This window comes from Corylus avellana, chromosome 1 (genome assembly GCF_965113065.1).
Source record: "Corylus avellana chromosome 1, dhCorAvel1.hap1.2, whole genome shotgun sequence".
NCBI lineage: Eukaryota > Viridiplantae > Streptophyta > Magnoliopsida > Fagales > Betulaceae > Corylus > Corylus avellana.
Genome location: NC_142490.1, coordinates 41,776,769 through 41,848,857, shown reverse-complemented (window position 1 = coordinate 41,848,857; position 72,089 = coordinate 41,776,769). Strand labels below are relative to the sequence as shown.

General features: G+C 36.9%; 1 protein-coding gene and 5 pseudogenes across 1 annotated transcript; 5 read left to right on the top strand and 1 right to left on the bottom strand.

Annotated features, from left to right (window-relative positions):
- The first annotated feature begins 10,669 nt into the window (after positions 1 to 10,669).
- LOC148589862 (L-type lectin-domain containing receptor kinase VII.1 pseudogene) lies at positions 10,670 to 12,737 on the top strand (annotated as a pseudogene).
- A 5,974-nt stretch (positions 12,738 to 18,711) lies between these two features.
- Positions 18,712 to 20,798, top strand: LOC132172015 (L-type lectin-domain containing receptor kinase VII.1 pseudogene; annotated as a pseudogene).
- An 8,280-nt stretch (positions 20,799 to 29,078) lies between these two features.
- On the bottom strand, positions 29,079 to 32,676 carry LOC148589861 (protein FAR1-RELATED SEQUENCE 5 pseudogene; annotated as a pseudogene).
- Positions 32,677 to 43,357: 10,681 nt separating this feature from the next.
- LOC148589860 (L-type lectin-domain containing receptor kinase VII.1 pseudogene) lies at positions 43,358 to 45,375 on the top strand (annotated as a pseudogene).
- A 4,296-nt stretch (positions 45,376 to 49,671) lies between these two features.
- On the top strand, positions 49,672 to 51,839 carry LOC132171385 (L-type lectin-domain containing receptor kinase VII.1 pseudogene; annotated as a pseudogene).
- Positions 51,840 to 60,860: 9,021 nt separating this feature from the next.
- On the top strand, positions 60,861 to 70,409 carry LOC132172008 (L-type lectin-domain containing receptor kinase VII.1-like). The gene is made up of 2 exons (XM_088511500.1): positions 60,861 to 62,902; positions 70,342 to 70,409. The coding sequence occupies exons 1-2, from the start codon at positions 60,877 to 60,879 to the stop codon at positions 70,407 to 70,409; spliced, it is 2,094 nt and encodes a 697-aa protein (XP_088367626.1). The 5' UTR covers positions 60,861 to 60,876.
- The last annotated feature ends 1,680 nt before the right edge of the window (positions 70,410 to 72,089 follow it).

Here is a 72,089-nt window from a genome sequence, read left to right as displayed (position 1 = left end):
CAAAGAAAAAAAAACTGAGAAAAAAGAGATTCGGAGAAACAGAATAAAAAAAAAAAAAAAAAGTACATAAATAAAAAATAGAGAAACGGAGAGAAGAAAATTAGAGAGAAACGGTACAAAGAAGGGAGACGGCATAGAGAAAAAAAAATTCGTTTGCATTTGTAGAAAAACTGTACCAGAAGAATCAGAGAGAAAATAGAAAGAGATAGAAAAAAAGAGAACAAAATATAGAGACGGAGAAAAGAGAAACGGAAATATATATATATATATATATATATATATATAGAGAGAGAGAGAGAGAGAGAGAGAGAAATATAGAGGAATCGGAGAAAGAGAATGAAATTTAATCCCACAAGTGAGGTTGTTTGTAACAATTTACACAATTAATTTAATCTCACGGGAAAGGTTTAGCGAAGCCACTCATTTTTTAGTGGCTTAGGTAACCCTGTGTGTATGAGATTAGTAGTTCCATGGGAATAGACTATTCCCAGGAATAGAGTGTTACCAAACAAAAGACTAGGTATGCCTAGTATTAGCTAATTCAATCCAAGGGTCTATTCCGCAAACCAAACGAGGCCTAAAACAATAAAAACAAGTATTTAAACAAACTAACATACACAAAAAATACCCCCTTACTACAAAAATTCAAAACCCAAAAAGAAAAAATAAAACAAGTATTTAAATAATCTACCAACCAAAAGAAATACCTCTTACAATAAAAATAGTTCATAAATATAAATATATAAATATATAAATAGTTTCTAAAATTTTTTAATACATATATATATAAGAGGTACCCCGCCTGTTCTCGATAACTCGATAATAACCATGTACCAAAAACCGGGTACCAGAATCGGGACACCGGGTTTTTACTTTTTACTAACCGGAACCGGAACTGGGTCCCTGATTTTCTGTTTTTCGGTTTCCCAGTTTTTCAATTTTCTGGATTCGGTTCCGGTTCTGGTCTTCTAATAATTTTTGACATCCCTAATGTAAACTCCAAGAAACCTATCCCAGCTCTTTGATGCCTATCTTCACTTTCCCCTTTTGACCCCCTAAAAAAAAAAGATGTTTTAACTTGAGATGTTTTATTTGTGGTTACCACCTTCTACAACTTTCCTGCTCTAGATCGATGTTTTTCAGAAATTGGGTCACGTTTGGGAAAGTAACCAAAACGTGCCATTGCCACTTGATAGATAATCTTCTATGAAAATGTTGGTTGATTCACACCTACCGGCTACCAGGCTACCTGCCTTATGAGTCTCTGACCAACAAAAAAAAAAAAAAAATCCAACGAATTTCTGAAAGTTGACCAAGAAACTTCAATTACTACTTCTCATCCACCACCACCTTTTCTTAATCTTCTCAGATCCACCTGCATCTGCTTATCTCTCTTACATAATTTTCTTCAATTATGAAAAAGCAGAAACACTGACAGCCTCTCCTACTATGGTTTCTGTTGCCGGTTTTTCTCTTCTTCCAATCCCATTTTCTAAACTCGATCTCATTCTCTTTTCAATCCCATTTTTTTCTCCATTCACTACAGTAGAAAACTCTGCTATGAAAATGTTGATAGATAACAACCCGGCTACCTGCCTTGTGGCCAAAGAAATCAAATGCAATGAATATCTACAAGGTGACCAAGAAAGTTCAATAACTCCTCATCCAATCCAACACCGTCTGCTCATCTCTCTTTCCGTTTTTCTAGCTATCATCCTCCATGGATGAGCATAAACACCAACAGCCTCTCCTACTATGCTTTCTGCTGCCCGTTTTCCTCTTCTTCCAATCCATATCGACTGTTGATTTCGTCTTCAATGGCTTCAACTCCTCCGATATGTTGCTCTATGGCCTGGCCGACGGCGAATCTCGTATTCTAACGCTCACTAACAAAACAAATTTCGCAATCGATCGTGCTCTTTACCCAGAAAAGATCCTAGCTAAAAACCCAAACTCTTCTTATGTGTATCCTTTCTCAACTTCTTTCATCTTCTCGTTGGCTCCTTATAAGAATAATTTTCCTGGGCACGGCATAGTTTTCCTTTTTGTGCCCATTACAAGGATATGGATGCATACTTGCTCCGAAAAATGATACCCATGGGTAGGTGGTCTGAGATTCAACGAGATTTTGGGTCTTCATTGTTATGCGAAAGGTCACGAATTTCTCACAAAATCAATCAAGCGGAAGGAACAAAATGACAACAAACACAAGATTTACATAGTTCAGTAATTTACCTACATCTACAGTGCAAAAGTAGAGAGATATTTCACTAATTCGGAAGAAGAGACACAAAAGAGTGCTTAATCATTCACAAACCCAAATCCCCAAATACACCTAATTTCTCTCACTCACAAGCTCTGTTCTATTTTCTGCCGATCGAGGATACTTTGTACAACTCCCATGCATCCCTTTTATAGAACAAGGTAGCATGTGAAATGAATAAACTAAATGAGTTTATTCATTTCTTCTTACGGCTGCCCAAGATGGCTACACAACATGGGTGCTTCTTTTGTTGACAATCAATAATAAACAAAAGAGTTAATATAAGACTAAAACTCTTGGGTGCAGTGAATTCTTAGGTGAGAAGTCTTCATGCGACGGTTCTTTGGAGATTAAGGACAAATCACAACAAATGAGGTGGCAGACTGGCAGCTACATTTTACAAAAAACTGAATGGCATATGTTGGGCGCAGCTCTTAGGTGCGGCAGAAGGTAGCCCACAATTCAAGCCTTTTTCAACTTTGCTTCTCCATTAAGAAAACAAATAACAAATTCAATAACCAAAAATTTGGCCCATTTCTATTGATCAAATATGAGCCAATAAATTTCAACATTCATCACACCCAACATTTGAAGATATTCGGCAGTCTCACTCTTCATCTGTTAACACAGTTTCCGGTCACCCCTGAGAACTTAGGTTGAATTGATGTGGTGCAATGCGCTAGATAGCTATTGATGATTAGAAAGATATTGAACTCCGAAGGGAGAAGGAGAAGTGGGAGTTTTTTGGTGTAAGAGCTTTGTTCTATGAATGAATTCCTCTGTTTTCATTAGCCGTGCATGTCTCATATATATATATATATATATATATATACACTCGCACATTTGGTTGGGATCGGCCCTTCTCCTTGTATGTTCATCCTTGGGATTGGGTCGGTATGGCCTTGCCTCGCTGTGGGCCCATTTTCGTCAGTGGAAAGGTGTGGCCGATACCTCTTGTGCAAGAGAGGAGTGCTTGAGTCTGGTCCGTGCGTAGTGGTTACCATAAATAGCGGGGTCATACAATAAATGGGATGTGCACAATGGGCCCACAGAGACATGCCCACTAGGCGACACGGGCTAACTGAGCGACTTGCTGCTGGCGACTCATCAACTCGCTTCTGGGGGGCTGATTTTCTCTCCAACATCATCCATGTCTATCTCTTGGTCCAATACTATGGCGGAGGGGAGGTGAAGCTTAGCTGGATCATGAATGGAGAGCTGAGGGTTATTTGTTCTATCAGCTCAAAAGCAAAGGAGATTTGCTCAAAAATACTTGAGGATTGTCTTCCAAACGTTGGCTAATAATCTAAAACCTTTTGGATTTACTCTACTCAGGAAAAGAAAATTATTCATTTGGTAAGTTGTGGCATGCTTTATCGCCCCTACCAAGAGTCACATGGATCAAGACATGAATATTGTTGGAAGACAAAATCTAATCACAAGCAACAATCCCATGATTTCCTCCTCTATGTTTCATGGGATTGTATATTAATCTTAAGAATATTATGTTAGGGTTATTTATTATTATAGGGTTATTTACTTCCTTATTGATTCTAAGGTTTTCTTAGTCTATTGGGTTTACCTTTCCTTAGTCTACTAGGTTAGTTGCCTATCACACATAGCCACTCTATAAATAAAGACCTCTATAATGCTCTTTAATTAATCAATCTTAATACAATGTAGTCCATTACATATTTTCTTTCTTTATATTATATTTAATATATTTGTATAGTTTATCATAGTATCAGAGCCACCAGCTTATGGTAGTGTTTGATCCATAGGGTCCTGTGAATTTTTTTTTATTTCTTTTATTTTATTTCTCCCTTTCACAAAAAAAAAAAAAAAAAAAAAAAAATTAAAAAAAAATTAGGGATTTGTCGTCGCCTCATCACTTCTGCATCACGCCGTAGCACAGGACCAGCAAAACGGCAACCATTCCTCAATGTCTTCTTCTCTGACACCTCCGTACCCTCCAGTTTCGAACGACGGCACTCCACCATCCATAACACGTTGCTCATCAGAGCCATTCGCAACCCAGGCCCTGCTATCCAACATCTACCGGAATCACCAAGCCTCCTCACCGTCACTGCAGCCACGCCACTCTCTTCCGGCACCCCGGCATCGGAACTCCTCCACCTCTACGACGCCCAGACTCTACATCGTTACCGAACGATGCTCAGTTCATGCCCGAACCGCCAGGTCAGCAGGCGCCTCCACCACCGATCCTAATCCGCTTTCTAAGATTCAGAAAGCAGCACACCATCTAGAACCATCTCATCTCGCCGGCGCCAGCCATCGCACCATCCAAGCACTTCCTCTGACTTGCTCCCTAGAACCACCGTCCAAACCGCGCATTTGTGCCAATCTATGGCGCTCCAAGCTATAGATCCACTGACTCCATTAGCAAATCCTGTTTCAGGAATTTTCTTTTGTGGCTCATTGAGAAGAAGACGCATGTTTGGCTACAGTTTTTGATTTACCCTTATTCGAGTATGCAGCTATTCCTATTCTAGTTTAGGAATATGATATCTTGATTTAGTTGTTTGGATTTCAGTTTGGTTACGGGATTAAGGTATTCCTTATCCCAGTTTATGTAATCTGTGAACAGGATATTCTTAAAAAAAAAATAATAATAATAAAAAAAAATCAAAAGAGGCAAAAAATGCCCACAAAAGAGGCCAAAGATGCCCACTTCTTTTATCCTCCATCAGACGTTCTCGGAGTACCTTGTGCCGACGTCCTTTCCTCCATCGGACGTTCTTGGACTACCTTGTGCCAGCGTCCTTTCCTCCATTGAGAGAGTTTATTGCCTTTTTGACCTTGGGGTAGTATCTAAAACCCAAGGTTCACTTCAACCTATAGTTTGTCAGTTTCAATATGGCCCATTGTTGGCCCAATGTCTTGGTCTTATGGTAATACCTAAAATCCAGGCCTTTTTCATGTCTCTAGCCTAGGTAACAACCAAAACCCGAGCTCATTCAAGCCATGTTGGCTCTTCTCTTCTTGGTCACTACTCATCCTAGTTTTAGGTTTTAGGTAGTTTGCGGTGAAAATTTGACATCCAATAATGGTTCTGCGGCGTGATTTGACAGGCCCTTGGTATTTATGGCGTGATCCGATCATCCCTTGGTAATTTGCAGCAGGATCCGTCTGCCCAATGGTGTTTTACGGCGAGATTCGTCCACCCCCGGTGGTTTATGGCAAGATTCAATTGACAAACTACCAATTACTTTTTGTTTATCAAACTGAAGGAAGTTCCTACCATCAGTTTGCAAGGGAGTGTTAGAAGACAAAATTTAATCACAAGGCAACAATCCCATGATTTCCTCCTCCATGTTTTATGGGATTGTATATTAATATTAAGAATATTATATTAGGGTTATTTATTATTATAGGGCTATTTACTTCCTTATTGATTCTAAGGTTTCCTTAACCTACTAGGTTTACCTTTCCTTAGTCTACTAGGTTACTTAACTATCACTCATGGTCTTTCTATAAATAGAGGCCTTTGTAATACTCTTTAATTAATCAGTCTTAATACAATGTAGTCCATTACATATTTTCTCTCTCTCTCTCTCTCTCCCTTCTCTCTCTTTATATTATATTTAATATATTTATATATTTTATCAAATATGATGTCCATATGAACAAAATATTGAGAGAATAGTTTTGGTTAGCTTACCTAAACAATCAAAACCTTTCCATCCATTTATGTAGAGGAGTTTGTTTTATACTATGTCGTGTTAATTGTACAGTTTGAATTTACATATAAGAATAGACACTGTTATGAGTGTTGTATCCCATAATTGAGAAAGTATAAAGAAAAAAAAGTAGTAAATATACTTAAGTGGACTCAAGAAAATTGTTGCCAAATTATCACAGTAAATTCGCAATTTCTTTGATATTGAATCCACAACTTGACGCTCTGTGATAAAATTCTTTAACCATTTCGCCTATCAAGTCGCTTCAAAGCATGCTATGAACTCTATATGAGGAAGCTAATACACATTAACATGGTTTAGTAGTAGATATTCTAGCACCAATGCAATTTCGCTGCAAAAGTTTCCTTTTTCATTGTGATGATTTATGGATGGAGACCCAAATTTGTTTTTGTATTTCATTGACAAACAATGGAAAATTATAAATTATTGTCATTGATTTCTTCATAAATGGCTAAACTTTGAGCCTCCTTGCACAAAAGGATAAAACTACCCATTACAAATAAAATAAGAAGAACACATTTCGAACCTGACGGATTTGATGAACAAAGTAACACTAAATACTTAACTTTCGTCTCACTCTCATATAATTAGATTGATGTAATAGTGTCCCCATCTAATGAACATCGGGGCTGTAAATGAGTCTATTTTGAGCAAATAAGAATTTTTTTGGTACATGCTTGATATAGTTACCTTGGTGCTGGTTTGGTCCTCTATGTATATCTTGCATATGTTCTAATTAGCCTAGAGTGAAATTAGCATATAAAACCCTTTCTTCCCCATTATAACATGTAAACTGCAGTATGTTGCCTTCTGCTTTGACAGTTGAGCTTCTTTCTTTCTTTTTTTTCTTTTTTTTTTTGTGGGTAGTTGGGTTCTTAAGATACTGTACATTTGCTATTTAAGGGGAGGAAAGATAGAGTTACTGAACATCGTCATTGTTCCAAATTGATAAGAAGATGGTATCTGGGTACATTGTTTCTAGCACAAGTTACAAGAAGGCTGAGAAAACAAAGAAAATGAGTGGATTTGAATTTTTCAATCCTTGATGCTGTGGATGATATTTGAATATGGACAATTAACTATAACAAAAAGAATACATAAAGTGAGGAAAGTGGCTTCATTTTGGCTGTTTCTTCTGTGTGTTTGTATATACATGTAATATTTGTATTGGTCCATTCGTATGCATGCATGAATGAATCGATGGGTTTGCAATTTTTTTCTATTCTATTGAATTGAATTCAAAATTGCAAATATTGAGGAGAAAAAAAAGTTGAGATTATGTTTGGGTTGTTTGAAGAATACAAAATTTTAAATAAAGTTGAAACTTTTGAGTTAAGTTTAGTTGAGTGTTAGTAGCGTCAAATCAACTAAAAAAAGAGAAAAAAGTTGAGAAGAATTGGGAAGAATTGTCTTCCCAAACAAACCCTTAACTTTTATCTAGGCACCCTTCCCATATTTGATAATATATATTTTTGTACGTTATTACTTTTGAAAATCAGCTAAGAGAGAGCGCCTAAGAGCACTCACAATAGAGGAGTCAAATTGTACTTTTATCTAAAATCGCAAATCATATTTGTAAAAAACCTCCCACCACATTGGATTAGTAAAAAAAAATGCAAAATGGATATTTTATTGGATTAGCCCAAAAAAAAAAAAAAAAAATACTACAGACTATATGTCTTCTACATCTCTCTTCTCACAAAATTTTCTCCTACTATTTCTCTCTTCACATCTCTTTTTCCAAAATGTTGAAAAATAGAATCTTTAGGAAAACTATAATCCTTATAAAACATAAAAATAAGGGAAAAATATAAAAAAGCCTCCTAAACTACCAGCTGTTTTCGATTTAGCCCCCTAATGTTTCAAAAGTGATAAAGTAGTCCCCCAAACTACCAAACTATTGTATTTTAGCCACTCCGTTAGTCAAAATCGTCAGTTTGGACGGAAATTTAAAACGACATCGTTCGTTGGGGGGCTACTTTATCACTTTCTGAAACATTAAGGGGCTAAAATGAAAACGGCTGGTAGTTTGGGGGGCTTTTTTATATTTTTTCCAAATTTTGTTTTTTTTTCAAAAAATGGCATTGTAGTAACTTACCCATAACAAAACGACATCGTTTTGCAGTTTCCATCCAAACTGACGGTTTTGACTAACAAAGTGGCCAAAATGCAATAGTTGGTAGTTTGGAGGGCTACTTTATCACTTTTGGAACATTAGGGTGCTAAATCGAAAACGGCTGGTAGTTTGTGGGGCTTTTTTATATTTTTCCCTAAAAATAAATAAAATTTATATAATATAGATTAAAAAAAAAAAAAATGATGATCTGATGTATGGCTTCTTTTAAAACTCATTAGCTAAACTAGATAAACTGAGTTTTGATTAGTCATTTTATATAAAAATATACTTTCTTTCTTTTGGGGGGAAAATTACTTTTACCCCACCGAAGTTGGCAACGTTTTTCAATTCGACCTCTAAAGTTTCAATTTTTGCAATCCACCCGCACAAAGTTTCAATTTTTTTTCAATTCAGTCATTTCGTCAGTCAAAACTGTTTTGACTAACGGAACAGTAATCACGTGCGGTGCACGTGATTACTTATGGCCTTTTCGTACCCAAAATATCCACATCCCTTCTAAACGCACGCACACTTGTCAATGAAGAAAAAAGGCTTCATCATCAATGGGTTCCAATGGCCACTGTGAAACATTCCCATTCCTCCCTTCTTGCTTATCCTCTGTTTTATAAAACCAAAACAGAGGCCAATAATGGAATTTATATCTCAAGTAAAATCTGATATAATAGAATTTTACCATGAAATCTCAATGCCCATAAGACAATTTGTTCTTGATAGGCTTCCAAAGAAGAGAGGTCTGGGTGTTTGCAAAGGGTGTGGGGATGTGAGGTTCTTGCCTTGTTTTTTAGTTGCGCGGGTCATCCTCGAGCTTGAAGAAGATGTTGAGCACCACGTCGTTGGAGAGCTTTGAGAACACCGTGTTCGTCATTGTTTTGATCGATTATTATCGGGTTTCACTCTGGATTCCGATAGATTTAGCGAAATGGGTATGGCTTTCTCGTGAATTCGTGAGATGGGTATGGATTGCATTTCCCCATTGTGAATTTTGAGAGAAGTATGAGTTCAGTTTTGTAGTGTCCTTTTGCTTTTTCTTCCAACATTTTCTGAAGAAACAAACAGAGCATTGAAGCAAACAAATCTAATTTCTTGTGAATGAGAAACAAAATCAATGCCAAAAAGTGTCAGTTGAAAGTAACTTTCAACTAATTTTGAATAACCAAGAATCCAGAAAATCGAAAAAAAATAAAAAGATGAATCCCTTTTGCTTTCCCTTCTTACATTTTCTCAGGAAGCAAACAGAGCATCTACAGATGCTGTTGAAGGCAAAGGGAGAAGAAACAGGAATGGGGTTATTTTGGGTACGAAAATGCCATAAGTAATCATGTGCACCGCAAGTGATCACTATTCCGTCAGTCAAAACGGCTTTGACTGACAGAATGGCTGAATTGAAAAAAAATTGAAACTTTGTGCGGGTGAATTGTAAAAATTGAAACTTTGGAGTTCAAATTGAAAATCGCTGAACATGACACTTAAAATCATAGCATATAATCATGCTTCACAACCGAGGTCAACAACGGCCTACTTTAGCGACACTATACATGATAGTAGTCATTTCTCTTTTGGTTGTTCGACTCATCTATCACTAAGGACAAAACCATAATTTTTATCGAGGGGAGACAAAGCACGAATAAAGAGTCAAGTCTAATTTTGATAGAAAGAAAGCTTAATTTTTAAACCCAAATATGTGTGTGGTATATATATATGCCTTTTACAAAAATAGTAGAGAGAAAATTACTAAGATTCCAAAGCCCCAATACACTTAAATCTCACTATCACACAAGAGAGACTATTTTGCAAAATAGAATACAAAAGATAGATGTACAAACTTTTCTTTTGCTGAAACGGATGGCGGCTGATCTCTATTTTCTTCTCTTATTTTGTAGCATATTTTCTTCTAATTACTTGTTTTTGGCTTCCCAAAAACCACCAAGAAGAAAAACACCCTTGTTGCCCTTGCACACACATTGATCCCTCTCAAACTCTCTTCCACGTTGTGTCTACTGCACTTATGTTTTTCTCCCCTCTTTCGGTGCTTCACATTTTTAGCACACACTCTTATGAAGCTATTCGGCTTGTCCCTCCTCAATAAACAAGACACACTTTTATAGTGTGACTAAGGCGGTCATAAGCCTCTCAATTAAAGTCCAAGAATGACAAGGAATCCAATATTGAGTGGGAGTAGGAGAAGTCGACTGAAGCAAGAAACCTCTCCTAATTGGAGAAGGAATAATGTTGTTGGGCCCACATCAATGATGGCAAGTCACACCTAACATTTTGGAGACAAATTAAACCATGCAATTCTGTAGCCCTTCTTTGACTCTTCTAAACTCGATCTCATTGTCTTGTCAATGCCATATTTTTCTCCATTCACTGCAGTTGATAACTCTGCTATGAAAATGTTGATAGATAACGACCCGGCAACCTGTCCTGTGACAAAGGACATCAAATGCAATGAATATCTACAAGCTGACCAAGAAAGTTCAATAACTCCTCACCCAACCCAACACCATGTGCTCATCTCTCTTTCCATTTTTCTAGCAATCATCCCCCATGGAGGAGCATAAACACCAACAGTCTCTCCTACTACGCTTTCTGCTGCCCGTTTTCCTCTTCTTCCAATCCATATCGGCTGTTGATTTCGTCTTCAATGGCTTCAACTCCTCCGATATGTTACTCTATGGCCTGGCCGACGTTGACTCTCGTATTCTAACGCTCACTAACAGAACTTATTACTTAATCCGCCGGGCAATTCACCCAGAAAAGATCCCCGCTAAAAACCCAAACTCTTCTTATGTGTATCCTTTCTCAACTTCTTTCATCTTCTCTATGGTTTCTTACAAGAATAATCCTCCTGCTAGGCATGGCATGGCTTTCATGTTTGTGCCCGCAAAGGGCATCGAAGGTGCGCACCCAGTTAATCATCTAGGCCTTCTCAACTTCACCAACAATGGGAATCCCAATAACCATGTCTTCGGTGTCGAGTTTGATGTGTTTAAGAACGTAGAATTCGATGACATAAGCGCCAACCATGTTGGAATCGACATGAACTCCCTCAAATCAAATGCATCACACGATGCCGGGTACTGGCCCGACAACCAAAGAAGGGACAACAGCAGCAAGGCCGATGATGAGAAGTCATTCAAGGAATTGAAGCTCAACAGTGGTGAAAATTACCAAGTTTGGATTGATTATTCAGATTCTTTGATTAATGTTACTGTGGCTCTGGCAGGCATGAAAAGACCTCGGAAGCCTTTGTTGAATGCGTCTCTTGATCTTTCTGAGGTTTTTGAGGATGTACTGTATGTTGGCTTTACTAGTGCTACCGGACAGTTTTGGCTTGGACCTTTAGTAATTCCAACTTTTCGTTAAGCCAAAATTTGGTCACCACAGGTTTGCCGTCGTTTATTCTTCCAAAGGGTTCAATATTTCAATCCGAAGGGTTTATTGCAGGAATCACAGTGGGAGGTTTTTTTGGTGTCGGTCTTTGTGCTCTGTTTGCTCTGTTTTTGATCAAGAGGAAGCGAAGGGGAGTTAGGGAGAGAGAGGAAATGGAAGAATGGGAATTGGAGTATTGGCCACACAGAATGACTTATATAGAAATTGAGGCGGCCACAAGAGATTTCTAAGAAGAAGATGTGATCGGAACCGGTGGGAATAGGAAGGTCTATAAGGGTGTTTTAGCAGGAGGGGCAGAGATTGCAGTGAAATGCATTTCCCATGAAAATGTTGGGGTGAGAGAGTTTTTGGCTGAAATTTCAAGCCTTGAAGATTGAAGCATAGAAGTTTGGTGGGGTTGAGAGGGTGGTGCAAGAGAGACAAGGGCAACTTCTTTTTGGTTTATGAGTATATGGGAAATGGGAGTTTGGACAAATGAGTGTTTGAATGTGATGACAGGAAGATGTTGAGCTGTGAAGACAGGATAACGATTTTGAAAGATGTAGCTTTTGCAGTCTTGTACTTACATGAGTGGTGGGAAGCCAAAGTCCTTCATAGGGACATTAAGGCCAGCAATGTGTTACTTGACAAGGATATGAATGGAAGGCTAGGGGATTTCGGATTAGCCCGAATGCACAACCATGGACAAGTGCCTAACACGACAAGGGTGATCGGGACCGTTGGATATTTGGCGCCGGAAGTGATTAGAAGCGGACAGGCATCGGCTCAAACCGATGTGTTTGGATTTGGTGTCTTGATTTTAGAAGTCATGTGTGGGAGTAGGCCTATAGAGGTAGGGAAGCCAGCTTTGGTAGATTGGGCATGGCTATTGATGGTACAAGGGCAATTATTGAATGTTCTTGATGAGAGATTGAAGGCTAGAGGCGAGTTTGATGAGGAAGAAGTGGGCAGGGTGCTTCACTTGGGCTTGTTATGTGCTTACCCTGACCCAAGTTCCTGGCCAACAATGAGACAAGTAGTGAAAGTGTTGGAGGGGAACAATGAGGCTGAAAGTGAGGATATGGATGTATACTTGCTCCGAAAAATGAAACCCATGGGTAGGTGGCCTGAGATTCCACGAGATTTTGGGTCTTCATCACACCCAACATTTAATGATATTCGGCAGTCCCACTCTTCATTCATGTCTTTCTATTGGTCCAATACTACGGCGGAGGGGAGATGAAGCTGGATCATGAATAGAGAATTGAGGGTCATTTTTTCTATCAGCTCAAAAGTAAAGGAGATTTGCTCAAAAATACTTGAGGATTGTCTTCCAAACGTTGGCAAATAGTCTAAAACCTTTTGGATTTACTGTACTCAGGAAAAGAAAAATATTCATTTGGTAAATATTGAGAGAATAGTTTTGGTTAGCTTACCTAAATAGTCAAAACTTTTCTATTCATTTATATAGAGGAGTTTGTTTTCTACTTTGTAATGTTAATTGTACAGTTTGAATTTACTTATAAGAATATATATACTATTATGAGTGTTGTATCCCATAATTGATAAAGCACAAAAAAGTAGTAAATATATTTAAGGTGAACCCAAGAAAATTGTTGCCAAATTATCACGGTAAATTCGCAATTTCTTTGATATTGAATCCACAACTTGACGCTCTTTGATAAAATTCTTTAACTACTTTGCCTATGAAGTCACTTCAAAGCATGCTATGAACTCTATATGAGGAAGCTAATACACATTAGCACAGTTTAGTAATAGATATTCTAGCACCATTGCAATTTCGCTGCAAAAGTTTCCTTTTTCATTGTGATGATTTATGGATGGAGACCCAAATTTGTTTTTGTATTTCATTAACAAACAATGGAAAATTATAAATTATTGTCATTGATTTCTTCATAAATGGCTTAACTTTGAGCCTCCTTGCTGAAAAGGATAAAACTACCAATTACAAGTAAAATAATAAGAACATGCTCCGGACCTAACCGATTTGATGAACTGAGTAACGTTAAATATTTAACTTTTGTCTCACTCCCATACAATTGGATTGATATAACAGTGTCCCTATCTAATGAACAACATGTTTTTCAGGGCTACAAATGAGTCCGTTTTGAGCAAATAAGAAATTTTTTGGTACATGCTTGATATAGTTACCTTGGTGCTAGTTTGGTCCTCTATGTATATCTTGCATATGTTCTAAGCGAGAGCGCTTAAGAGCACTCACAATGAAATAGCCAAATTGAACTTTTATCTAAAATCGCTAATCATATTTGTAAAAAACCTCCCACCACATTGGATTAGTGAAAAAAAAAAATGTAAAATGGATATTTTATTGGATTAGCCAAAAAAAAAAAAAATGCTACATGTAGCCGCACTATTCAGGAGAGCCATTTTATTTTCTCCTACTATTTATCTTCTACATCTCTCTCCACATCTCTTTTTCCGAAATGTTAAAAAATAGGATCTTTAGGAAAACTATAATCTTTATAAAAAATAAAAATAAACAAAATTTAAATAATATAGATTAAAAAAAAAATAAATAATCCAATGTATGACTTCTTTTAAAACTCATTTGCTAAACTAGATAAAATGGGTTTTGATTAGCCATAAGTCATGTGTGATGCTTAAAATCAAAGTATATAACCATGCTTCACAACCGAGGTCAACAGCGGGCTACTTTAGCGAAACTATACATGATAGTAGTCATTTATCTTTTGGTTGTTCAACTCATCTATCACTAAGGACAAATTCATAATTGATAGAAAGAAAGCTTAATTTTTAAACCCAAATGTGTGTGTGGTATAAATATATACCTTTTACCCACCACCCCCTGTCAATATAGCCCCAGGAATTGATTCTCTCACCATCTGACAGTCTCGAACTACCAATTACTAACCAACCCCACAACCCCCATCGTTAGGGAATTTTGTTAAATCGGATGAAATAGTCTTTTTTTGGACATTAAATCTCATTAAATGAAGAAAGAAAAACCTCAAATAAAAAATATCAATATTAAAAACTACAAAACAAATAAAAAAAATTAAACTAAAAAAAATGAATAAATATAAAATTAGTCTATGTGGTTGGCCTAAATTACAAATTTCTTCATGCAGTATAAAAAAATTAGGAGAAAATATAAAAAAGCCTTCCAAACTACTAGCCGTTTTCGATTTAACCCCCCTAATGTTCCAAAAGTGGTAAAATAGCCCACAAACTACCAAACTATTGCATTTTGGCCACTTCATTAGTCAAAATCGTCAGTTTGGACGAAAACTGCAAAACGACATCATTTTGTTATGGGTAAGTTACTACAATGCCCTTTTATGAAAAAAAAAAATTGGAAAAAATATAAAAAAAACTTTCAAACTACCAGCCGTTTTCATTTTAACCCAGGGGCGGATCCAGGGGGGGTCGAGGGGGGGCATCCGCCCACCCTCAACTCCCAAAAATCCCCCCTAGTATGGTAAAATTTTTTTTTATGTCCTGATTATGCCCCTCTTACTCATGATTATGCCCCCTTCCTCAAGCTCTGGCCATTTTATGCTCCGTTGAAATTTGAAAATTTTTAAGAATTTGAATGTTGCAGTCTTGCAGAAAAATGAAATGTTGAAAGCTTGAAGATGATGAACAGTTCAGTTTTCAAATGCACTGTTTTTCATTTGACAATTTTGTACAGGTGCAGCCTGCTTTGGACTTTGGAGTAGAAAAAATAATATTATAAATTAATAAAATTATAGTATGTTGTCATTGACACAACACACAAGACAAAAAAAAATTATGCCTCCTGGGGATACGTGTAAGACAAGTCCAAGGCCATGGGCCAAGGGGGCAGGCCAGGCGTTAGGCCTGCCAGGCTGCAAATTCGGATCCGGATCTCCTTTAATTAGGGAAAAATTAAAAAGATTTCAATTGAAAAAAAATTGGAAATTCTCCAATTGTTAATCGTGACCCTTCATTTTAAATCTAATGGTCTATAAAATCATTTAAACCTCGGTAAAACAAAAGCCACCATTTAATGCCTAGGTTACCTACATTGAGAAAGATATATTCAAGACTATCAATAATGAAGAAATCATGAAGCGATTCCAATGTATGAAGACTCGTCGAGGACAATTGCCTTAGTGCTAGTCGTGACAAAACAAATTGTAAGTTATATTTACATGTTTTAGAACATAATTAAAATTTTTGTTGAATTATTCACTTATTCGGCTTGTTATATTTTTGTTAAACTTTATTTTTTGTATTCATTTAAAAAAATAAAAAAATAAAAAAATAAAAACCATGCCCCTCGTGGACGAATTTCCTGGGTCCGCCACTGTTTTAACCCCCTAATGTTCAAGAAGTGATAAAGTAGCCCCCAACAAAAAAAACATCGTTTTGCAGTTTTCGTCCAAACTGACGGTTTTGACTAATAGAGTGGCCAAAATACAATAATTTGGTAGTTTGGGGTGCTACTTTATCACTTTTGAAATATTAGGGGGCTAAATAGAAAACGGCTGAAAATTTGGAAGGCTTTTTTATATTTTTCCCAAAAAAATGATAGTAATTCAAAAGTTATCGGGTAGGCCAAAATAACAATTTAGTTCATGCAGTTAAATTCCGTCAAACACTTGACAAACTCCATTAGTTTGCCATGTCAACTCCAAAAAAAATGATGACATGTGTTACTCTCAATAAAAATATGTATATATTAAAAATATAAATATATAAAACTTATAAACTAGTCTTTTTTTTTAAAAAAAAAAAAAGGGGGGGGGGTGTGATGGCCAATAAAAAAAATCAGAACTCAAAATTTATAAACCAAATAAGAAATTAAAACAAAATATATATATATATATATATATATATATATATATATAAAACTTATGAATTAATTTTATTTTTTTTAAAAAAAAGGAAGGGTGGCTGCCAGTTCGGAGGGGGTGGCCACCAAGTCATCCCCAAAGGTGGCTAGGGGCCAAATCTAGTTGAGAGTGACACGCGGCCAACTCCATGGCCTAGAGATTTTTCTAATAAAATAATTATTTAATTTTAAACTCTTCGATTTTGAGTAATATGAGTATTTCTTAATGGAATACGTGGACTCTGGCATCTGTTCCCTTTGTCTTTCCAAACACGCAAGGCGTCTTTCTAGATGTGCAAGGCTTCAAGGGGGTGTTTGGCAAATGGGATGGCCTAAACACTGTAGTTGATGTAGATTGATGTGAAGAAAAGTAAGAATGTTTGGTATAAAAAAAAAATGAAAAAGTGGTATGAAAAAGTGAAAAAGTTTTATTTTGTAGTAATTTTTTTATTTGAATAATAATAAAAAGTAAATGATTTGATATGAAAAGTGAAAAAGTTAGAATGTTTTGATGTTGACTTTTTTGGGAAATGGTGATGAACAGTGTTTGAGCCAACCCCATCCCCATTACCAAACAAAGCCAAGTCTTTCACGTGCCTTCATAATCTAAACACGTCCCAATCGTGATGGCCTTTTAAGATTACTTGCGGCCACCCTTTTCTTTGCCTTTTCTTTCAGATTATGCTGTGACTCTTCTTCTGAAGACCATTCCTCTTCGGACATAAATTATTCTGTCATATCTTGGAGAATGCATGCAACTTGGATTGGCTAAAAACATTCAGGAGATTCTGGATTATATTTTGGAGACAAATTAAATCATGCAATTCTGTAGCCCTTCTTTGACTCTTCTACACTCGATCTCATTCGCTTCTCAATCCTATTTTTGTTAGGAAATTAATCATATTTTTCAAGACTCGTAAAATGTGGAAAAATAAAAAGAATGTGAAATAACAAAAATAAATAATCACACACGACATAAAGATTTAAGTGATTCGGTTTAATAAGCCTACATCCACTAGTAGAGACGACCCAGAAAAAATTCATTATCAAAAGATAGAGTATAAAAATAGTAGCGAAAAAATTACTCAGATCTCAAAACTCTAATACACTCAAATCTCACTATTACACAAGAAAGATTATTCTCAAAATATAATACAAAAGACAGATATACAAACTCTTCTTTTATTGGAAGAAATGGCGGCTTATTTCTATTTTTTTCTCTCACTCTCAGCACATTTTCTTCTAATCACTTATTTTTTGCTCCCAAAAAACCACCAAGAGGAAAAAACACTCTTGCTATCCTTGCACACACTTTCTCCGATTCTCTCTTTTTCTCCACCCTTACCCTTAGGTGCTCACATATATTCACGATTTGACACACCCTCCGTTTTATGTTTCGTTGGTGCTTGAGTTTTGCACTTGTGCGGCTTGCTACCACCGCACTCCTTTTAAGCACACAAAACAAGAGAACCAAAGCATGCTTTTATAAGCATAGAGGTCAGTTGCTGTAGGTAAGGTCCGTAAGGAATCCAAATCCAATTTGAACAACAAAGTCCAATACAAGTCAATAAAGGACTACAAACCCAAGTAGTAGTCGTAGAAGAGCCTCCAACACCCATAAGGAAAAGTAAAAGGTACACGCCTGCCGTGGCTGATTCAACCATTTTATATTGGAGGTCCCGTTATAATTTTTTTAACATCTTAAAAAAAATTTTCACCTTAAAAATTTGATAATTCACATAATATATGCATCCAACAAAATATCTATAAAAGTTTCAAATATGTGCTCAAATTGATATATTAAAAATATAACATATCGACACTATATTAAAAAGACAGAAATACAAAGAAAAAAAATGTTTAGAACTGCACTTTACGAAGAGACTAGAGAGTCTGAGAGAGAGCGTCTTAGAGAATTTTTTTTTTTTTTTTTCAGTGCACAAAAAGGGTTGCAATGGGTTACATTACCGTGGATTAAATGAGAATGCGGTAGAATGGTTACTGTATCTTGGGTAATGGGTAAATAAAATAGTAAAAATAAGTTATTTTTTTATTTTATTATTTTTTATTTTGAAGATGCTTTGAGTTAAAAACAAATTAAATTAAATTAAATGTGGCTCTGCCACTGCACGCTGGGCCCACCATATTGATGGGTGGCAAGTAAGTCACACCTAACAATTTTTTCTCCATTCACAGCAGTTGATAAATCTGCTATGAAAATGTTGATAGATAACGACCCGGCAACCTGTCTTCTGACAAAAGAAATCAAGTGCAAGGAATATCTACAAGGTGACCAAGAAAGTTCAACAACTCCTCATTCAATCCAACACCATCTGCTCGTCTCTCTTTCCATTTTTCTAGTTATCATCCCCCATGGAGGAGCGTAAACACCAACAGCCTCTCCTACTATGCTTTCTGCTGCCCTTTTTCCTCTTCTTCCAATCCATATCGGCTGTTGATTTCGTCTTCAATGGTTTCAACTCCTTCGATATGTTACTCTATGGCCTGGCCGACGTTGAATCTCGTATTCTAATGCTCACTAACAGAACTTATTACTCAATCGGCCGGGCAATTTACCCAGAAAAGATCCCCGCTAAAAACCCAAACTCTTCTTATGTGTATCCTTTCTCAACTTCTTTCATCTTCTCTATGGTTTCTTACAAGAATAATCCTCCCGCTAGGCATGGCATAGCTTTCATGTTTGTGCCCGTTAAGGGCATCGAAGGCGCGCACCCAGCTAATTATCTAGGCCTTCTCAACTTCACCAACAATGGGAATCCCAATAACCATGTCTTCGGTGTCGAGTTAGATGTGTTTAAGAACGTAGAATTCGATGACATAAGCGCCAACCATGTTGGAATCGACATAAACTCCCTCAAATCAAACGCATCACACGATGCCGGGTACTGGCCCGACAACCAAAGAAGCGACAACAGCAGCAACGCTGATGATGAGAAGTCATTCAAGGAATTGAAGCTCAACAGTGGTGAAAATTACCAAGTTTGGATTGATTATTCAGATTCTTTGATTAATGTTACTGTGGCTCTGGCAGGCATGAAAAGACCTCTGAAGCCTTTGTTGAATGCTTCTATTGACCTTTCTGAGGTGTTTGAGGATGAAATGTATGTTGGCTTTACTAGTGCTACCGGACAGTTAGTTGAAAGCCACAGGATTTTGGCTTGGAGCTTTAGTAATTCCAACTTTTCGTTAAGCCAAGAGTTGGTTACCACAGGTTTGCCATCTTTTGTTCTTCCAAAGGAGTCAATATTTCGATCAAAAGGGTTTATTGCAGGAATCACAGTGGGAGTTTTCTTCGTTGTCTGTCTTTCTGCTCTGTTTGCTCTGTTTTGGATCAAGAGGCAGCGAAGGAGAGCTAGGGAGAGAGAGGAAATGGAGGAATGGGAATTGGAGTATTGGCCACACAGAATGACTTACATCGAAATTGAGGCGGCCACAAGAGATTTCTCGGAAGAAAATGTGATTGGAACCGGAGGGAATGGGAAGGTCTATAAGGGTGTTTTAGCAGGAGGGGCAGAGATTGCAGTGAAATGCATTTCGCATGAAAATGATGGGATGAGAGAATTTTTGGCTGAAATTTCAAGCCTTGGAAGATTGAAGCATAGAAGTTTGGTGGGGTTGAGAGGGTGGTGCAAGAGAGAGAAGGGCAACTTCTTGTTAGTTTATGACTATATGGAAAATGGGAGTTTGGACAAGTGGGTGTTTGAATGTGATGACAGGATGATGTTGAGCTGTGAAGACAGGATAAGGATTTTGAAAGATGTAGCTTTTGCAGTCTTGTACTTACACGAGGGGTGGGAAGCCAAAGTCCTTCATAGGGACATTAAGGCTAGCAATGTGTTACTTGACAAGGATATGAATGGAAGGCTAGGGGATTTCGGATTAGCCCGAATGCACGACCATGGACAAATGCCTAACACGACAAGGGTGATTGGGACCGTTGGATATTTGGCGCCAGAAGTGATTAGAAGCGGACGGGCATCGGCTCAAACCGATGTGTTTGGATTTGGTGTCTTGATTTTAGAAGTCATGTGTGGGAGGAGGCCTATAGAGGTAGGGAAGCCAGCTTTGGTAGATTGGGCATGGCAATTGATGGTACAAGGGCAATTATTGAATGCTCTTGATGAGAGATTGAAGGCTAGAGGCGAGTTTGATGAGGAAGAAGTGGGCAGGGTGCTTCAGTTGGGCTTGTTGTGTGCTTACCCTGACCCAAGTTCCCGGCCAACAATGAGACAAGCAGTGAAAGTGTTGGAGGGGAACAATGAGGTTGAAAGTGAGGATATGGATGTATACTTGCTCCGAAAAATGAAACCCAGGGGTAGGTGGTCTGAGATTCCACGAGATTTTGTGTTTTCATCACACCCAACATTTGAAGATGTTAGTAATTGGACCTCAATATACCCACGGTGGAGTTGGTCCATATAAAACTAAGAGTTGTATCTCTTGAAATTAGTAACTTTCATAACCAAGAGTTGTGTCTTTTGGTTGTTTATAAATAACCAATGGGATGGAAGTTAAAACTACAGATTTATTTATTCATTTCAGAATCAGAAATTTTGAATCTCTTTCAATTCTCTCTTATATATATTCTCCATCAAAGAGCATTTAGGTTGTGGGCATATGTGTTTTGTTCTTGTAATAAAACACCACCGTCAAGTTCTTTCAAATCTGTACGTTAGAGACATCACTATAGATTGTAGAACACTTACCAAAGATCCTTATTTGTGAGCTCTAGAAGAAAGAAACACACATAGAACTTTATATTTTTTATGTTTATGTTTTACTCAACATTGGTATCAAAGCCAAGTTGAGTGTTTCTCATTGTATGTATGCATGTGTAAATGTTTTTCTATACATGAGAAATTGCAATGAAACCAAGTTTCTGATTCATATACCATTTTCGTTAATATATGGCCTTTAATGGTAAATTTCGAAATTGAATGAATTAGACCACCAAATTTATACATGTTGTACAAAACATTCGTATGAACATGCCCACAAAATTTGGTGATGATTGGATATGTATGTTGAGAGATATAACATTCTTAGTTGAAGAACATGATGAAACTTTGTTTTCATTGTAAGATAATTGTTTATCATCAAATGCGTTAATTTTTCATATGCTTAGATTATACTTGTCATAAGGTTTAATTTGACATATGGAATGCGAAAAACGGACCTATAATGAGGGAGATCTGAAGGATTTAAGTTTCAAGGCGAATATGAAAATAGGGCAACATTTGAGTTTTCAGAGGTTGAAGAAGGTCTGGTCAAATCTGTAAATAACCGTTTATAGATTTGGATCGTTGTAAAAGGACAATTTCATAATAAGCCTCAATACAACCAAATCCGTACAGTTATTTTTATTTGCATATTGCAAAAGAAGAAAAAATGAGCCTTTTGGTAGGAGGGTACTTTTTTTTTTTTTTTAATCAAATAGGGAAAGTGTTACAAGTGATCAAAATACCGAAATGGGGTGGGCTCTCCTACAATAGACCTGAACACATAAATTACAAGTGCAGGTAACAATAACAAAGTTGGAAATGGGCCAAATAATTAGCCTGGTCCTCTCAAAAGGGCTGCATAAAGTGGTTTTAAAGGCAAAAGGAGTACAAGAAGAGTTATAAACCTCATGAGGCTTACAAACCCTATTTACAAGTGTAAGAACTCCATGAGGTCCAAACCCATCTGCACTCCCAGCAAAGAACATCGACCACCCAAGGGAAGTCGATATAGGACAGGCACATGTAAGATCCAGATCTAGAACTACTGGAGAGAAAGTACTGTCTTCGGAAGAACTAGTCTCCACTAGAAAATTAAACAATACAAACAAAGGGAGACTAAAACCCACAAAACCCAAACAAAAAAACAGGAAATACATGGAAACAAAGAAAAATACAGAAAAGAAAAAACAAGTGAAAAAGCAACACAAAACCCAACAACCAGCAAGGGTGACAGTGATGGAGGAGGAGCGGACGTGCCGACGTGTGAGTACCACGCTCAGGCGCAAGGAGCTCATGCTCTGGCAGGTGTTGTGCAAAAGGCAGGTCTCATGGAGGCGAAGGTGAGCTTGAAGGCCGGTGGTGACGGTGGAGTGGTCTATTGCTCGGGGCATGATATCCACTCTCAGGTGCGTGGAGATCACGCTCCGACGCGTGCCGTGCTGGTGACAAATTAGGCAGTAGCGTTGGAAAGCTGGGAGGCCGGTGATGACGGTGGAATGACATGTGTAGGCTCGAGTCACCCTGAGGAGAGTAGATCGGGTTTTTAAAAAAACCCATCTAAAAATCAAAGAAGATCAGGGCTGCAACGTGGAGGACAGGGAGCGGCAAGCGGCCAAGTGGGGAAGGAGGTGAGCAACCCAGGGCAGTAGGGAAATGGACGAAAGAAAGAAAAAAAAAAAAAAAAAAACAAAAAAAGCAAAAACGCTATGTATTTGGGCGACAAAAAAAGGAAAAAACCAAGATAAAACAACACTGCAAAGTCAGATCTGAGAAGGAAAAAAGGGGGAGAGGAGGGCGGCCCTCCTCCCCCAAAAAGTCACACAAACGGTGGTGAAAGACCTCACAAGGAGGTAGTGTACTCTCAACCTAGAGAAAAAGGAGGAGCATCTCTCACTAAAATGCAAGAAGCATGATTTGGTAAGAGGGTACATGTTTTCAATGCAAAAAGACTAATAAAATTGACTTGCATTTTTCATTTTTTTGGGTTTCTAAATTCTAATGTCTTGTCATAGGAGAGCGTTTACACACATCAATGAGATCTTCCTCAATTTCAAAGGCAGGAGGGGTGCTAAAAGGTCACCTCCAATCTCCATTCGAACAAAAAGCTTGGTCCACGTGATTTTTCATCGAACAACTTGTTTTAGCCGCCTTGCTCTTTTTTTTTTTTTTTTTTTGTTTTATTTATTTATTTTTTGTAAGTATGCCGCCTTGCTTTCACCTTTCATAAAAAAAGACTTAGGCACCGTTTGGTTCGCGGATTAGACTTTTGGATTAGACTAGCTAACACTAGATATAGCTAGTCTTTTGTTTGGTAACACTCTATTCCTAAGAATAGTCTATTCTCATGGAATTACTAATTTCATACACACATGGTTAGCTAAGCCATTAAAAAATGAGTAGCTTATCTAATCCATTATTATGAGATTAAATTAACATGTAAAATTACCAAAAAAACCCTACTCTTCTCACACTCATGAGGCTCTCACGATCTCCATCTCTCTCCCCCTCTCTTCTCTTCGATCTCAGTTTTCTTGGTTATTTTGTTCTCTTTCTACTTCTTGGATTTTGTTTTTCTTTCTCTCTCAGTTTTTATTTTTTATTTTTTTATTTTTTTTTTAAATTTCTGCACCGTTTATTTTTCTTGATTCTATTCCTCCGTCTCTCTTTTTCTGTACCGTTTCTCTTTCTTTTAAAAAAAAAAATTTCTATACGGTCTATTTTTCTTGATTGAGTTTAATTATGTATAGTTGTTTATGTTTCGAAAAAAAAAAAAATCCTTAATAATATAAATTGTATTTGTATTATAAAGGTATTTTAAGAAATAAGATCACAACACGATTTCATTCACCAATATATTGCATTGTACTAAACGAATGAATATGATTAGCTAGTCTATTCTAGAGTTACAACCAAACAAAATAATAGGAATAGCTAATATATTCCACATTTTTCTATTCCTAGTGGTAGCTAATCCTTTTCCATTGAACTAGACAATCTGCGAACCAAACGAGACCTTAAGCTTGCACGGAGTGAAATACAGTGACAGAAAGAGACTTTTGCGTGTGAAAACACTGAGGGAGATTGGAGAGGTACAGTCGCACCGTCATGCTTTTTCTAACTTTTTCAAGTTGCGGCACAGAACTAAGAAAAAAACAAGGAGTTTTTTCTATTGTTTTCTTTTTCTTCGGTATCCTAAAATTTATTTTACAACATCTATCATGCTTGTTATAATAAGTAAGTGTGAAAATGCAAATGTGACTCAGTTATTAGCAATATTTGCATACATGGAGGGGGTCGAGAGGGGTTAAATGCCCCCCTGAACTCTCAAAAATTTTCCTTACACCAGTAGGATTTTTTTGGGATGCCCTAGGTTGCACACTCTCAATCATTCAGTAAGGGGCAAATCTTTCTCAAGAGAACCGGAATTCACAACTCATTATTCTGATTTTCTTTCAATTTAGGCATTTTAATAATTAGGTCAAGAGTCCAAGCGAATGTTGAAGAAGAAGAAGGTTGAAGACAAAGTGTGTGTGTGTGTGTGTGTTTTTTTTTTTTTTTTTTTCCAAAACGCATAGTTTAGGGTTCTGTTTTATTTACCAAAACAAATCGTTTTACAGTTTTACTTATGCAAGGAGCGTAAAATTTTTTTTTGGAAAAATCCTCTTAACCCCCTCAAACTATCACTCCAATGTCAATCTCCCCCCCAAATTATCAATTGCGACAATTTCCCCCCTCCCCCCCCTCCACCCACCTCCAAACTACCAAAACAATGACAATGTGTCCCCTAATTATAGCAAAATGACGAAATTATCCTAATAAAAATTTCAATAAGACAAACATATCCCTTAAAATTTGAAAAAAAAAACAATTAAATATATTTAAAATTTTAAATACAAATATTAAAAATATTTGGGGGTGGCCAGAATGGGAGTGGCAAGCCACCCCCATGGCCTAATGGCGGTGGTCCGACCACCATCCAGGGGTGGTCCGACACCCCTTTTTGCTTTTTATTTATTTTTAAATTTTTATTTTTTTTTTATAAATTTTTGTATTTTTGTTTTTAGGGTTTAGTATGGGTAATTTCGTCATTTTGTTAAAATTTGAGGTACATTGTCATTGTTTTGATAGTAGTTTGAGTAGTAAATTGTCATAATTGATAATTTAAGGAGAGATTATAATTATGGTGGTAATTTGAGGGGGTTAACATGACTTTACTTAATCAAGCTTTAATTAAGCATATCTGACACCTTTAAAAGGCTCTTTACTTTAAAGCTGGATTTTTTTTTTTTTTTTATTGTTTTTTTATGCAACGACTTTAAACCTATTGCCTAGGTATATATATTTAAAATTCTAGACCTTTGGTAATTTGCGAAATCCTTACCAACAACACTAGTAAATTAGAGATTTAGAGCATTTCACAAAAAATAAAAAAATAATAAAAATAAAAATCAGAGAATTAGAGTCTTGGAAATCATACCGAGGTTATTAGTTCTAATATTTCATCCCCTCTTGTTTGGACATATCAAAAAAAAATTTCTCAAAATTAGAAGCCGTTTAATAATTTAAAAATTCAACTATTTGCGATTTTTATATACAATATTTCTTTCTATTTAAGCCTTCAACAATGAAATTAATTTTCCCTACTTTTTCTTAAAAATATTCAGCTATGTAGTCAAACTTTTACATTGTTAAAAAGCGTTTACGTAACCAAATGAGAAATCCGTGGATGAATAATTGTCTAATCACATATATTAAGAATGATATATTCAAGATTATCAGGAATAAAAAAAAGATTACAACGATTTCGAAATATGAAGATTCGTTAGAGCCAATTGAATAAATTAACGCCAAGTAAGAAAAGTTAAATTGTAAGTTACATTTATATGTTTTAAACAATAACTAAATTTTGTTGAATCATTTTTATTTCATATATATATATATTATTTTTTTTTATATTTTTAAATTAATTTTGTTAGACTTTAATTTTTTTTAGAAAAAAAAAAAATCTTGATTCCCCTACACAAAAATCCTGGCTCCGCCACTGTCTGCATCTGTATCTGCATAATACGGCTATCACTTTTAGGTATTTGCATTGTGCGATTAGTATCTGCATCCACGCAATTATTACAGTTATTAAATGCGGTTATTATTCGTTATATGCATATGAGGTAATGAATGTTTTGCGCCTTGAAGTTGTAATTTGTGCTTCTAGTTGAACACTATTATTCAGATCACACTTATTAATCGTTTTGCCATAAATTACAAATCCACCCAAAAAAAAAAAAAAAAAAAAAAAATTCAACACACTATGAATCTAAATCAACCCTTCTACGGGTACAAATCATGAATCAATCAAATGTAAAATCTAAAGAAAATTGTATTGTAAGTAAAATATGACAAACTAATAAACTTCATTACTAACAAACTTCTAAACAAGAGAAAGAGATGCTTCAATAATTGAATTTAAAGCTTTAATATATATTATATATAAAGGGAATATATACACAATTATTAATTTTATCTGCATACTTTAAAATTACTATCCACATATGTATATGGGGATTGCATGTTCGAGCGATTATTATCTACCCGCACTTTCACCCTTAATCATAAGTAGTACTTGAAAACCTAATATCCATAAAAAATAAAAAAATAAAATCAACATTCTAAGTGGTTATATATTGTATAGAAATATATAATAATAAAAAGAGAGCAGAAGTAGAGAAAGACACTTGACCATATATATATATATATATATATATATATATTATTGTTAATTTCTATATTCTCGTGCTTAGATAAATCAGAGGTGATGTCACTATTAGAATTCTACAAATTTCATTGACATAATGGCTAGTGTAAAAGATCACAAAAGTCTAACGGTGACGTTATTCAATTGAAACTTGAAATCTCCAATGGGTAGTTGATATAGTTTTTATAATCAAATGCATTTTCACGTCACCTTCTAGAACAATCACTTTTAGGAAGCTGATTAAAGGATAAACTAATGTAACAGGGACAAATAGGGCTCCATCGCGGATAATGGCTGAAATGTTTAAAAATAAGTGAAAAATAATGATTTTTTGCATGTAATTAATAACTTCTTCTATTTATTTATTTATTTAAGACGTTAACTTTTACACCAGCTCCTTTGTGCCCACCAATTAGAGTTGGACAGCTAAGATTATCACATCAAATCAAATGAGGTGAAAAACACCCAAATAAAACACCAACTCCTCCTTTTTCTCCTCTCCCTCTCTCTCTCTCTCTCTCTCACACTCTCTCCAGCGGCGCCGTGCATCCCAGAAAAATTATTCCTCAAACCCATCAAGCTAAGAACTGGATTTTTCTCCACACACTGGATTTTGGTGGGTTTCTCTCCTCAAATCGGCAAAGAACTTCTCCCGGTGCTCTCTCTTTCTCTCTCTCTCTCTCTCTTCGGCGGCAGTAGAGATTAACCGGAGCCCAACCTGACGCCGAAGCCCAACCCGACGCCGAAACCCAACCTCTCTCTAAAAAGACGCTGGATCCCAACCTGAGGCCGGAGACCAGACCTCTCCGGTGCCCCATCTCTCTCTCTCTCTCTCTCTCTCTCTCTCCGGTGACAGCTAAGATGCCGACTCCAATTCTCCTTCTCACCAGCGAAGAAAAAAAATCTTGTTTTAGTGTCAAATAATTGCTTAAATGTCTGATTTTTTTTTTTTTTTTTTTTAAACATTATAAATTGCTTCTTTAAACTAAGATGATTAGTGACCAAATAATTACAAGCTACTTTGAGGTTGTGTTGGCAGCACATTGTAATTCTTCCAATTGAAGCAATGGACAGAAGAGACATTGAAGTTCTGATTGTTTTCAAAATATTTAGTTGATCTAAATGGCAGGGCATAAGCGTCCAAACAAGAATATGTCAAATTAATCTTGTGGTGTCCCTCGGCAATATTGATGTTAAAAAACGTTGATGTTCAAAAAACCAATCAGATGTAGCCACATTGAACTACATACAACCATATATTGTGTCTTAAACCTCACAAAAAATATAAAACTACACAAATCACAAAAAGTATCTTGTGTATGACAACCTCACAAAAAATACTACACCATGCAAATCACAATAACTTCAAGGAGTTCCATATGCGTTGATGTTATTTGTATCAATATCAATTGTAGTAGATGAATATCCAAGATCTTGAGACATGGCAAATGTAGTGGTAGAGGGATACGCAAATGTAGTGGTAGATGGGTACTCCATAGTTGGCAAAGAGCACTGTAAATAATTCATAAATAAATAAAATTAGAAAATGGACAAAAATGAACTTGATGGAGGATATGTTATAAAAATTAAAAAAAAAAAAAAGAAAAAAAAAAAAGAAGAAGAAGGTACCTTTACTAAACTTTGTTCATCTATCAAACCCAAGTTAGTTGGCCTCAAATTGGTATTCAAAATATCCCCTATAGAAAATAAGATTTTCCTTAAATCAAAATGCATTCTCTTGTAAATTATTGTAAATAAAAAAAGATTATAAGAATACCATGCTTGCTTATGTGAAGGACAATTGGTTCTCACATGCCCAGTCTTCTTGCAAATGGAACATGTCATTTTCTTGATTGCTTGATTTTATTTTGGATTTTTTTGTCTTAAAGATTTGGGTTTTCCTCTATAACTAACATGCAGAAAATCTTGCAAAGTGAATGAAAGGTTTGATAGTACTTGGCTGTTGAAGACATGACCCTCAACACTTCCTACATCAGCATCATCCATATCTTTATAACAATCATCATCCATTATCAGATGCTCGTGATGCTGCTTTTGTAAACTAATGCTAAAATGATCATATTTTATTTTCGATTGGCACCCCACTTCTACAACTTCATAAATTTGCAACATTAACCTATTTCTCATCAAGGTGGAAGAATTTTGTGTTTCTACTTGCATATCATCATTAGAAATGCCATGTATAATGTAACTCATGGCATTGATCGTTTATCTCTCTAAAACATAATGTTGGGGAATAGTGTCCACCAGAGATTTCTTCACAAAAATTTGAAGAATGTGTCTACATAGAACTCCAACAAATTCAAACTTGTAACATGTACAAGTTGCTTTCTTCTCAAGAAATTCAAATGCAACTTCATAAAATGGATTTTCTCTCCCATGAAGGGCCACCTTATATATCTTCACTCCTCCTTCTTCCCGATGTTCAGATGAGTAGTAATTTTGACTATTAAATAGCTCTTCTTGAAACATCAAAAAAGACTCCCTTGTGTAAACCTTTGCCGCCTCTACTTCTATCTTGTAACATGTTTTCAAAATTGGTTTAGAAGTTTTTGTCTTGATATCTCTTTCTTTCTCTTTAAAATAACGTGCATCTAAGGCTTTTTCATATTAATAAACAAAGTCACTCACCATTGTGCTTGAACGAACATAATTTTTTTTTAAAATTATTCGTACTCTCACTCCGTTGAGTTGTAGACATGCTGGCGCAAAATGTGGTTCGCAAGTAAGCCGACATCCATTTTTCACGCCGCATATAAAGTTTTTTCAACCAATCATTCTCTCCCAACTCATACTTGCCTACAATTTCACTCCATTCCACCTCAAATTCTTCAATTGTGAGTGTATTATGAATGCAATGCTGAAAGTCTCTTTGAAAAGAAGGATATTTATTATATATATGCGTCAAATGTTCTGGAACCTTTTGTAAAATATGCCATAAACACAATCTATGAGTGGTATTTGGTAGTACCTTTGCAATTATTTTGCCCATAGCCTTGTAATGATAATTGTAGAGGAAGCACGTCCAAGCATTGTCTCAAGCCATGTTTTCAATAACCACGTATAAGATTCAACCGTTTCATTTACAAGCAAAGCACATCCAAACATCATAGATTGATGATGATGGTTAACTCTAGTAAAAGGAACAAAAGGCATCTTATAACAATTTGTCAAATAGGTAGCATCAAAAGTAACATCTCCAAAATATTGGTATGCAGCTCGTGATCTAGCATCTTCCCAAAAACAATTGCCCATGCATCCATTTTCATCAACTTGGATTGCGTAAACAAAACCTGGATTTTTGTTTTGTTTCTCAAGAAAAAAATTGTACATTCTTTATGCATATCCTTCTCCAAAAAGAACCTTTCTTCTATTGCCCAAATAATTTTGCACATCTTTAAGAATACAACCAACATTATGGTTACCACCGGATTCTTCACTCAACACTTACATTATTTTTCTTGGAGGTACACCGGATTTATTAAGTGTATCGATAAGACTTTTTTGGGCACGTGTTACCACTCTATGTCCACGAAGCATGTAACATCCCCAACCCGTTAAGGCTGAGTTTGCCAATTTTCTTCTTTTACAACAAAAGTTTTTGCAAAGATCTATAAGATCTATTAGAGTACTTGATTTTAAGTGATACAATCAATGTATAAAACATTTTTCAAGAGATTTTATTACAAACGAAATTAAGAAACATTAAACTTTAGTTGTGGAATATCATATTATTATAATAACTGTTATGAAAAGACCTTGAAAGTTAATAATTATTCCCGCCCCCCATTCTGGCCTCCTATTCCAGCGTCCTTTCTACCTGAAAACAAGAAATAAAACTGAATGAGCCAAAAGGGGCCCAACAAGTAAAATCCACAACCATAAATAGTTTTACTCATTGTTCTCAGTTTTGAAAATCGTTTTCACAAATAAATATACATCCAGCCATAATAATACATGTAGGTACGGTTGCATCTCCTGTAGCATATACGTACTATTACATCTAGTAATAAATCATCGTCATAAATCATCTTTATAAATCATCATTATAATGCATCGTTATAAATCATCATTGTAAATCATCATAGTATATCATCGTTGAAATTATATTATTATTTTCTCATATTAAGGTTCATGTACATTGTTACCCTTGTGTACGAGGGTTGCAGGTCCTTGTGACTATGGCATTGAACTGTGGCCTCAGCCATACCCGACCGTCAATTAACTCTTTCTTGGTGCACTCAACGGTCATGTTGATGGAATACCACCTTCTTGCATAGCCTCCTTCAGTGGTTTCGCCTCCATCCTAGTATCGGTGCCAAACTCCTCTCATCCTTACTTATCTTGGGGCCAAAAATACTATCCTCCATAAATGTGCCCTCATTTCATAAACATTTAACTCATTTCTTGTACTTTTCTTTGTACTTCTTTTGATGCATCTTAGGGCAACATGTATGAGGGTTTATCATCATTCTTCTTTCTTATAATCATCATCATTTCTCAACTTTCTTTTCTCAAAATGAAAACTTTTCCAAACATAAACTTGTTGTACTTAGAAAGTGTTTAAAGAAATAAAAACTTTCTAAATAATTCTTTTAGAAATCCTTCATGCATGCAATATATCTCCATGATAGGTAAATAAAATAATTATTAACTGTTTGATACAAGAATGAATAAATAACATGACATGAAGTAATTTTTGAAGGGGTAGTGAATTTACTTACTTCTAGACTGAAGCTAAAAAGTGGTTTGAAGGATATAGTTGCTCCAATCTGACTAACACCACTAGTATATCTTTTGAAACTAATTTCTCAAGTCCGTTCTCTCTCGTGTTCTTTATTTTTTGCAACGCTTTGTCTCGCCATTTCTTTCTCTATTTTGTGTAAACACTTTCAGAAAGAAGAAAGACCGAGTAGAAAACGGAAGAAGGAAGAATATGTGGAAGAGAAGGGAGAGGAGTGATGAAATTTGTGAAGGGGAAGAGCTCTATTTATAGGAAAAAAAAAAAAAACCAAATACTATTCTACCTTCCATTTACAATTCTACCCTCATTTTACTATTACATCTACCAATACTATTATACCTACATTTATCCATCTACAATTCTACCCTCATTTTACTATTTCATCTACCAACACTATTATACCTACATTTATCCATCTACAATTCTACCCTCATTTTACTATTCCATCTACCAACACTATTATACCTACCTTTATCCATCTACAATTCTACCCTCTCTTTACTATACCTATATTATTATACCTACTATTAACTATTCTACCTTCCCTTACTGTTCTACCTACCAATACAATTCTTCCTACCATTTACTATCCTATTATTTCACCAATTACCATTCTCTAATTACCACTCTTTGTAATACGATAAATTTCCCAAGAATTAAAATCATGGGCTAAAATGAATATCAAAATAACATCATCATCAAAATAATTTATTTAAATAACTTTGAAAATTCTAGGGCGCTACAAAGCAACCTTGCACTTCTAGGACTAAGGAGATCATGATTATGTTCAGTTTTGAACTTAGATACAATCCATTTCAATCCCACTTTTTTTAAACCCATAATTGCTTTACATCCTATCATTGTTTCAGCAGGCTCCGGGTTTGTATAGGTTTTCTCTTGATAACTTTTATGACGGAAGCCTTCTCTTGAACAAACATATTCTATCCCATTTACTGACATATCCTTAGCTAGTCGAGAATGACTTATTCGAATACTAAAACCATTCCGCCTTGCATACACATTATAACATGCACGAGCATCTTCTAATTCATCAAATTCCATATCAAGACATGGTTCCTTTGGACCATTAAATGAGGCAATACTTGCAATAGGTTGCTTCAAATAATTATGACCTTTTATCATTTCATTGTCAACATGCCCATCTTCAATAAAATCATCACAAAATGATATTTTATCAATTTCTTCGATATTAGTATTCATCCTAGAGATTCTGCCAAAGGTAACAACATTCTTCAATTATAATTACTAAAATCTCAACTTCATAAATTTTTTCTTATAAAAAAACGAAACTTAACAGCTTGCTTTTGATATCATAGCCAATAATCATATCCTACTAATACAACTGAAATGAGAATTCAAGGAAATTAAAATTAAAAAAAAAAAAAAAAAATCACACTGTATTCGGTGAGAGAGAAAACAGAGAAATATGAAAAATTACACTGTATTTGTGCAAATGAAAAATCACATTGTGAGAGACAAATAATTTCGGTGAGAGAAATTGTGTCGTGAGTGAGGGAGGAGAAAGCACTAGGCAGTAGAGAAATTTTTTTCTCTGCTGCCGGTGTGTGTCTATGAGAGTGAGAGTGAGAGTGAGAGAGAGGGGAGCACCAGAGAGGTCTGGGTTGGCAAGCTCTTGGCTGGGATGCACGGCGCCGCTGGAGAGAGAGAGAGAGGGAGAGGAGAAAAAGGAAGATTTTGTCTTTTGTGGATGATGTGAGTTGGTGTTTTAATCGAGTGTTTTTCACCTCATTTGATTTGGTGTGATAATCCTAGTTGTTCAATTCTAATTGGTGGGCACAAAGGAGCTCGTTTACACTAGCTCATTATAGAAGTTATCCTTTATAAAAACACTTACAATAGCTTAGTCATTTCTTACTTTTATCTAAAATAGATAAGCAAAACACTAAAAAACCTTATACATTGAAATATTATGCATTTCAAATGCAAAATACATTTTTTTAACAATTGTGATTAATTCACCGCTACATGTAGCGAACATTATTTACACATCCATCTCATTAATATACTATTAATATCTGTTGATAATAACTCATTCTAAATTATCTGTACGGTCAATCGTGTGTGTGTATATATATATAGACACAATTGTATTTAAGTCATGTGTTGGTGTGATATTTAAAATCGTAATATATCACCATGCTCGTTAGTGACGGCCTACTCTAGCAAAACTATACATGATAGTAGTTCTTTCTGTTTTGGCTGTTCGACTCATCTATAACTAAGGATAAAACCATAATTTTTATCGAGGGGAGACAAAACATGAATCAAGAGTCAAGTCTAATTTTGATAGAAAGAATGGTAAATATATTATAAATCTCTGAGTCAACGCGCCAAAACTGTAAAATCTCGAACTTTATTTATTTATTTATTTTTTTCGAATTTTACTCCCTTGGTCAATCAAAAATGCAAAAAAAAATCCATACTGTTAGATTTTCCCCTAAATGTTTAACTTTCGTCAGTCCCAAACTCAACGCACAATTTTGCCACGTCAGCATATTAATTTTTTTATTAATTTAATTTAAAAATTAAATAATTTTATTTTTGAAGGGGTGGTTGGTGTAACATTAAACTACTCAAGAAGAGAGAATAAAATGGAAATAAGGAAAGAGTGAGAAAGAAACTACTCCTTTATTGAATCAAATGGCCAATTCGAGATGACCAGCCTCCTACAAAGCATTTCGAGGATGTTTAAACTTCCAAAGTTCCTCCTTGAACAAATGACTCCAAAACTTCTTATTACATCTTCCTGCAGGCTATTTATAATTCCTTTCATGCTAACTACTACAACTAACAACAACTAACAACTTGCTAACTTCTACAACTAACTTCTTAACTACTTTAACCAACTACTCAATGGTATAGGAGGTTACAATAGAATGATCCATTAACCTAATATACCCATTACAGTCGGAAAGCCACCCCTAACTTCCAACCACCTCCGAAGGGGTTAGAGGTGGCAGGAAAGCCACCCTTAGGGGATAGGGGTGGCTTTCCGGCCACCCCGAACCCCCTGGGGGTGGCCAGAAAGCCTTAGTCCAATGGCCCTCAACAACATCAACAACGACGGAGGCCGAACTCAAAACGACAACTGTGTGCTTGTTTAGCTTTTCTGTCCATAGAGTAACAGAGGAGAGCTCCAAGTGAAGAGAAAAAATGTTAGAATTCACGGCGTTCATGATGCAGTACTCGTGGTGGCCACAACCCCACAGCGAGGAGCTCCTCCTTGCCGTGGAGGAGTCCATTCCAACCCCCCCCCCCCCCTCTTTTTTCCCCCTTAATCAAACATTTACCTTCTGGGTTTTGAAAGATTTACCAGAAATTGCATACCCAAGCAACAGTTCGTGATTTTTGTCATCATTCTAATATTAGAGTTCAGTGAAATTGGACAACTCGCTAGCATGATTTGCATTTGAAAGACAAGTTTTATTTAAACCAACGTTGTGTACGAAGTTACAATGTGAAAAATTGGAAATCGCTAGCATGATTTCCAGCCACCCCTAACACCGCCAACGTTAGGGGTGGCCGGAAAGCCACCCCCAACCCCTGGGGTGGCTTGTGAGCCATCTGTAAAGGTGGCTAGGGGCCAAATCTGGTTGGGAGTGACACGCGACCAATTCCATGGCCTAAAAATTTTCCTGATAAAATAATTATTCTGTTTCAAATTTCTCTATTTTCAGTAATACATGTTCTCTTTCTTAATGGAATACTCAATTCCAATTAGGCCATGTTTGGTTTGCGGAATGAGTATTCAGTTAGGAAAATGAATATGTATTATTGGAAATATAAAAATGTTGGAATTGAAAATTCTTTAATTTAGTAGCAACATATATTTTATAATTGGAATTGAATCAAAATTACTAAAAAATCCCATTTAATTTCTAATTTTTCCAAAATTCAAGTTTAAAAAAAAAAAAAAGAAAAAAAAGTTGAAGGTGTGGTGGTTTGCCTCCCACAGCAAGCATTGAGGGTGGTTGCGGCACCCTAGAGGACCTCGCCGTGGCCCTCTATGATAGATACTAGTATAACGTAGGATCTGTGTAAATTGTTCAGAAAAGATTTCTCCCGTTAGGGTGGAAATCCAGTGGAGAATAAGAGTGTTTAGAATGCAGAAAACCAGGAGAAAACTAAACAAAGATTTCACGTGAAAAATAGAATTGTGTTTCTGCATTCTTATGGAACTCTATAAATAGAGTCCCAATACAACTCTTGGTCAAGAGTTATTACTCTTGACCTGCTACCTCCACAGGAAGTAATTTTACTTTCCTGTAAAATCTACATGATCCGGTGTGGTGATGACCACACTAATAATAGTGTGATCATCCTTTATACCATCATCTCCCACTTGATCATACTATTATAATTAGTAATGAAACCTTAGTTGTACATGTTTATTTTTAGTATCACAAAAAAACATGTCAACTCCTTATCTGCCGTATATTCTAGGCAATTAACATTAATTATCCATAGTTAAGAATACAGTTCATACTCAATACTATAATTAATGATTTATTACATAATAACCATATGTAATTTGAATTGAAAATTTTTTTATTCAATTTCTTATCTCAAAGGTTACCCTATTTGAGATAAATAGTTATACTATCAGTATATAAAAAATAAAAATACATATCATTATTCATTCAGGCGTCCCTGAATTCTTCTGATCATGCTATTTTTACCATGTAGCCTTTTCATAAATTTTCCTTAATCCCATTTTTGCTACATGCTCTCTAAATTTATCTAGAGTTAACCCTTTGGTCATGGGATCAGCTACCATCTCTGTTGAGGGAATAAATTCTACTTTTACTTCACCTCTCTCCACTATATCTTGAATATAGTGATAACTTATGTCAATGTGTTTGCCTTTGGAACTTTCAGTTGCACTTTTTATTAAAGAGATGGCAGACTTATTATCGCAAAATACATTGATAGACCCATCTTGCATTCCAAGATGTAAACTTTTAATGAAACGTTTAATCCAAACAGCATTGCTTACCGCTGTGCTGCATGATATATACTCAGCTTCCATTGTGGATTTTGCAACACAATTTTGTTTCTTACTTAACCAAGAAACAACTGTTCCCCCGAATAAGAATATATAACCGCTCGTAGATTTTCTGTCATCTACATCTCCTGCAAAATCTGCGTCAGTGTATCCTGCAATGTTAAGATCTTCTAATCCAAAATATAAATCCATGTTTTTAGTTCCTTGCAGATACCTAAATATTCTTTTAACTGCTTGCCAATGCTCTTTTCCAGGATTAGATTGATATCTACTAACCAATCCTACAGCATGACAAATATCAGGTCTTGTGCTTGTCATAGCATACATAAGACTGCCCACAGCTTGAGCATAGGGGACAGTTTCCATTTCAAGAATTTTTGTTTGGTCTCGAGGACACATTGTTTTGCTCAAATGTTGACCTTTTGAAACAGGTGTACTTAGAGGTTTACTTTTATCCATATTAAACCTTTGAAGTACCTTTTCTATATATTTCTCTTGATCTAAGTATAATAATTTCGAGGTTCTATTCCTTGAAATTTTTATTCTCAAGACATAAGTTGCTTCACCCATGTCTTTCATTTCAAACTTAGATGCTAAGAAATTCTTTGTATTCTGAATCATTTTTTAGCAATTTCCAGTTAATAATATGTCATCTACATATAGTGATAATATAGTCAACTTATCATTGTCATAGTGAATGTAAACACAATGATCTAGTGGACTTACCTCGAAACCGATTTCCATGATAGTCTCATGAAATTTTAAGTACCATTGTCTTGAAGATTGCTTTAGCCTGTATAGTGACCTCTTCAATTTATAAACCTTTTCTTCATGTCCACTCACATTGAATCCTTCAAGTTGAACCATATAGATGTCTTCTTTTAATTCTCCGTTTATAAATGCTGTTTTTACATCTAATTGGTGCAATTCTAAATCCATCTTAGCTACTATGGACATGATTATTCTTACTGAGGTAAATTTTGCTACTGGTGAATAAGTATCAACAAAATCCACACCTAGTTGTTGAGTGAATCCTTTGGCTACCAGCCTAGCCTTGTACTTATCAAGACTTCCATCTGCTCTGAATTTCTTCTTCAGTAGCCACTTACATCCAATAGCTTTTCTTTGTTGAGGAAGATCCGTGAGTTCCCAGACGTCATTTTTGGAGTCTAGTTCATCATTCATTGCATCTATCCATTTGTCTGCATTATCACCTTGTATAGCTTCTTTGTAATTGGAAGGATCATCTTGAAGATTTATGTCATCTATACTTAATACATAATGATCTTTAAGTATGACAGATGGTTGTCTTTGTCTTTTAACTCTCCCACTGTTTTCATGATTAGGGATATTGAGATTCAAACTCCTTTTACTCCCACTGACCTGGAGAATTTTAATGTCTTCATGTGCAGATTCTTCATCTTCTGATTGTCTGATATCTTTCATAGGAGTGATATGATTTGAATTTTCTTGTGTAGATTGTTCGTCTTCTAACAGTCTGATATCTTTTATAGGATTTATTTGATCTGAATTTTCAAGAAAAACAGCTTCTCTGCTTTCTATTAATCCTTTTTCAGAATGGTAGAATCGATATCCACTACCATTCTCAACATATCCTATGAACTTGCATTCCCATGTTTTATCTTTTAATTTATCCCTTAAAGGTTTTGGGATAAGTACATAGGCTTTGCATCCCCATACTTTTATATTTTCTAAGTTGGGTTTCAGACCTGTCCAGACTTCATAAGGGGTTAAAAGTTTAGATTTTGTCTTAACCCTGTTGAGTATATAAGCTGCTATGGATAAGGCTTCTCCCCAAAATGAATAGACAAGTCAGCGAATGTCATCATTGACCTTGTCATTTCCATTAAAGTTCTATTTCTTCTTTCTGCAATACCATTTTGTTGAGGCTTATATGGCATTGTGTACAAATGTTTTATACCATTTTCTTTGCAGAAAGTATCCATAGCTTCATATTCTCCCCCCTATCATTATTCAAGGTTTTGATAGATCTTCCTAATATTTTTCTACCTCTAATTTGAAAATTTTGAATTTATCAATAGCTTCAAATTTATTTTTGATGAGGTAGATATATCCATACCTTGAATAATCATCGATGAAGGTAATAAAGTATTCCATTCCTCTATGTGTCTTAGTTCTGAATGGTCCGCAAATATCTGAGTGAATTACTTCTAATAATTCTGATGATTTCCAGTGTTTTGAAAAAGACTTGGTAGTCATTTTTCCTTTAATACATGATTCACATATATTAAAATCTCCAGAATTAGTATTAGGTAGTAATCCATTTTTGCTCATTCTTATCAATTTATTTATGTTAATATGGCCTAATCTTAAATGCCATAGATAAGAACTACTTTCAGACACATGTGTATAATATGAAATGGAAACTTTATTATCAACTTTAATGGAATACATATTGTCAACTCTTGTACCCTTTACATATGTGTTTCCTTTCCTAACATAGACCTTCCCAGATTTAAATTTTATCCCGTATCCCTTGTTATCTAATATAGGAACTGATATTAGATTTCTCCTGATACTAGGAACATACAAAACATCATGTAAGACAATAACTGAACCTTTGACAGAAATCTTACATTTTCCTTCTCCTAGCACGTCACTATAGGTGTTGTTGCCCATGTAAACTTTGTGCTCTCCAACAGCTTTTTCTTTGAAGTCCACAAAAAATTCCCTTTTGTTTGTGATGTGTCTAGTTGCTGCTGAATCTATCCACCAAGAGCTAGAAGTTGGTTCTGCCATCAATGCTTCAGTGATTGTCATTGCAATCTCCTTCTTTGCTTTGACGCCGTGGAGTTTTGGACAATTCTTTTTAAAGTGACCAATTTTTCCACATTTGAAACATGCTCCTTTTGCTTTGACTTTACTGTGTTGCTTACTTTTCCATTTTCTTTTGAATTTTTGTGGCTTGCTTCTGAATGTAAGAGGAGTTCGAACAGTCTGATTTGAGTTTTGAGCCATCATCAAATTGCTAAATGTTCCTTCTCGCCTTCGTCTTTTCATTCTCTCTTCTTCGACTACTAGTATTACTGGTAAAGAAATCATGGAGACTTCTTTTCCACTAAGTGTTAAAGAAGTCATCACATGTTCCCATGATAAAAGAAGGCCATTAAGTATGGTGGTTACCTGCATTTTGTCTGATACAGGATGACCAGCATTTGCAAGTTCCTTTGCAAGTAATTCCATTTGATTAACAAATTTGCCTACGTAGTCATTGTCATTTATACGTGTACAGTTGTATTTGTCTAATAACAACTATACATGTGTATCAGATCTTGGGCCATACTTTGCCTCCAGTGCATCCATCATTTCTTTAGCAGACTCATGACTTTCGAATAGAGGAATGATATTGCCTTTCATGTTGTGGAGAAGGGTGGCTCTCGCCAGTAAGTCAGCTTCCATCCATTTCTCATGTTTCTGTTTGGCTTCAATGTCATTTAGGTCAGCTGGATCGGGCTTCACAGATGTAAGGGTATATTGTGTTTTGTCCTGTATGAGTACATAAGTTATGTGTCGTTTCCACATTCTAAAATTCATTCCATTAAGACTTTCAAGTCTAGAAGCATCAATGCTATTTTTAATAGCCATTGTTAGAAAGTAGGTTTAACAACACAATAATAATAATAATATTTATTATTTTTCAGTACAATTTTTACAATTGTCTGAATAACTATACTAATTATTACAAGCTAAATAATTTGTCTGTGAGTCTAATTATTATTACAAACTAATATTGTCTGTAAAAATAAAAATAAGAACAATAAATAGTAATAACTTCAACTCAATAATCTTCAGGATAAGTCAGACATGCCTTGTATTTGTTCAGATGTCCCCTATAATATCCAAGAGATGGATTTGGTGGACTGACCCGTTCACCCGTCCTCTGAGGAGTGTAGCGTGTATGCCAGTAGGCCACGGGTCCCTGGGGCTCTACTCAATGGTCCTAACAATCCGTAAAGGATGTGGACCCCTTAGGCGCCTGTCAGATGAGATCTCCTTCCTAGCCAAATCAGGAACTGTGAATGCAACCTCCTTGTGTTGACTTGGAGCCAACCAGCAGGGTCGTATAAATTTTCGGTGTAAACTTCGATGATTTTGATTAGAAGTCTCACCTCTTTCCCAATTATTCCTAGGATAATGCTGAAAATTATTAAAATTATTGTAAATAGAACCTGTAGTATTGTAGCCCTTCGAATCAGCTTTCCAATGGTTTTTGAATGGACGAAATCGGGGCTGAAACGAGCCAGAACGGGCGAAATTAGTGAAATTGCTTTGAACTGGCCGGGTTTGATGAAACCGGGTTGCCTGAACCGGGTTGTCTGAAACCGGATTGCCTGAAACGCGGGTTAAATCCCGGGTCGAATTTAGGATATGGGGGGACAGTCGGGTTGGGTTTCAGTTGGCCGGATTGTGATGCAATGGGTCGAGATGCAACGGATCGGGTTTCATCGGGTCGGGCATCAGTGTTCGCGGGTTTCTGGTTTTTCTTGATCTGGGCTTGGGCTCGCAACACGGACTTTCGGGCCGTGTATTTCCACTTTAGGCCGAAGCGAAATGGTCGGCGAAGCGGGTCGAGTGCAGTCTTTAAGGCGTGCTCCAGAAGACGTGGAGCGGGTCGGTCGACCCGATCTTGTTCTGAAATGGTGTCGTTCCTATTTTGTGGAACGGCGTCGTGTTGATAACAGGCGCTGAAAGGCGCCTGTTTGTGGAGACGCGAAACGGCGTCGTTCTAGTTAGTCAGAACGGCGTCGTTTGAAAAGTAACTGAAGGAAGTTACCTGGGGCTGCTAGACGACGTCGTTTGGCGCAGGGGCTTTCTCAGTTTGTGAAATGGCGTCGTCTGAGATTGGGGCTTTTTCAGGATTTTTCAAGCCGTCATCTTCTTCCTCCAGATATACTGCTTTTTGCAAATTTTCTTCAGAATTTTCTTCCTCTGCTTGGTGATTTGAGTTTTTGGCTTCTGGAATTTCTTCTGGGTCTTCTTCTTCTGGATCCTCTTCTTCGGTTTCTTCTTCTTCTTCCCACAGAGCAGGATATGTGAAGAAATCGTCAGATGAAGACACACATGAATTTTCTTCCTTTTTCTCACTGTGTCCCGAAGGAAAATTCGCAGATGGAAAGGCATTATCAGAAACTTCAGGAGTATTATTTTGGGGAAAAATTTTCTCAGAATCATGTAAAGGTAGACTGAGAAATTGTTTCCAATATTTTTGTTCTAAAAAATAAGTTCTCCTTAAAGCACCAATATTACCTATATATTGTAATCCACGGACTGTGATTGTAAGTGGTTTTTCCTCTGGCTTTTGCAATGATTGATGCAAATTGTAGAAAGCCACAGAAGAGGCTAAACCGATGACTTGTCTGTGAATTGTCTGATAAATGTTAGACAAAAGTTGTTGAGGATCTTCAATTGTTTCTTCTGGTTCTTCAATCTTCTCTTGTTCTTCCATACTACTGTGCTCTGATACCACTGATAGATACTATAACGTAGGATCTATGTAAATTCTTCAGAAAAGATTTCTCCCGTTAGGGTGGAAATCCAGTGGAGAATAAGAGTGTTTAGAATGCAGAAAACCAGGAGAAAACTAAACAAAGATTTCACGTGAAAAATAGAATTGTGTTTCTGCATTCTCACGGAACTCTATAAATAGAGTCCCAATACAACTCTTAGTTAAGAGTTATTACTCTTGACCTGCTACCTCCACATGAAGTAATTTTACTTTCCTATAAAATCTACATGATCTGGTGTGGTGATGACCACACTAATAATAGTGTGATCATCCTTTATACCATCACTCTAGGGGTGGCCAAGACCACCCCTGGTGAGAGTCCGGGGTGGCCGATGGCACCAGAGGTGGCTGCATCACTACCGAAGGGTTTCACCAATCCACCACGAGAAGAATGACTATTTCATCAGAATAACTATTCCAGGAAATAGACATTCTGTTTGAAACAAATGAATAACTATTTATAGGTATAACTATTTTATTTCACGGGTCTATTCCAAGAACCAAACGGACCATAGTCTTAAAACCACGTTGAACTCCTGGACTGTCGCATCTTTTCCCTTTGTCCTTCCAAACACACAAACCATGTGCAAGGCTTCAAGTCTTCGGACGCCACTTGATTTTCGCACCATGTGGCGCCAATATGATGTCAAAGATAGATGGGCTTGATCTCAAATATAAATTTGACCGTTGGATCATATAAATAATGACATCGCTCCATAAATAATAAAATGTTTTGAACAATTAATGACGGTGCCACGTCGTTCCATTCGCCTTCATAATCTAAAGACACCCTTTTCCTTGCCTTCTCTTTCAAATTATGCCCTCATTCTGGATTGTATTTTGGAGAACATGGCATGCCAATAACCAATTACCAAGACAGATTAAACCATGCAATTCTGTAGCCCTTCTTTTACTCTTCTAAACTCGATCTCATTCTCTTCTCAATGCCATTTTTTCTCCATTCACTGCAGTTGATAAATCTGCTATGAAAATGTTGATAGATAACGACCCGGCAACCTACCTTGTGTCAAAAGAAATCAAATGCAATGAATATCTACAAGGTCATCACCAAGAAAGTTCAATAACTGTTCATCCAATCCAACACCATCTGCTCATCTCACTTTCCGTTTTTCTAGCTATCATCCCCCATGGATGAGCATAAACACCAACAGCCTTTCTGCTGCCCGTTTTCCTCTTCTTCCAATCCATATCGGCTGTTGATTTCGTCTTCAGTGGCTTCAACTCCTCCGATATGTTACTCTATGGCCTGGCCGACGTTGAATCTCGTATTCTAACGCTCACTAACAGAACATATTACTCAATCGGCCGGGCAATTTACCCAGACAAGATCCCCGCTAAAAACCCAAACTCTTCTTATGTGGATCCTTTCTCAACTTCTTTCATCTTCTCTTTGGTTCCTTACAAGAATAATCCTTCTTCTAGGCATGGCATAGTTTCCATGTTTGTGCCCGTTAAGGACATCGAAGGCGCGGACCCAGCTAATTATCTAGGCCTTCTCAACTTCACTAACAATGGGAATCCCAATAACCATGTCTTTGGTGTCGAGTTTGATGTGTTTAAGAACGAAGAATTCGATGACATAAGCGCCAACCATGTTGGAATCGACATGAACTCCCTCAAATCAAACGCGTCACACGATGCTGGGCACTGGCCCGACAACAGCAGCGATGCTGATGATGACAAGTCATTCAAGGAATTGAAGCTCAACAGCGGTGAAAATTACCAAGTTTGGATTGACTATTCAGATTCTTTGATTCATGTTACTGTGGCTCTGGCAGGCATGAGAAGACCTCGGAAGCCTTTGTTAAATGCTTCTCTTGATCTTTCTGAGGTTTTTGAGGATGAAATGTATGTTGGCTTTACTAGTGCTACCGGACAGTTAATTCAAAGAAACAATATTTTAGCTTGGAGCTTTAGTAATTCCAACTTTTAGTTAAGCCAAGAGTTGGTTACCACCGGTTTGCCGTCGTTTGTTCTTCCAAAGGGTTCTATATTTCGATCCAAAGGGTTTATTTCAGGAATCACAGTGGGAGGTTTCTCCGGTGTCGGTCTTTGTACTCCGTTTGCTCTGTTTTTGATCAAGAGGAAGCGAAGGGGAGTACATGTTAGGGAGAGAGAGGAAATGGAAGAATGAGAATTGGAGTATTGGGCACACAGAATGAGTTATGAAGAAATTGAGGCGGCCACAGGAGATTTCTCAGAAGAAAATGTGATTGGAACTGGAGGGAATGGGAAGGTCTATAAGGGTGTTTTAGCAGGAGGGGCTGAGATTGCAGTGAAATGCATTTCGCATGAAAACGATGGGATGAGAGAATTTCTGGCTGAAATTTCAAGCCTTGGAAGAATGAAGCATAGAAGTTTGGTGGGGTTGAGAGGGTGATGCAAGAGAGACAAGGGAAACTTCTTTTTGGTTTATGACTATATGGAAAATGGGAGTTTGGACAAGTGGGTGTTTGAATGTAATGACAGGAGGATGTTGAGCTGTGAAGACAGGATAAAGATTTTAAAAGACGTAGCTTCAGCAGTCTTGTACTTACATGAGGGGTGGGAAGCCAAAGTCCTTCATAGGGACATTAAGGCCAGCAATGTGTTACTTGACAAGGATATGAATGGAAGGCTGGCGGATTTCGGATTAGCCCGAATGTACGACCATAGTCAAGTGCCTAACACGACAAGGGTGGTTGAGACCGTCGGATATTTGGCGCCGGAAGTGATTAGGAGCGGACGGGCATCAGCTCAAACTGATGTGTTTGGATTTGGTATCCTGATTTTAGAAGTAATGTGTGGGAGGAGGCCTATAGAGGAAGGGAAGCCACCATTGGTGGATTGGGCATGGCTATTGATGGTACAAGGGCAATTAATGAATGCCCTTGATGAGAGATTGAAGGGTAGAGGCGAGTTTGATGAAAAAGAAGTGGAGAGGGTGCTTCAGTTGGGCTTGTTGTGTGCGTACCCTGACCCAAGTTCCCGGCCAACCATGAGACAAGTAATGAAAGTGTTGGAGGGGAACAATGAGGTGGCGGAGGAGGTTGAAAGTGAGGATACGGATGCATATTTGCTCCATAAAATGAAATCCATTCCATTAAATTTTTGGTCTTCATCCATGCATCTCTCTTGGTCCAAAACTATGGTGGGGGGCAGGTGAATCTGCATCATGAATGGACAATTGAGTGTAATTTGTTGTATCATCTCAGAAGCAACAGAAGAAAAAAATGAGATTACAGAAAAAAAAAAAAAAAAAAAAAAAAAAAAAGGAGATTACATGCATAATGAAAGAGGGTCTAAATGTATTAGGGGTGTTGGCTTGTCTATATGACATGTCTTCTCTCTCTCTTTCTCTGTTTCTATGTATTAATGTATATGACATGTATATAAAAATACAAATGCAAATCGGTTATTAGCAATATCAGCAGCTATCACTTTTAGGTATCTGCATCTGCATCTACCTTGTGCGACTATTATCTAGATCCACACGATTATTACATTTATTAATGCGGTTATCATCCGTTATATGCATATGAGGTAATGAATGTTTTGCGCCTTGAAGTTGTAATTTGTGCTTCTAGTTGAACACTATTATTCAGATCACACTTATTAATCATTTTACCATAAATTACAAATCCAGCAAACCAAAAAAAATAATCAACACACTATGAATCTAAATCAACCCTCCCACAAGTACAAATCATGAATCAATTAAATGTAAAATATAAGGACAATTGTATTGTAAGTAAAATATGACAAACTAATAAGCTTCATTACTAACAAACTTCTAAGCAAGAGAAAGAGACACTTCAATAATTGAATTTAAAACTTTAATATATATTGTATATAAAAGGAATACATATACGATTATTAATTGTATCTGCATACCTTAAAATCGCTATCTATATTTGCATATACGGATACCAGATGTGATCGGTTTTTATCTACCCGCACTTTCACCATTAATCGTAAGTACTCAAAAACCTAACATTCATAAAATAATAATAATAATAATAATAATAAAAATTAAGTGGTTATATGATGAGTAGAAATATATAATATGAAAGAGAGAGTGGAAGTAAAGAAAGGCCGTTGAACATATCAAGGATATATCATTTTTTAAAAAACAAAATTTGTAAATAGGATATATTATTGTTAATTTCTATATTCTCGTGCTTAGATAAATCAGAGGTGATGTCCCTATTAGAATTCTACAAAATTCATTGACATAATGGCTAGTGTAAAAGATCACAATAGTCTAAACGGTGACGTTATTCAATTGAAACTTGAAATCTCCAATTTGTAGTTGATATATAAAATAAAGGAAAATTACAGTTTATTCCTTCAAAGTTGACAGCGTTTTTCAATTCGAACATCAAAGTTTCAATTTTTGCAATCCATCCTCATAAAGTTTCAATTTTTTTCAATTCGACCAATATCATCCCAAAATTCTCATATTGTTCCTGATTTTTTTTTTTTTTTTAATGAAAACGAAAATAAATTTAGGGGTGTAAAAATGACCAGATGACCAAAGGGGTGGCTACAGCCAACACAAATTTTTTTTAAATTTTTTTTATAAAAAATAAAAATTAGGGGCAATATGAGAAGTTTTGGATAAAATTGATCAAATTGCAAAAATTTGGAACTTTGGGAGGGTGGATTGCAAAAATTGAAACTTTAGTGTTCGAATTGAAAAACGCTGTCAACTTTGAAGGGGTAAACTGTAATTTTTCCATAAAATATATAGAAGGAATTATTAATTACCTGCAAAAAAAAAAAAAATCATTATTTTTCACTTATTTTTAAATATTCCAGCCTGTATCCGCAATCAAGCCCTATCTGTCCCCATTACATTAGTTTATCCTAAAAGTGATTGTTCTATAAGGTGACATGAAAATGCATTTGATTATAAGAGTAATCACAATGGCTCAGTTATTTCTTACTTTTATCTAAAATAGATAAGTATAACACTAAAAAAATCATCTATATTAGAATATTATGTATCTTAAATGCAAAATACATTTTTTTAGCATTTGTGAACAATTCACCGCTACATGTAGCTGACACTATTTACACATCCATCTTATTAATATTCCCTACATCGCTCTTTTCTAAAGATTTTCTCTTCCATATTGCTATTTTTTCAAAATTTTCTTATACTATTTCTCTCTTGACATCTCTTTTTTTTTACAAAATTGAAAAATAAGATCTTTAGAAAAATTATGCTTATTAAAAAATAAAATTTAAATAATATAAATAAAAAAAAAAAACAAAAAAGATAATTAGGTGTATAGTGTGTTTTAAAATTCATCAAATAAATTAAATAAAGTAAGTTTTAACTACTCATTTTGCATATATATATATATATATATATATATATATATAAACCAATGTGAATACTTTAAGATGTACAAATTTTAAATTAAGTTAGAGAAGGAGATATCCTAGTTACATTATATTTAACATTCATCCAATAATGTTGAAGTTTTTTTATTATATATTTAATAAGATTAAATCTAGAAGTTATTTAGGAGTATAATATTAAACAATTATAAAATAAAAATTTAATATTTAATATTCCCGACAAAAAAGCTGTCCTCATAAGATGGTCGTGCTCAACTAAGCACTAAATTATTAACAAAAAAAATAAAAATACATGACGTATGTGTTTGAAAAGTAAATAATATCTAAATGGTGGAGATATTTCTATTCATCCATTAAGATTGCCCCTTAAATATCTGTTGATAATAACTCATTCTAACTTATCTGTACGGTCAGTCGTTCAATAATTGTGTTACAGTCACAACTTAAACTTAATTTTGATTCAATTTTTAGATTAAATTTTTCTTTCTCTCTAATTTAAGGTTTTTTCTCTTCTTCACAAGCAGTTTGTTTTAAAAAAAAAAAAAATTAAGAGAAAAGTTGAACTAAAGTTAAATTTAAGTTGTGTCTTTATAATTTTTCTCAATGAATATGCTAATAAAAGTCGAAGGGAGATTGGGTGGATGTAAACTTTGCCTAATAATACGAAGAAAAATTGGTCTAAGAAGAAACAACAAAACATGTTGCTACAAACAACCAAAGCTCATTCTAGAGTTGTCGACACATGCCATGCCAACACGAAACCACGTACTTCTGTAGCCTTCCTCGACTCTTCTTCTCAAGTGTAAATTAGAGGTGTCGACCAGTCCATTTTTTTAATTTTTGGCCAAAATTTGGGATTAGAATTGGGGTACCTGCTCTTGGTTTTGGGCAACCGGAACCGGGAACCACGTCCCAGTAAACCGGGGTTCCGGTTACCGGTTGGAACGGTAATCGGTTTTTTTAAGAAAATTGTTTTTTTAGCTTATTTTAAGTATTAAGCCTAAAATAAGCCCATTTTTTCATACAGCTGGCCCATTTTTTAAAAAATCTATAAGTCTTTTTGTCCAAATTAATTGGGCTTTGTTGTGATTGTAATAATTAAAACAAAAAAAAAAAAAACCCAAAAATCCTAAAAAATTAATGTTTTTGCCAATATGGGCTTTAGAAATAAAAATTCAATTTTTTTAAAATGCCCTAAAAGTTATTTTAAATTAGTTACATATAAAAAACATTAAAACAATAAAAACAAATATTTAAACAAACCAACCTGCACAAGAAATACCCCCTTACTACAACAATTCAAAACCCAAAAAAAAAAAATAAAACAAACATTTAAATAATTTACCAACCAAAAAAAAAACCTCTTACAATAAAAATATTTCATAAATATAAATATATAAATAGTTCCTAAATTTTTTTAATATATATATATATATATAAGAGGTACACTGTTCCGGTAACCCGATACAGAACCTAAGTACCCAATTTCTAATTTTTCTCAACTGAAACTGAAACCAAAGCCCCGATTTTCCAATTTTTCGTTCGATTTTCTGATAATTTTTGACACCCTAGTGTAAACTTCAAGACACCTATCCCAGCTTCTCTGATGCTTATCTCGACTAGCGTGCAGCTATGCCAACCACTTGACTTTCCCCTTTTGACAAAAAAATAAAAAAATAAACGCATGTTTTAACTTGAGATGTTTTATTTGTAGTTACCACCTTCTACAACTCTCCAGCTCTAGATCGATGTTTTTCAGAAATAGGGTCACGTTTGGGAAAGTAACCAAAAGGTGCCAGTTTTGCCACTTGATAGATTATCTTCTATGAAAATGTTGGTTGATTCACACCTACCGGCTACCAGGCCACCTGCCTTATGAGTCATTGAGTCTCTGACCAACAAAAAAAAATATCCAACGAATTTCTGAAAGTTGACCAAACTCGATCTCATTCTCCTCTCAATGCCATTTTTGTCTCCATTCACTGCAGTTGATAACTCTGCTATGAAAATGTCGATAGATAACGATCCGGCAAACTGTCTTGTGACAAAAGAAATCAAATGCAATGAATATCTACAAGGTAACCAAGAAAGTTCAATAACTCCTCATCCAATCCAACACCATCTGCTCATCTCTCTTTCCATTTTTCTAGCTATCATCCCCCATGGAGGAGCATAAACACCAACAGCCTCTCCTACTATGCTTTCTGCTGCCCGTATTCCTCTTCTTCCAATCCATATCGGCTGTTGATTTCGTCTTCAATGGCTTCAACTCCTCCGATATGTTACTCTATGGCCTGGCCGACGTTGAATCTCGTATTCTAACGCTCACTAACAAAACATGTTACTCAATCGGCCGGGCAATTTACCCAGAAAAGATCCCCACTAAAAACCCAAACTCTTCTTATGTGTATCCTTTCTCAACTTCTTTCATCTTCTCTTTGGTTACTTACAAGAATAATCCTCCTGCTAGGCATGGCATAGCTTTCATGTTTGTGCCCGTTAAGGGCATCGAAGGCGCGAACCCAGCTAATTATCTAGGCCTTCTCAACTACACCAACAATGGGAATCCCAATAACCATGTCTTCGGTGTCGAGTTTGATGTGTTTAAGAACGAAGAATTCGATGACATAAGCGCCAACCATGTTGGAATCGACATGAACTCCCTCAAATCAAATGCATCACACGATGCCGGCTACTGGCCCGACAACCAAAGAAGCGACAACAGCAGCAACGCTGATGATGAGAAGTCATTCAAGGAATTGAAGCTCAACAGTGGTGAAAATTACCAAGTTTGGATTGATTATTCAGATTCTTTGATTAATGTTACTGTGGCTCTGGCAGGCATGAAAAGACCTCGGAAGCCTTTGTTGAATGCTTCTATTGACCTTTCTGAGGTTTTTGAGGATGAAATGTATGTTGGCTTTACTAGTGCTACCGGACAGTTAGTTGAAAGCCTCAAGATTTTGGCTTGGAGCTTTAGTAATTCCAACTTTTCGTTAAGCGAAAACTTGGTCACCACAGGTTTGCCGTCGTTTATTCTTCCAAAGGGTTCAATATTTCGATCCAAAGGGTTTATTGCAGGAATCACAGTGGGAGGTTTCTTTGGTGTCGGACTTTGTGGACTGTTTGCTCTGTTTTTGATCAAGAGGAAGCGAAGGGGAGTTAGGGAGAGAGAGGAAATGGAAGAATGGGAATTGGAGTATTGGCCACACAGAATGACTTATATAGAAATTGAGGCGGCCACAAGAGATTTCTCAAAAGAAAATGTGATCGGAACCGGAGAGAATGGGAAGGTCTATAAGGGTGTTTTAGCAGGAGGGGCCGAGATTGCAGTGAAATGCATTCCGCGTGAAAATGATGGGGTGAGAGAGTTTTTGGCTGAAATTTCAAGCCTTGGAAGATTGAAGCATAGAAGTTTGGTGGGGTTGAAAGGGTGGTGCAAGAGAGACAAGGGCAACATCTTTTTGGTTTATGAGTATATGGAAAATGGGAGTTTGGACAAATGGGCATTTGAATGTGATGACAGGAAGATGTTGAGCTGTGAAGACAGGATAAGGATTTTGAAAGATGTAGCTTTTGCAGTCTTGTACTTACATGAGGGGTGGGAAGCCAAAGTCCTTCATAGGGACATTAAGGCCAGCAATGTGTTACTTGACAAGGATATGAATGGAAGGCTAGGGGATTTCGGATTAGCCCGAATGCACGACCATGGACAAGTGCCTAACACCACAAGGGTGGTCGGGACCATTGGATATTTGGCGCCGGAAGTGATTAGAAGCGGACGGGCATCGGCTCAAACCGATGTGTTTGGATTTGGTGTCTTGATTTTAGAAGTCATGTGTGGGAGGAGGCCTATAGAGGTAGGGAAGCCAGCTTTGGTAGATTGGGCATGGCTATTAATGGTACAAGGGCAATTATTGAATGCTCTTGATGAGAGATTGAAGGCTAGAGGCGAGTTTGCTGAGGAAGAAGTGGGCAGGGTGCTTAACTTGGGCTTGTTGTGTGCTTACCCTGACCCAAGTTCCCGGCCAACAATGAGACAAGTAGTGAAAGTGTTGGAGGGGAACAATGAGGTTGAAAGTGAGGATATGGATGTATACTTGCTCCGAAAAATGAAACCCAAGGGTAGGTGGTCTGAGATTCCACGAGATTTTGGGCCTTCATCACACCCAACATTTGAAGATGTTAGTAATTGGACCTCAATATACCCACAGTGGAATTGATCCATATAAAACCAAGAATTGTATCTCTTGGAATTAGTAACTTTCATAACCAAGAGTTGTGTCGGTTGGTTGTTTATAAATTACCATTGGGATGGAAGTTAAAACTACAGATTTATTCATTCATTTCAAAATCAGAAATTATGAATCTCTCTCAATTCTCTCTCTTATATATTCTCTATCAAAGGGCATTTAGGTTGTAGGCATATGTTTTGTTCTTGTAATAAAACATCACCGTTGAGTTCTTTCAAATCTGTACGTGAGAGGCATCACTATAGATTGTAGAACACTTACCAAAGATCTTTATTTGTGAGTTATAGATGAAAGGTACACACATAGAACTCTATATTTTTTATGTTTATGTTTTACTCAACATTGGTATCAAAGCCAGGTTGAGTGTTTCTCATTGTCTGTATGACAATGTAAATGTTTTTCTATACATGAGAAATTGCAATGAAACCAAGTTTCTGATTCATATATCATTTTCGTTAATATATGGCCTTTAATGGCAAAGCTCGAAAATGAATGAATTAGACCACCAAATTTATACATGTTGTAGAGAACATTCATATAAACATGCCCACAAAATTTGGTGATGATTGGACGTGTATGTTGAGAGATATAACATTCTTAGTTGAAGAACATGAAACTTTGTTTTTATTGTCCTGATAATTGTTTATCATCAAATGCATTAATTTTTCAGATGGTTAGATTATACTTGTCATAAGGTTTAGTTTGACATATGGAGTGCGAAAAACGGACCTATAATGAGGGAGATCTGAAGGATTTAAGTTTCAAGGCAAATCTGAAATTAGGGCAACATTTGAGTTTTCAAAGGTTGAAGAAGGTCTGGTCAAATCTGTAAATAACCGTTTATTGATTTGGATCGTTGTACTTTTTCAGGAAGCGGCTCTGGCTTAATGGTCGAGTGATGCTCTTCACGAGTAAGTTGTGTTTCGATTCCCCACTCCCACGGTTTTGGTAATATTTTTGCTGAAATTGTTGGGCCACTGCGCCACGCGCCTTCAATAAAATAAAAAGGCAACAGGGCGTGTGGATAGAGTGGTGAACACCTTAACCAATAGGCTACTGGGATCCTTCTTAAATGAATTACCCTATGTTATTTGTAATACAATAATATATGTATAAAATGAATGAAAATTCATTTGTTGAAGAGATTGCATGTTAAATATTTTTTTTTGTACAGTATGTTTAAATATTGGCATGCATGTAAAATTGTTTGGGGTAGTAGTAATTTTTATGGATTTATTTTTATATAAGAATTGTATATCTAAATCCATAATTATTTCTTTGGAGAAATGAAATGCATGCTTACTCTTTTAAAATTTGTCGAGATAATTTTTAGAGCATGTGTAGCACCTAATATGAAGGCATTGAATTTATTCTTGGCACGATATTATTTATGTTTGTTGCCTAGAATTAGTTTAAATAGTGGGAGTTAGGTTGAGTTGAATTTATTTCTCCTCCCTTACGTGTTTTTGCGCAAAAATCAAATTAAACATGATAATGGGTATTTGTGGCGTGAGAGATGATTAAGAGCTTAGCGAATTTTCGATCCCGCAACTTGTGCTTAAATTATTTTATTTAATTTGGATTAACGCAGCAAAATTTTGTAAATGTGTTTACATATTAATAATATTCCTCTCGTTTTAAATGTAGTGAAAATGGCCTCTAAGAGTATTATTCCTGATTTAAATAAAGGAGAGAAATTGGATGGGGATAATTACGACATTTGGCATCGAAAGATCCGATATGTCTTGAACGAACAAGAGGTCTTAGAGACCATAACCCAATCCATGACTACACTTCAACGAGGGGACACTCCTCAACATCAACGCGATCTTAATGCCTATGAGAGTTGGCTCAAGAAAGATCGCTCTACGCGCTTCACATTTTTAAGCAGCATGAGCAATGATCTTATAGGCGAATTTGAAGAGTGTCAGACTGCCCATGACATGTGGGAAGCCCTCAAGTTGAGATATGGAGGCACTTCGGCTACTAGGCTGCGCGGATTAACAATGAAGTTTGACTCATACTCAATGTGCTATAACCATACAATGAAGCAGCATTTGAGAGTGATGTCTTCTATGATTCGCGAGCTTAAAGTCGCTGGAAACAATCTCACTGATGAACAACAGGTCCAAGCTGTCATTCGTTCTCTTCCAAAATCTTGGGAAAATATGAGCCAAAACATGACGCACAACGAAAATATTAAAACATTTGAGGATGTAGCGCGTCATCTTGAGCTAGAGGTTGAGCACCTAGAGGCTACTAAACCTGAAGCATTTGTTAATATGGCGGAATCTAGTTCGTGTATGGCATTTAGGCCCAAGCGCTGGAACCAGAGAAAAGATCTCATACAAGGAATGACTAGAAGACCTGCGCCTAAGAAGGCTAAATCCACCAAACACAGGAGAGGTAAGCGTGGTGGGAAGAAAGACAAATCTAAGTTGAACTGCTTCAATTGTGGCAACGAGCTTAAAGTCAATCGTAAATGCACTGAGCCGAAGAAGGTACTCCCTAATTTCATGTCTTGTGGTATTTATGTTACTAGTCATGTTATGGTTGTTGATTCTTCTTCTAAATGGAGTGTAGATTCAGTAGTTCCCGAACATGTAGAGAGAGAATGTATGGGGTACGTGGAGTATCGTCGCCTACCAGTTGGGAGCCGAAGATTATACATGGGGAACGGATCTAGTGTGGATGTACTAGGCATTGGTACTTACAAACTGGATTTGCGATGAGGGTGCACTTTGTTACTCCATGATGTCCTGTATGCTCCTGAAGCTCGGCGAAACTTCCTATCAGTTAATCAATTGCTTAGATTAGGGTTTGAGATTTATTTCAAGAATACAGGTGTAAAGATATTTTTAGATACACATTACTATGGTTGTGGCTTTGTTACTATTGGTTTTATGGTTTTGGACATCAATAATTTATATTATGATAATACAATTGCTTTGTTGACTTCTAGTGATAATGTTTATAATGATTCTATATTATGGCATGCTAGATTAAGCCATAAAAGGCAAGATAGAAAGAAAAGATTGGCTGGAGAAGGTCTTATAGACCCACTCGCTAAAATGTCATTGCCCACATGTGAACATTGTCTTATGGGAAAGTCAAAAAAGAAAACCATTTGGAAAAGCCACTAGGGCATCTTTCCCATTGCAATTAATTCACTCAGACATTTGTGGCCCAATGAATATGAGGGCAAGGCATGGTGGTTCCTACTTCATCACATTTATTGATGATTACACACGATATGGTCATGTCTACTTAATCTCCCATAAGTTTGAAGCTTTGAATTGCTTTAGGCGTTATATGATTTTGGTTGAGAACCAGTTAGACAAGAGTATCAAAGCTCTTAGAACTGACCGTGGACGCGAGTATCTATTTGAGCAATTTAAAGTGCTATGTTAAGGAAAATGAATCAAAAGGTAGTTAACGATGCCTCGTACGCCACAACAAAATAGTGTGGCGGAAAGGAGAAATTGAACTCTGCTAGAAATGATTAGGTCAATGATGGCACAAGCAAACCTACCAATATCCTATTGGGGAGATGCACCTATGACTGCAGCCTACATTCCTAATCGAGTGCCCTCAAAATCAGTATCTTCCACATCGTACGAGTTATGGACTAGTGAAAAGCCCAATTTGGATAACCTACGACCATGGGGTTCGACGGGTTTTGTTCATGATACTACCCATAAGTATGGGAAGTTAGGCCCTTGAGGAAAGAAGTGTATTTTTATAAGATACTCAGAACATTCTAAGGGCTACGTGTTGATAGGCGAACAACCCGATGGAAGAGTGATTGAAATAGAGTCACGAGATGTCGATTTCATTGAGAATTAATACCCTAGCAGGGGTGAGGTTAATAAAGATTTGGAACTCTATGAATTAGTGGATCAGGAGGGAGACGCTCCAAGTAGCCTAGTAGAGAATGAGGAAGAAATTTCCCAATCTCCTAGGGGCAGTGGGAGTGACTTGTCACCTAGTGAGAGCACACCACTAGAAGAGGATTCACAAGAACCTCAATTGCATAGAAGTGAACGTGAAAAAATCCCTCGACGACACTTTGAGATTTAAGGTGATGTTTTCATGGTTGCTCCGCAAGATGATGATGAGCTTAGGTCACACCATGAGACTATCTCATCTCCAGCTAGTAATGAGTGGATAAAAGCACTGAATGAAGAAATAGAGTCAATGAGGACTAACCAGGTCTGGGATTTGGTAAACCTTCCTCCAGGACCCAATGCCTTCGGAAACAAATGGGTCTTAAAGATCAAGCGTAAGGCGGATGGTTCAATTGAAAGGTATAAGGCACAGCTTGTAACGAAGGGTTACACCCAAAAGGAGGGTGTTGACTACGAGGAAACCTTCTCTCTAGTAGTTAGGTTTGCCTCCATTCGCACGATCCTTGCCATTGTCGCACATTTGGATTTAGAATTATACCAAATGGATGTTAAAACTGCTTTTCTGAACGGAAAACTAGATGAGGAAATATATATGGATCAACATATTGGTTTTGTAGCTAAAGGAAAGGAGCGCAAAGTTTGTCAATTCAAACGATCCATTTATGGTTTAAAACAATCATCTAGGCAATTGGTATCTAAGATTTCATCAAGCCATTATTTCTAATGGATTTAAGATCATTGAAGAAGATCATTGCATGTATGTGAAACGATCCAAAGGAACTTTTGTAATCCTTTCTTTGTATGTTGATGACATTTTATTGGCAGGAAATGATAAAAACATGATTGTGGTCACTAAAAGATGGTTGTCCTCTTCTTTTGAAATAAAGGACATGGGTGAAGCAGATTATAATCTTGGAGTTAAAATTTGGCTTTTGCTTAATCTTAAAAACCCATTTGTTTCTTACCACGTTCTGATGCAGAGGTCTGGGGCATAGGGACCAGGTCTGGTTGGATAACAAAGCATGAAATTCCAGACTCATGGCATCAACCCATTCGGGTGTAGTTGCTGCCTGGCGATAAGTGGAAGGTTCTGGAGGTAGAGTGAGTGCATGGTAGGCATGAAGAGGGTGTTTGACAGCTCGAAATAATTTAAAATCTGGAAAAGATTTTGGTTTGAGATTAACTGTTTGGGAACGAGTGATAATGTGATGGGTAGGGGCAGTCGGGGCGACGTGTAGTGAAGAGGATGGGACGTGAGGTGGGCTGGCTGGGGGGGAAGGTGTACACGCAAGAGGTGGATTTGAAGTGGCACCAGTATCTATGGCTGGGCTAGGAGGTGATGTCGCAAGGTGAAGAGGAGATGTATCTTGGTGCACAAAATCTGGGGCAGGAGAAGATGGACATGTAAGAGTGTGCGTTGACGTGGCAGCAATGTCTATGGCTGGGCTAGGAGGTGATGATGCAAGGTGAAAAGAAGATGTGTCTTGGGGCACGAATTTTGGAGCAGGAGATTGGACAATAGGTGGGCTGGATGTTGATCTAGGCAAGCTATCCTGCAGCGTAGAGGGATGGCTGGGCTCCAAGACTGCATGGTAGATGGAGGTGTCAAACTAGTCAAGTTTGGAGGTAGAGTAGGGCCTGACACATCAGTAGATGGGTAAGTAGAGACATGTGGTGCATGCAGAAAATTAGAAGGAATGGTCACAATGGAATTACCTTGGGGAGCCGTGGCTTTGCAGGATCCAAATGAGAGAGCCATACCCTTAGCTGGAAAATTGGATTCATCGAAGACAACACTGCGGGAGAGATACACCTTTTGAGATTGGGGTTCAAGACATCGATACCCATGTTGGTTAGAGCCATAACCTAGAAAGATGCAAGGTTTGCTTCTAAATGATAGTTTATGATGGGCATATGGGCGAAGAAGTGGGTAACATAGGCACCCAAAGGCTCTCAAAAAATTGTAGTCCGGTTGTTTATTGAAAAGTTTAGAAAATGGTGATTCATTGTGAATTACAGGTGATGGGAGTCTATTGATGAGAAAGATGGAGGTCAAAAATGAGTCAACCCAATATTTCGGGGGCAATCCAGATTGGGCTAATAGAGTAAGGCCCATCTCCAAAATATGCTTGTGTTTCCTCTCAGCAATGCCATTTTGCTGAGAGGTGTGGGGGCATGTCAATCGATGAAATATACCATGATTGTTGAGAAAATTCTTAAACTGATGAGAGGAGTATTCTCCACCATTGTCAGATTGAAAATATTTTATCTTGGTAGAGAATAGATTTTCAACTAGTAATTTGAATTTGACAAAACATTGAAAAACATCACTTTTATTCATAATAGGATACAACCAAGTAAATCGGCTGTAGTCATCAATAAACAAAACATAAAACTTGCAACCACTCAGTGATGGAACAGGAGATGTCCAAACATCTGAGTGGATTAATTCTAAAGGACAAGTGGGAATGCGATTGGCATCAAAAAAAGGCAATTGCTTGGATTTGCCAAGTTGACAAGACTCACAAATTCGAGATTTATTAAACGACCCAACAAGGGGAAGGTTCTGATGACGTAATAAAAGCTGGAAAACAGATGCTGATGGGTGTCCTAGCCTTTGATGCCAAACCATGTCTGTAGTTTTAACACCAAGAAGAGCTGCAAACCCCTTCAATTTATTTATGGACTTTCGGTGTAGAGGGATAGGGTATAGCCCATTCTCACTCGGCCCCTGGAGTAACACGGTTCCTGTCAAGTTGTCCTTCACAGTGAAATGTGTGTCAGTTAAGGCAAACCAGCAGTGATTATCCTTACAAAATTTATTTATGGAAAGTAAGTTGGTAGATGCAGATGGACAGTGTAATATGTCTTTGAGAAGAAGAGGGGTAGGGTGAGGGGCATTTGATTGAACAATAGAAGAACCAATGCTATGTATATCCAAACCTGCGCCATTGCCTACACCCACAGTGTCTGCACCTGCAAATGGTTGAGCATCAGAGATGTTGGATGGATCTGCCGTTACATGGGTATTGGCTCCAGAATCAGCTAACCAGTGTTGGTTTTCGAAGTCGCCATTGGTGTGGGCAACCATTGCTGCTAGTTGTGTCGGAGGATGCCTTCCTTGGTAGGCATAATCCATTCGGTGATAACAATCCAAAGCCTTGTGACTGCTCTTCCCACAGATTTGGCATGGTGATCGTGGGGCATGAGGAGCATTGAATGGTGAGTTCAGTTGGTGTGATGCAGGTGGTCGATTTGGTGGGGAAGAGTGATTTCGTGGAGAGAAGTTTGGGTGACGTGGCTGGCTGTTGGGTGTTGGTCTGGAATGGAATTTTGGTTTTCTGAAGTGGTTAGAATGGTTATGATGGGAATGAGATTGGTTTGGTCTATTGGCATATAAGGCAAATGGACCGGCTTCAGGTGTGATGGTGTGTTGTTGGCTTTGAAGTAACATTTCATGACTTAACAATTCAGATTGGAAATCAAGAAAAGTCATTGCACGATCACGTAAGGTGAAAGCAGTAACAAAAGAATTGAACATTGGATTTATTCCACTGATTATAAATGAGATGAGATCATCATCTTCAAGGGGCTTACCTACTGCAGATAATTCATCAGCCCATTGTTTAGCTTGATTCAAATACTCAGTACACGATTTACTTCCCTACTGCAAGCTTTGCAACTGACGCTTGAGATTAGAGATGCGTGATCTAGAATGGGCAGCAAACCTGGTTGCAAGAGCATTCCAGGCTAGTCTGGATGTGTTTAAACCATACATCAACGACACTAGAGAGGGAGCTAGGGAGCAAATGATGAGACTCAGCAGCTGCTGGTCTCTCCTCCGCCATGCAATATAGGCTGGATTCGGAATTTGAGCATCACCTGTGGGGTTGGCGATGAGTTTGGAAGGGCATGGATCCGTTCCATCAATTAATCCCTCAAGTTCGTAACCACAAAGAATGGGTTGAAATTGAGCAACCCATCCAAGGTAGTTGCTGGATCCTTCCAGTTTGATACCACCCAATTGTGTAACGTTGGGAAGCATAGGAATGTAGGGGGAAATTTCAGTGATTGGATTGGGGTTTTGGGAAGGTGTGGAAATATCAGTGATTGGATTGGGGTTTTGGGAAGATGCAGAAATTTCAGAGGTTGGGTTGGGGTTTTGAGAAGATGCGGAATTAGAGATAGACTCGGCCATAGATGAGCGTTGGCTCTTAGGAAGCTCTGATACCATGAAAATAATTAGAGAAACTGTTTTTGGTTGCTTAACCAAAACAGTGTTGGATTTCCTTTTTATAATACAATACAGATGACCATCTAAATGGTAAGTGTAGAATTACAATGGTAAGTGTATGAATGAGCGACAGCTAAAAGGAAAGCAATAAACCTAATACAACTATTGCTAAGATATTTACAGCCAAGGAAATTCAAATAATTTAGAATAAGGAAAGTAAATATTGTAAACAAGGGAAATTGTCATCACTGGCTGTCAAGGTGATTTGATGAGTCCTCATCTGTCTCAACGTGATTCTCGAAGGGAGATGTAGGAGCTGCTGTGATTTGGTATTGTTGCTGATTTTCAGGGATACCCTTAACAATTTTCTCTACCCTGAGGTGCTCACATATATTCACGTTTTGGCACACCCTTCCTTTTATGTTTCACTGGTGCTTGAGTTTTGCACTTCTGTGCGGCTTGCTACCACCAAACTCCTTTTAAGCACACAAAACAAGAGAACCAAAGCATGCTTTTATAAGTATAAAGGTCGGTTGCTGTAGGTACGGTCCGCAAGGAATCCAATTTAGACAACAAAGTCCAATACAAGTCAACACAGGAATACAAACCCAAGTAGTAGTCGTAGAAGAGCCTCCAACACCCATAAGGAAAAGTAAAGGTACATGCTGGGCCCACCATATTGACGGGTGGCAAGTCACACCGAACAATTTTTTCTCCATTCACTGCAGTTGATAAATCTGCTATGAAAACGTTGATAGATAACGACCCGGCAACCTGTCTTCTGACAAAAGAAATCAAATGCAATGAATATCTACAAGGTGACCAAGAATGTTCAGTACCTCCTCATCCAATCCAACACCCACTGCTCATCTCTCTTTCCATTTTTCTAGCTATCATCCCCCATGGAGGAGCGTAAACACCAACAGCCTCTCCTACTATGCTTTCTGCTGCCCGTTTTCCTCTTCTTCCAATCCATATCGGCTGTTGATTTCGTCTTCAATGGCTTCAACTCCTCCGATATGTTACTCTATGGCCTGGCCGACGTTGAATCTCGTATTCTAATGCTCACTAACAGAACATTATACTCAATCGGCCGGGCAATTTACCCAGAAAAGATCCCCGCTAAAAACCCAAACTCTTCTTATGTGTATCCTTTCTCAACTTCTTTCATCTTCTCTATGGTTTCTTACAAGAATAATCCTCCTGCTAGGCATGGCATAGCTTTCATGTTTGTGCCCGTTAAGGGCATCGAAGGCGCGCACCCAGCTAATTATCTAGGCCTTCTCAACTTCACCAACAATGGGAATCCCAATAACCATGTCTTCGGTGTCGAGTTTGATGTGTTTAAGAACGTAGAATTCGATGACATAAGCGCCAACCATGTTGGAATCGACATGAACTCCCTCATATCAAATGCATCACACGATGCCGGGTACTGGCCCGACAACCAAAGAAGCGACAACAGCAGCAACGCTGATGATGAGAAATCATTCAAGGAATTGAAGCTCAACAGTGGTGAAAATTACCAAGTTTGGATTGATTATTCAGATTCTTTGATTAATGTTACTGTGGCTCTGGTAGGCATGAAAAGACCTCTGAAGCCATTGTTGAATGCTTCTATTGACCTTTCTGAGGTTTTTGAGGATGAAATGTATGTTGGCTTTACTAGTGCTACCGGACAGTTAGTTGAAAGCCACAGGATTTTGGCTTGGAGCTTTAGTAATTCCAACTTTTCGTTAAGCCAAGAGTTGGTTACCACAGGTTTGCCATCTTTTGTTCTTCAAAAGGAGTCAATATTTCGATCAAAAGGGTTGATTGCAGGAATCACAGTGGGAGTTTTCTTCGTTGTCTGTCTTTGTGCTCTGTTTGCTCTGTTTTGGATCAAGAGGCAGCGTAGGAGAGCTAGGGAGAGAGAGGAAATGGAAGAATGGGAATTGGAGTATTGGCCACACAGAATGACTTATACAGAAATTGAGGCGGCCACAAGAGATTTCTCAGAAGAAAATGTGATTGGAACCGGAGGGAATGGGAAGGTCTATAAGGGTGTTTTAGCAGGAGGGGCAGAGATTGCAGTGAAGTGCATTTCGCATGAAAATGATGGGATGAGAGAATTTCTGGCTGAAATTTCAAGCCTTGGAAGATTGAAGCATAGAAGTTTGGTGGGGTTGAGAGGGTGGTGCAAGAGAGACAAGGGCAACTTCTTGTTGGTTTATGACTATATGGAAAATGGGAGTTTGGACAAGTGGGTGTTTGAATGTGATGACAGGAAGATGTTGAGCTGTGAAGACAGGATAAGGATTTTGAAAGATGTAGCTTTTGCAGTCTTGTACTTACACGAGGGGTGGGAAGCCAAAGTCCTTCATAGGGACATTAAGGCCAGCAATGTGTTACTTGACAAGGATATGAATGGAAGGCTAGGGGATTTCGGATTAGCCCGAATGCACGACCATGGACAAGTGCCTAACACAACAAGGGTGGTCGGGACCGTTGGATATTTGGCACCGGAAGTGATTAGAAGTGGACGGGCATCGGCTCAAACCGATGTGTTTGGATTTGGTGTCTTGATTTTAGAAGTAATGTGTGGGAGGAGGCCTATAGAGGTAGGGAAGCCAGCTTTGGTAGATTGGGCATGGCAATTGATGGTACAAGGGCAATTATTGAATGCTCTTGATGAGAGATTGAAGGCTAGAGGCGAGTTTGATGAGGAAGAAGTGGGCAGGGTGCTTAACTTGGGCTTGTTGTGTGCTTACCCTGACCCATGTTCCCGACCAACAATGAGACAAGTAGTGAAAGTGTTGGAGGGGAACAATGAGCTTGAAAGTGAGGATATGGATGTATACTTGCACCGAAAAATGAAACCCATGGGTAGGTGGTCTGAGATTCCACGAGATTTTGGGTCTTCATCACACCCAACATTTGAAGATGTTAGTAATTGGACCTCAATATACCCACAGTGGAGTTGGTCCATATAAAATCAAGAATTGTATCTCTTGGAATTAGTAACTTCCATAACCAAGAGTTGTGTCTTTTGGTTGTTTATAAATTACCCTTGGGATGGAAGTTAAAACTACAGATTTATTCGTTCATTTCAAAATCAAAAATTCTGAATCTCTCTCAATTCTCTCTCTTATATATTCTCCATCAAAAAGCATTTAGGTTATGTGCATACGTGTTTTGTTCTTGTAATAAAACACCACCGTTAAGTTCTTTCAAATCTGTACGTGAGAGGCATCACTATAGATTGTAGAACACTTACCAAAGATCTTTATTCGTGAGTTCTAGAAGAAAGGTACACACATAGAACTCTATATTTTTTATGTTTATGTTTTACTCAACATTGGTATCAAAGCCAAGTTGAGTGTTTCTCATTGTATGTATGCCTGTGTAAATGTTTTTCTATATATGAGAAATTGCAATGAAATCAAGTTTTGAATTCATATACCATTTTCGTTAATATATGGCCTTTAATGGAAAATTTCGAAAATGAATGAATTAGACCACCAAATTTATACATGTTGTAGAGAACATTCATATGAACATGCCCACAAAATTTGGTGATGATTGGACATGTATGTTGAGAGATATAGCATTCTTAGTTGAAGAACATGAAACTTTGTTTTTATTGTTCTGATAATTGTTTATCATCAAATGCATTAATTTTTCATATGGTTAGATTATACTTGTCATAAGAATCCACTGTACAAAAACGGATTTTTTTGCTAAGGTTTAATTTATCCTGAAACTTTAGGGGGAAAAGTGGATTTTTTTCCTAAGGTTTAATTTGAGATATGGAATGCGAAAAACGGACCTATAATGAGGGAGATCTGAAGGATTTAAGTTTCAAGGCAAATCTGAAAATAGGGCAACATTTGAGTTTTCAGAGGTTGAAGAAGGTCTGGTCAAATCTGTAAATAACCGTTTATAGATTTGGATCGTCGTACTTTTTCAAGAAGCGGCTCTAGCTTAATGGTTGAGTGATGCTCTTCACGAGTAAGTTGGCCCTATTTCGATTCCGCGGTTTTGGTGATATTTTTGGGTTTGAACCCAATTCGTGTGGATAGAGTGGTGAACACCTTAACCAATAGGCTACTGGGATCCTTTTGAAGTGAATTATCCTTTGTTATTTGTAATACAATAATATATGTATAAAATGAATGAAAATTCATTTGTTGAAGAGATTGCATGTTAAATATATTTTTTTGTACAGTATGTTTAAATATTGGCATGCATGTAAAATTGTTTGGGGTAGTAGTAATTTTATTGAATTTTTTTTTATATAAGAATTGTATATCTAAATCCATAATTATTTCTTTGGAGAAATGAAATGCATGCTTACTCTTTTAAAATTTGTTGAGATAATTTTTAGAGCATGTGTAGCACCTAATATGATGGCATTGAATTTATTCTTGGCATGATATTATTTATGTTTGTTGCCTATAATTAGTTTAAATAGTGGGAGTTAGGTTGAGTTGAATTTATTTCTCATCCCTTACGTGTTTTTGCGCGAAAATCAAATTAAACATGATAATGGGTACTTGTGGCGCGAGAGATGATTAAGAGCTTAGCGAATTTTCGATCTCGCAACTTGTGCATCAATTATTTTATTTAATTTGGATTAACGCAGCAAAATTTTGTAAATGTGTGTACATATTAATAATATTCCTCTCGTTTTAAATGTAGTGAAAATGGCCTCTAAGAGTATTATTGCTGATTTAAATAAAGGAGAGAAATTGGATGGGGATAATTACGACATTTGGCATTGAAAGATCCGATATGTCTTGAATGAACAAGAGGTCTTGGAGACCATAACCCAATCCATGACTGCTCCTCAACGAGGGGACACTCCTCAACATCAACGCGATCTTGATGCCTATGAGAGTTGGCTCAAGAAAGATCGCTCTGCGTGCTTCACATTGTTAAGCAGCATGACCAATAATCTTATAGGTGAATTTGAAGAGTGTTAGACTGCCCATGACATGTGGGAAGCCCTCAAGTTGAGATATGGAGGCACTTTGGCTACTAGGCTACGCGAATTAACAATGAAGTTTGACTCATACTCAATGCGCTATAACCATACAATGAAGCAGCATTTGAGAGTCATGTCTTCTATGATTCGCGAGCTTAAAGTCGCTGGAAACAATCTCACTGATGAATAGCAGGTCCAAGCTATCATTCGTTCTCTTCAAAAATCATGGGAAAATGTGAGCCAAAACATGACGCACAACGAAAATGTTAAAACATTTGAGGATGTAGCACGTCATCTTGAGCTAGAGGTTGAGCGCCTAGAGGTTGCTAAACCTGAAGCATTTGTTAATATGGCTGAATCTAGTTCGCGTAGGGCATTTAGGCCCAAGCGCTGGAACCAGAGAAAAGATCTCATGCAAGGAATGACTAGAAGACCTGAGCCTAAGAAGGCTAAATCCACCAAACACAAGAGAGGTAAGCGTGGTGGGAAGAAAGACAAATCTAAGTTGAACTGCTTCAATTGTGGCAAGGAAGGACACTTCGCTCGTGAATGCACTAAGCCGAAGAAGGTACTCCCTAATTTCATGTCTCGTGGTATTTATGTTACTGGTCATGTTATGGTTGTTGATTCTTCTTCTGAATGGACTGTAGATTCAGCAACAACCAAACATGTAGCCAGAGAACGTACAGGGTACTTGGAGTATCGTCGCCTACTAGTTAGGAGTCGAAGATTATACATGGGGAACAGATCTAGTGTGGATGTACTAGGCATTGGTACTTACAAACTGGATTTGCGACAAGGGCGCACTTTGTCACTCCATGATGTCTTGTATGCTCCTAAAGTTCGACAAAACCTGCTATCAGTTAATCAGTTGCTTAGATTAGGGTTTGAGATTGATTTCAAAAAGATTATACATGGGGAACAGATCTGTGGATGTACCAGGCATTGGTACTTACAAACTGGATTTGCTACGAGGGCGCATTTTGTCACTCCATGATGTCTTGTATGCTCCTAAAGTTCGGCGAAACCTGCTATCAGATATTTTTAGATACACATTACTATGGTTATGGCTTTGTTTCTAATGGTTTTATGGTTTTGAACATCAATAATTTATATTATGATAATACAATTGCTTTGTTGACTTCTAGTGATAATGTTTATAATGATTCTATATTATGGCATGCTAGATTAGGCCATATAGGGCAAGATAGAATGAAAAGATTGGCTAGAGAAGATCTTATAGACCCACTCGCTAAAACGTCATTGCCCACATGTGAGCATTGTCTTATGGGAAAGTCAAAAAAGAAAACCATTTGGAAAAGCCACTAGGGCATATTTCCCATTGCAATTAATTCACTCAGACATTTGTGGCCCAATGAATATGAGGGCAAGGCATGGTGGTTCCTACTTCATCACATTTATTGATGATTACACGCGATATGGTCATGTCTACTTAATCTCCCATAAGTTTGAAGCTTTCAATTGCTTTAGGTGTTATATGATTTTGGTTGAGAACCAGTTAGACAAGAGTATCAAAGCTCTAGAACTGACCGTGGACGCGAGTATCTATCTGAGCAATTTAAAGTTCTATGTGAAGGAAAATGAATCAAAAGGCAGCTAACGATGCTAGAAATGATTAGGTCAATGATAGGGCAAGCAAACCTACCAATATCCTATTGGGGAGATGCACTTATGACTTTAGCCTACATTCTTAATTGAGTGCCCTCAAAATCAGTACCTTCCACACCGTACAAGTTATGAACAGATGAAAGCCCAATTTGGATAATCTACGACCATGGGGTTCGACGGGTTTTGTTCATGATACTTCCCATAAGTATGGGATGTTAGGCCCTAGAGAAAAGAAGTGCATTTTTATACGATACTCAGAACATTTTAAGGGCTACGTGTTGATAGGCGAACAACCCGATGAAAGAGTGACTGAAATAGAGTCACGAGATGTCGATTCATTGAGAATGAATACCCTAGCAGGGATGAGGTTAATAATGATTTGGAACTCTATGAATTAGTGGATCAGGAGGGAAATGTTCCAAATAGCCTAGTAGAGAATGAGGAAGAAATTTCCCAATCTCCTAGGGGCTGTGGGAGTGACTTGCCGCCTAGTGGAAGCACACCACTAGAAGAAGATTCACAAGAACCTCAATTGCGTAGAAGTGAACGTGGAAAAATCCGTCGATGACACTTTGAGATTGAAGGTGATGTTTTCATGGTTGCTCTGCAAGATGATGATGAGCCTAGGTCATACCATGAGACTATCTCATCTCCAGCTAGTAATGAGTGGATAAAAGCAATGAATGAAGAAATAGAGTCAATGAGGACTAACCAGGTCTGGGATTTGGTAAACCTTCTGCCAGGACGCAATGCCATGAGAAACAAATGGGTCTTAAAGATCAAGCGTAAGGCGGATGGTTCAATTGAAAGGTATAAGGCACGCCTTGTAGCGAAGGGGTACACCCAAAAGGAGGGTGTTGACCACAGGGAAACCTTCTCTCCAGTAGTAAGGTTTGCCTCCATTCGCACGATCCTTGCCATTGTTGCACATTTGGATTTAGAATTATTCCAAATGGATGTTAAAACTGCTTTTCTCAACGGAGAACTAGACGAGGAAATATATATGGATCAACCTATTGGTTTTGTAGCTAAAGGAAAAGAGTGCACAGTTTGCAAGCTTAAACGATCCATTTATGGTTTAAAACAATCATCTAGGCAATGGTATCAAAGATTTCATCAAGCCATTATTTCTAATGGATTTAAGATGATTGAAGAAGATAATTGCGTGTATGTGAAACGATCCAAATGAATTTTTGTAATTCTTTCTTTGTATGTTGATGACATTTTATTGGCAGGAAATGATAAAAACATGATTGTCGCCACTAAAAGATGGTTGTCCTCTACTTTCGAAATAAAGGACATGGGTGAAGCAGATTATATTCTTGGAGTTAAAATTTGTAGGGATCGTTCAAAGAAATTTTTGAGTTTGTCTCAACAAACTTACATCAAAATGATTCTTGAACGCTTCCAAATGCATTACTGCAAACCCCTGTTTTTATGGGCGAACCCTTAAATCTAGAAATGAGTCCTAAAACTCAGGAAGAAAAGGAAAAAATGTCTTGAGTTCTATATTCTAGTGTTGTGGGTAGTCTGATGTACGCTATGATGTGTACTCGACCAAATATATGTTATGTTGTTGGGTTAGTTAGCAGATTCCAATCGAAGCTAGGACTAGCTCACTGGAAAGTAATGAAGAGAATACTCAGATACCTCAAGGAAACGATGGATTATGCACTTTGCTATCAAGGCGAAGATTTGCGTTTAGTTGGTTACAGTGATGCTGATTGGGGTAGTGACCTAGACGAGCGCAAATCCACGACAGGATATGCATTTTTGCTCAGTAATGGAGTGATTACTTGGAGTAGCAAAAAGCAACCTTGTATAGCTTTATCTACTATGGAGGCAGAATATATAGCATGCTCACCAACAGTATAAGAGGCAGTTTGGTTGAGGCGATTCTTACAGCATTTGAATGTAGTCACAACAATTAATGATCCTGTGACAATTCATTGTGATAGTATGGCAGCACTTGCCTATTCTAAGGATCCCAAATATCATGGAAGAACCAAATACATAGACATCAGATATCACTATATACGAGATATGGTCGCTAAGAAAGAAGTGGTGCTTAAACATATTTCTACGAGTAAAATGATAGTTGATCCGCTCACAAAGCCTATAGTTCGAGATGCTCATATGGCTCATGTTAGGAGTTTAGCACTGCGTAGATTATGATTATTTTTTTCTGACCATGTACATTGGATGTATTTTACTTGGAATGTTATTTTTATATATGTGATGATTTTTCATTTTTTGTGTGACATTAAATGGATCATATTGTTTTTACTAGTACACACATATAAGCCATGTTTAGTATTGGCGAAGAAAGTATGTCAACTGGTTTAGATCGGCTTTCTCACACGAGCGATCGCCTCTAATGATGTGGTAGCAAGGTAGAGATGGGACATTGTGTCCTTTGGCGCTTTGACAGCGAGCAAGTTAAGATAAGGTTGCCTTAGTTGATGCTAAGGTGAGACACATTAATAGATATGTCGCCTTAGTTGGTGCTAAGATGAGGTCTATGACAAGTATTGTTTTTAGGACCGTGCATGGATATCCAACAATCCATTTAGCCTGTGATAAGCCAGATGTGAGACCTTAATTTGGCGCCTGAGGTGGCGAGCAAATAAAGGACTCATGTTAGACGCTTGGGTAGCGACTAGACTAAGATCTGTACGGTGTTTTTGAGCTTAGACATACACTCTTTTGGAAAGAGAACTCCACCGTAGCATGTATTTCATATTACATGTGCTCGTTCGACCAACAATAGAGGTGAGTGAATCGATCCCTTCTTCCTCATCGTGTGAGTCTTATGGGTCATTATTAAGACCCCAATTATGCCCTATGTGACCTTTGACTATGTTGTGAGGCAAAGGATTTAGTGTTTGCTACTTTAGCATGTTGTCTATGGCCATGAATGATGCGGTCTAAAGAGACATGACTGGGAAAGCGGTTGAACCTAAGCTAAGTGACATGAGGGAGAGGGAAGATTATTTGGTAACACATTCATGTTTTGTATTTACAGTCGACTGGTTATGTCGCTTTTCAATGTTGCGACATAATTGTGAATACATTACAGTCAGTGGGAGTATGTTAAATTCATGAGGGATCCGAGATGTTTAATCCGATGTGACCGAATGAGTCTGAGGCATAACGAGACCTTGTTTTTGTTTTTAGGGATGTTGTTATGCTAGTCTCTAACAAAACTTAGTGTAGTGCTCCGGATCTTTCTACAGGAGTGCTCGATGGTCGCACGACCTATTTCCAAGTATGAAGGATGTCAGAGATTGAAAAGAGAGACGTATCAATATGAGAGATGTATGGTTAACCCATGCTCACTGTGTGTAAGTGGGAGATGTTAGTAATTGGACCTCAATATACCCACAGTGGAGTTGGTCCATATAAGACCAAGAGTTGTATCTCTTGGAATTAGTAACTTCCACAACCAAGAGTTGTGACTTTTGGTTGTTTATAAATAACCCATGGGATGGAAGTTAAAACTACAGATTTATTCATTCATTTTAGAATCAGAAATTCTGAACCTCTCTCAATTCTCTCTTATATATTCTCCATCAAAGAGCATTTAGGTTGTGGGCATATGTGTTTTGTTCTTGTAATAAAACACCACCGTTGAGTTCTTTTAAATCTGTACGTGAGAGGCATCACTATACATTGTAGAAAACTTACCACAGATCCTTATTTGTGAGTTCTAGAAGAAAGTTACACACATAGAACTTTATATTTTTTATGTTTATGTTTTACTCAACAGAAGATATTCGGCAGTCCCACCCTTCATCCATGTCTTTCTCTTGGTCCAATACTATGGCGGAGGGGAGGTGAAGCTGGATCATGAATGGAGAACTGAGTGTCATTTTTTCTATCAGCTCAGAAGCAAAGGAGATTTGCTCAAACATACTTGAGGATTGTCTTCCAAATGCTGGCAAAATAGTCTAAAACCTTTTGGATTTACTGTACTCAGGCAAAGAAAAATATTCATTTGGTAAATATTGAGAGAATTGTTTTGGTTAGCTTACCAAAATAGTCAAAACCTTTCCATTCATTTATATAGAGGAGTTTGTTTTATACTTTGTAATGTTAATTGTACAGTTTGAATTTACTTATAAGAATATATATACTATTATGAGTGTTGTATCCCATAATTGATAAAGTACAAAAAAGTAGTAAATATATTTATGGTGGACCCAAGAAAATTGTTGCCAAATTATCACAGTAAATTTGCAATTTCTTTGTTATTGAATCCACAACTTGACGCTCTTCGATAAAATTCTTTAACCATTTCGCCTATGAAGTCGCTTCAAAGCATGCTATGAGCTCTATATGAGGAAGCTAATACACATTAACACAGTTCAGTAGTAGATATTCTAGCACTATTGCAATTTTGCTGCAAAAGTTTCCTTTTTTGTTGTGATGATTTATGGATGGAGACCCAAATTTGTTTTTGTATTTCATTGAGAAACAATGGAAAATTATAAATTATTATCGTTGATTTCTTCATAAATGGCTTAACTTTGAGCCTCCTTGCTCAAAAGGATAAAACTACCAATTACATGTAAAATAAGAACATGTTCCAGACCTGACGGATTTGATGAACAGAGTAACGCTAAATGCTTAACTTTCGTCTCACTTCCATACAATTTGATTGATGTAATAGTGTCCCCATCTAATGAACAACATGTTCTTCAGGGCTGCAAATGAGTCTGTTTTGAGCCAATAAGAATTTTTTTGATACATGCTTGATATAGTTACCTTGGTGCTGGTTTGGTCCTCTATGTATATCTTGCATATGTTCTAATTAGTCTAGAATGAAATTAGCATATAAAACCCTTTCTTCCCCATTATAACATGTAAACTGCAATATGTTGCCTTTTGCTTTGACATTTGAGCTTCACTGTTTTTTTTTTTTTTAGATGGGTTCTTAAGCTACTGTACATTTGCTATTTTAAGGGGAGGAAAGATAAAAGAGTTACTGAACATCATCATTGTTCCAAATTCATAATAAGATGGTACCTGGGTACGTTGTTTCTAGCACAAGTTACAAGAAGGCTGAGAAAACAGAGGAAATGAGTGTATGTGAATTTTTCAATCCTTGATGCTGTGGATGATATTTGAATATGGACAATTAACCATAACAAAAAGAATACATAGAGTGAGGAAAGTGGCTTCATTTTGGCTGTTTCTTCTGTGTGTTTGTATATACATGTAATATTTATATTGATCCATACGTATGCATGAATGAATGAATCGATGGGTTTGTGATTTTTTTATATTCTATTCAACTGAATTTAAAATTACGAATATTGAGGTGAAAAAAAAGTTGAGATTATGTTTGGGTTGTTTGAAGAGTATAAAATTTTGAATAAAGTTGAAAATTTTGAGTTGAGTTGAGTTGAGTGTTAGTGGTGTCAAATTAACTAAAAAACAAAAGAAAATAGTTGAGAAGAATTAGGAAGAATTGTCTTTCCAAACAAACCCTTAACTTTTATCTAGGCACCCTCCACA

What these genes read in the sequence shown, in the direction of transcription:
- LOC132172008 (XM_088511500.1), top strand. Translation starts at nt 60,877, where the DNA reads ATGGAGGAGCGTAAACACCAACAGCCTCTCCTACTATGCTTTCTGCTG. An exon ending in CCCAACATTTGAAGATGTTA is followed by an intron (nt 62,903 to 70,341) that starts GTAATTGGACCT and finishes ACTCAACAGAAG; the next exon opens with ATATTCGGCAGTCCCACCCT.